The sequence below is a fragment of the Silene latifolia genome, chromosome 9, assembly GCF_048544455.1.
Source record: "Silene latifolia isolate original U9 population chromosome 9, ASM4854445v1, whole genome shotgun sequence".
Classification (NCBI taxonomy): domain Eukaryota; kingdom Viridiplantae; phylum Streptophyta; class Magnoliopsida; order Caryophyllales; family Caryophyllaceae; genus Silene; species Silene latifolia.
Genome location: NC_133534.1, coordinates 16,760,358 through 16,832,446, shown reverse-complemented (window position 1 = coordinate 16,832,446; position 72,089 = coordinate 16,760,358). Strand labels below are relative to the sequence as shown.

Below are 72,089 nucleotides of genomic sequence, written 5' to 3'. Positions count from 1 at the left end.
CAGTTTCTAAAACGTCATTTGCAAACCTAATCAAACCTACCACACTCTAATCACTCCCAAATCTCTCCTCTGTGTGTGTGGGCATCATAGCTATCGCTTTCAATCTTTCATTCTTTCGCCGGTAAGTCTTTATCCCTATGTTGTTGATGATTAATTCTAGGGTTTGTCTTTATTCATGAATTGGGGGAAATGGGGTTTTTCAGTTAGTGATTGGAATTATATGATTGTTGTTGTAGGTGACGATGTGATAATTGTTATGCATTTGTATGGTTGATTGCAGCGTAAGCGGATTGCGAAAAGGTAGGGTTTCCTTACTCAGTTTACTGTTAATTGATTTAAGATTGTGATTGTATTGTAATTGTTGTTATCTCCTGATCATCGGAGTATGGGTGTTGTGGTGACGGTGGTGATGTGGTTGTGTTGTGACGATTGTGGTGTTGTGACAGCTGTGATGCTGTGTGTGATTGTGGTGGAGTCACTTGCGGGAGTGGCTTCACACCCTAGTTCGCCCTCCGTGGGACCCGTCACGGGAGGGGATGTGCACATTAAGGGACCGGGATTGTTAGTCGCTCGTTGATGAGTTGGACTAGGCGGGGATGGGCTGCGGTCACCCACTGGCGGCGAGGATTACCTGTTACGATGGGTAATCTGGCAGAGCTACACACTTCGGTGTGTAGTCGGTTACTGTGTGAGATCGGGAGACCGGGGATGGAGGATGATCAGCCGATTACATTGTTTGTTGTCTTATCTTGATTATTCAGTAACTGACCCCGTTGTTGTTTTGTAAAACCTGCAGTGATCCATTCGGGGATGGTGAGCAGATTATGACAGGCAATTCAGATGTTTAGCTATGGGACAGTCGAGGGGAGTCATCACTCGAGTCTAGCTTCCACCGTCAAGAGACTTAGCTTACATTCTTTGTAGTTGTTAGACCTTTCACATTTATACTTTGGTTTGGTTTTAGAAACATGTAATCACTAACTCTTTATACTTTAATAAAGGTTGTTTGGAATTGGTAACTTTGATATACAAAACTCGGGAAACCGAGATGGTAACAGTCTTTCATGCTAGGGTAGTCCTTGGTAAGGTACCTTGATATGAGGTGTGTTACAGCGAGTTCCCCGGAAAAAAAAATTAATCCCCCTTATACTAAAAGAATAAGAGATCTCCAAATTTTCCCGCCTAAATGAAAATTACTCTATAATTGGGCTTCATTATGTAATATCTATAATTGGGCCATGTTGTTTAATTTCATTTACTCCCCTCATTCAAAATTACAAACAAAGCTTACATTCTCTTTTCGGAGTCCAACGTCACAAATTTTGACAATGAATATTATCTAAAGTATAAAATTTCAATAGCCGAAATTTAAATATATATGGATTTGTTATGAAAAAAAAAAGCGACAAATAATAAAAGTGTTGAATCTTCTCTTTTCTACCTCTTAATACTAAACATAATTAATAAATTTTATAATTAAATTTCAATTGAAGTTAATACTATTACTAATTATTAGCTTCTCTAATATATCTATCTAGAAAATCGCGCATTTGCGCGGGATCTATACTAGTTAAAAATGGAGTGAATACTAATTAGCACAATTGATGTCGAATTTCTTTTACCACATGAGCTTAACTGTTCTTATAAAATGGAGTAGTTACTATCCACATTTCTCCAATTGTCTCATTATCAAAACTTGCCCAAGAAAATCCCAACAAGTTTCACTCAAAAAACCCCAAATTTTCATACTTTGCTCTTATTAATTTACTCTCAACATCTAATTTTCGTAATATCTTTCCTTTTTAAACCCTAGATTTGCACCAAAACTCAAATCCCTCGATCCTTTATACTCCCAGGAGATCTTCACTTGTACTTGATTTATTTCAAGGTAATTTCTGAATTATTAGTGTTTTACTCTAATTTTCAAGTAATTTTAATTGTATCTTCAATTTTATGTGCATTCTAGTCTCTGAAGAGCATAAAGTTCTGATCTTTAGGGTGTAATTGTAAGTGGGTATTTGAGAAAAATGTCAGCAAATAACAACAATCAAATTTCATCCCAATTTGGCAATAGTGGCATGATGAACCCTAATTTACCCCCCAATTTTAGCACATCATCTCAAGGACAAAATCCCCAGCTAGGGTTTGCACTTCAGGGTCAATACCAGCTGGCCCAAGCTCAGGCATTTGCCCAAGCGCAGTCGAAAGCGCAGGCGGCTGCTGCTGCTGCACATGCCCAGCTCCTGCAGGCACAGGGGTCATTGGGTATTAGTGGTGGGTTGGGGGGTTCTTCTTCGCCCTCGATTTTGGGGGTTGGTAATTCCGGTGTCAAGAGGACCCCACAGAAGCCTCCTGTTCGACCTCCCGGTCCATTGGGGGGTAATATGATGTCTCCTATGAAAAATGTGATGGAGCTCACCCCGGGTGCGAAGAGGAAGAAGCAAAAGCCTCAGGAGAAGAATTTGAGTGAGAGAGTCGCGAGGATATTGCCTGAGTCGGATTTGTATACTCAGTTACTTGAGTTTGAGTCACGGGTTGATGCTGCATTGACTAGGAAGAAAGTTGATATTCAGGAGGCATTAAGGAACCCTCCTTGTGTTCAAAAGACACTACGTATTTATGTGTTTAATACTTTTGCGAGTCAAACCCAAAGTATTCCCAAGGGAAATGCCGATCCTCCTACTTGGACTTTGAAGATTATAGGAAGGATTTTGGAGGATGGGTTAGACCCTGAGCAGGCCGCTTTGATGAGAGCCAATCCATTGTATCCCAAGTTCTCGACTTTTTTCAAGAGAGTTACGATAGCTTTAGATCAGAGATTGTATCCTGAGAATCATATGATAGTGTGGGAGAATTCTCGATCAGCTGCACCTGTTGAAGGTTTTGAGGTGAAAAGGAAAGGGGATAAAGAACTTGGGGTCAATATTCAATTTGATATGAACTATATGCCCGAGAAATTCAAACTTTCACCAGCTTTGACTGATCTTCTTGGTATAGAAGCTGAAACCCGGCCAAGAATTATAGCTGCTATATGGCACTATGTCAAGGCCAGGAAGTTGCAGAACCCGAATGACCCAACTTTCTTCAATTGTGATGCTCAGCTTCAGAAGGTGTTTGGTGAGGATAAGATGAAATTTACTATGGTCTCACAGAAGATATCAAACCATCTCTCTCGCCCCCCGCCCATAGAGGTGCAGCATCAAATTAAACTTTCCGGGAATGCCCCTGTCGGAAATGCTTGTTATGATGTTCTGGTGGATATACCTTTGCCAATACAGAGAGAACTGTCTATGCTGTTGGCAAGTACTGAGAAAGCTAAGGAAATTGAGGCCTGTGATGAAGCAATATGTGGTGCTATAAGGAAGATCCATGAACACCGAAAAAGGAGAGCATTCTTCCTGGGATTTAGTCAGTCGCCTGTCGAATTTGTCAATGCATTGCTAGATTCTCAGGGTAGAGATTTGAAGCATGTGTCTGGGGAAGCTAATCGTAGTGCAGATAAAGAACGACGATCAGATTTCTTCAACCAGCCATGGTATGTAGTCGCATACCCCTCTCTTGAGCTTGGATACATTGAAATGCACTTCTCTTCCCTTCTCGTTATATTAGCCTTTTTTCTTTATTGTCCATTGTGTTAAAATCATGTGTCTCAATTACTGTAGCCTTAAAGAAGGATTATGTGTTCATAGAGTAGTTTGACTTTACATATGCAATGTATTTAGAGTACATGTACCTTACAACAGCAGCAACATTACCCCGAGTCTCGAGGACTACCGCAAACCCGGCAGGGGTGTTCGATGTGAGCGACCATATCGATTGTTAACTATGCACATTGGGTGACCCATGATAATACTTGCATCAAGGATTGCATCAATGACTGCTACTCCCTCTGTCCCGGTCATTTGTTGTCCTTTTCCATTTTTGGGTGTCTCGGTCAATTGTTGTCCTTTCTATTTTAATATTGCATTTGAAAAGCAATTTGATCCTTCACAATCAATTTGGTCCATTTTTCATCTTATAATTGGTCCCCTTCCCTTTTCTTGGTATTTGTGCCAAAACCAAAGGACAACAATTGACCGGGACAGAGGGAATACTTGATAATAACAAGAACAGGATATAGTTTAGTGATTCATTAGAAATTATTTTGCTGTATTTCACAAGAATCCATACTCAAAAAGTATTTTTTTGGTTCGGTTAGGAAAGAAAACATTAGAATTCATGTAGCTAATGACCCACAATGTGTTATTTTTATACTATGTATGCCATCATCACTGAATTTATTTTGATAATAACTACAGGGTTGAGGACGCTGTTATTCGTTATTTGACCCGGAAGCCTACCAACGGACATGATGGTCCTGGGAGCACATAACATGGCCTTATGGATGTGCGAGGCTGCTAATTAGTTAGTTCCAAGTTATCGTTTTCAGTGCGCATTTCAGGTTGCATGCTATTGTTGTATAAGTGTTCAATGTATGTTTAGTGTGAGTACTAATTATCCATCTTAGATCTTCTTAGCTATTTCAATGCATATTTAGAAATTGAGTTATTTGCTCCACCAATCTAACTTAGACTCGGTAAGGAGTATTGGACACGGTTATTTTCATGTTTATTGGTCTCTAGTGTCATGTTGATAAACGATACCAAGTCAAAATGAAGTGTCGAAATGACGGGCCAAAATGGTGGAAGTAACAGGTTTGTTACATGATGATGTACTTCATTTGTAAACTAGGACTCCTAATGTGACATGGAGCTTTATACAAGTAGGGAAAAGGTGACTGCAGTTTTAGATTTTGTGGGGTATGCATTTTATGCACACGCTCATGTATGACATTACTCTGACAAACTGTTAATGTCGCATTTGATACATGTGAACTGTGGTACTCCATGTTATGCGGGAAGTCGTTATTTCAGTTACACTCTCTTACTCTTTATTATGCGGTGGGCTCATTTTTGTCTTTTGTGAAAGATCTTTGCTTTCTTTTCCCATTTTTTTATCGTCTAGTACTATTTCGTACCTTAGAAGCTTTGAATTGGTTATCTAGGGTAATTGTTGGTCTTGCTTCAGACTGGTTAGTTAGGTCTGAAGCAATAAGACGGGATTTTGTAATTATTTTACATTCAAACGTGATCACTATTGAAAAATAAGTTACCATAAGCCGTAACACTTGCTTGTATCATTGTGGTTATTGATGGGCGATATTCTCGCATCATTGACCAAAAATCAACATATCGAGCGAGTCAAGGGTATCCATAAGAAAATCAACGACTTAGACAAACTTAGCCGACACAATCCATCGGCTGTCACACTGGTCTCGGCCGGACAAACTAGCTGGCCGGGACGCATATCCGCGTACTCATATCCAAGACCCTCGGCTAGCCTCCTCGGTCCATCTACCGAGGGTAAAACGGTCTTTCCACCTAATGAGCCACTTGGCCACTTGGCCACTACGTGACAAAAGGTGAATGCCTATAAATACTCCTCAACCTTCATTGAGGAAAGGATCCACAAATTGACCTAATAACCACTATTCATCTGGTAATATCTTCCTTATCTCTCTACGATACACTCTTAGCCAAGTAACAACGACTTACCTCTCTAAGTTTACGACTTGAGCGTCGGAGTGAGTACGCTCGGCCGGCCGAGCCCCCGCCTTCGTTCATCGTTTCAGAGACCGCAGAAGGATTCTAGCAAGGACATCATTCTACTAGCTACGAGTGGTATCAAACATCTGCTCCGGATTTACACCCGGAACAATTGGCGCCGTCTGTGGGGAAAGCTCACTAAAAGCTAGTCACATTCATTCCCAAAACAACAAAAACAAAAACACGAGAAAAACCCACCCCAAAAGCTAAGATGTCAAAGCAACAAGTAGTCGTGACCGACGAAACCGAGCTACACCAAGATGATACATTTCACCATTCTCGAGTAGTGCAACCCTCCACCTACGAGTAATCCAACCGGAATTCGAATGCCAACATTACGGACACACCGCCGCCCGTCACAACCAGGTCACCATCATGGGACGGTGGTTGACATAAGCGAAATCAAGACACTCCTGGACTGATTGGGAGTACACCACTCACACGGTGCACGCCAACACAAGCGCGAGGCGTCCCAGAGAACAGGCCCGAACGTGACTCCAAGAAACTTGAACGGAGCACCGGGAGAAGCAGACCATATCAAGACGCCGGAGGAGCCCAAAGTGGTCGTGGTAAACATAAGTCCATCTCGCACTCGGGAGAGGACAAACGTCGCCGCAACACCGACGAGGCACACCCCCGGGGAACAGTCCCGACTCGGGAGAGTCGGAGAAGAAGTCCAAATCAAAGAAGGAGTCCTTCTCGCTACGAGGAGAGGAGCCGGACCAGAAATGCAAGGAGTCGATCGCCGCGTGTCATCCGACACGTGGTCAAGCGCCCCTAAGCGACTATGTCCTGAGACACCGCCGTGCCACCCAAGCCGAAGTTGCGGCGCTCACATACAAAGGAGATAGCGACCCAACCGACCACTCCGAGGCCTTTGAGTCTCACATGTCGGTATGGGAGCACCCGATGAAGTCTCAGTGCCGGTCTTCCCAACGACTCTGCATGGGATGGCTCAGAGTTGGTACAAGGGGCTTCCTGACGGCTCGATATATTGTTTCGCCGACCTAAAGGACGCTTTCTTGGCCCAGTACTCTTGTAACAAAAGGAGGGCCGTGGAAACATCGGACCTCCTGACTATCAAACAGGAGGAGGGCGAGTCTCTACGTGCCTATGTGAAAAGGTTCGACGGCAAAGTCCAGGCAGATTCGGAGATCAACCCCGAACTGGCGGCGTTCGCACTAATGAAGGGCCTCCCAAAGGGAAGCTTAAAGGACGAGCTCATCAAGCACGGGGCCGGCCTGGACGCCAAGGAAGATGGCCGACCGGGCCATCAAGGTGGAAGATTACCACAAGACCTGGGTAGGCCCCAGCGAGGTCAAGCCCTCAGAGAAGAAAAGCCGCCGGGATGACAGTCCGGATGAGAGACGCCGCGACACTAACAGGTCGCGATCTGATGAGAAACGCCGTGACAAGAACAGGTCACGGTCCGATAGATCTACCAAGAAGCGGGATTCGACGGGCGGGGAGTTCGGGATGTTTTACCAAAGGCATTACCATGACAAAACCCCTCTCGTCGCATCGGCCGCCTGTTTTTCGCCCGAGCGAAGCGAGGGCCGGAAGTGGGAACGGCCTCCCAAGCCAAAAAAGGAGACGGTGACGCGAACCGATCTGCGAGTACCACGGTTGCGCCGCCACCACCTCATCGACAAATCGCCGGACCAAGAATGCCATTGAAGAGCTAATCCGAAAGGGGTGCCTCGACAAGTATGTGGCCAAAGGCCGAAGACCGACGCCAGCGGCCGGATAAGAAATCCGTTTTTCAACGGATAGGAGTTATCCACGTAGTCATCGGAGGTAACGAGAACGGCGGGTCGGCTCATGGGCACAAAAGGCACCCGAACGAGCCGTATCGGGCCATCAACTTTGTGCCCAACACAATGACCCCGCCTCCAAAGATTCCCGATATGACTATTGGAGGGAAGGACTACGAGGGAGTCATCGCCCCTCACAGCGACCCGCTCGTAGTCAACTTGGACATTTCCAACCACCTGGTAAAGAGGTGTCCGATTGACACAGCGCCTACACGAACATCATGTTTAGGGAGTGCTTTAACGACCTCGGCCTTAGACTCGAAGGATTTGAGCCCCCGCACCCATCCACCGACTTTCTCCCGGGTGGCCTGGTACCCCGGTTCAATCGGACTCCGGTGATGTTCGGCGAGGGGAATGCGGCCAAGAATGTCCTAGCCGAGTTCGTCGTCATCGACGGCTCATCCGCCTACAACGCCCGATAGGCCGTGTTACTCGAGCGATGCCGACGCAGTGATGTCCATCCGGCCCGACACTAATGTATGTCTCGGACCGGGGGGAAGCACATAAGCTCGTCTCCAAAGACGAGAAGGACGAGGTGGTCAACATCCGGATATCGCGAGGGATGCAACATGCAATCCCTCAAAGTGGCGAAGCGATCGGAGAAAGGGAAAGGCTCATCCTCACAACCAAAAGGCGACCTTATGGATGCAACCGACGGCTGACGTGGGAAGAGCATGCAATCCCTCTAAATAAGGCATTAGGAAACTAATAGACTTTGTTTAGCGCCGGAGGTGCCCAAAACAGCTGTGGGCACCCCGACGCATGTTAATATCGAATGCAAAAAGGGACCAAGTCTTTCATCAAAATGTTCAGTTTTTCAGGCTAGGCGCCATCAAGAAGCCGACGCCGTCTCATACTGTCGATTGGATAAGAGCGGCGTTCGTTGTGAAAACGACGACGCCGCTCACACACACTCGTCGATTGGACAAGAGCGGCGATCGTTATAAAGAATGAAGCCGACGCCGTCTCATACTGTCGATTGGATAAGAGCGGCGTTCGTTGTGAAAACGACGACGCCTGCTCACACTGTCGATTGGACAAGAGCGGCAGTCGTTATAAAGAATGAAGCCGACGCCGTCTCATACTGTCGATTGGATAAGAGCGGCGTTCGTTGTGAAAACGACGACGCCTGCTCACACTGTCGATTGGACAAGAGCGGCGTTCGTTATAAAGAATGAAGCCGACGCCGTCTCATACTGTCGATTGGATAAGAGCGGCGTTCGTTGTGAAAAACGACGACGCCGCCACATCTGCGATTGACAAGAGCGGCGGTCGTTATAAAGAATGAAGCCGACGCCGTCTCATACTGTCGATTGGATAAGAGCGGCGTTCGTTGTGAAAAACGACGACGCCGCTCACACTCGTCGATTGGACAAGAGCGGCAGTCGTTATAAAGAATGAAGCCGACGCCGTCTCATACTGTCGATTGGATAAGAGCGGCGTTCGTTGTGAAAACGACGGCGCTTTGCTCACACAAGTCGATTGGACAAGAGCGGCATCGTTATAAAGAATGAAGCCGACGCTGTCTCATACTGTCGATTGGATAAGAGCGGCGTTCGTTGTGAAAACGACGACGCCGCTCACACTCGTCGATTGGACAAGAGCGGCGATCGTTATAAAGAATGAAGCCGACGCCGTCTCATCTTTGTCGATTGGACAAGAGCGGTGGACACCATGAAGAAATGTAGTCTTTGGGGCGATCACCCCAAATAGTAGACACTCCGCGATCCGTAAAGTGGTTGACGCCGCGTAATACGCTATCCGGACGCCGACTCTTCTTTGCGTACCGACAAGAGCGGCGATCTCCATCGAAAGCGAACCGCGACAGACGCGCCAGCATTTGATAAACAAATCAAAATACCTTGAAACGTTAAGTTGAGATAAACACTCTAAACCGCCTCGGCCAATCTAAGTCGAAAACAAAAAGAGACGCTCAATTTAAGACGTCAGAAGGCAACTCAGGCAAAAACGAGAAAAGACCTCGGCATACCGAAGGCAAAGGAAGCAAACTCTTATTAATAATAACAGCTTACAGGTGGAAAGAATGCAGACAACGGCCGTCCCCATTGGGGTAAGCCGAAACATAACCTACCAAGGTTGTACAAAATACAAAGAAAAAACAAAAATTACAAGCATCATTTGAAGCACCAAAGGATAACAGGGAAGAAGGGTTTAGCAATTGACTCCCAAGCAGCTAAAACAGATCTGCTGTAAACTTGTTCTCATCAAGCAGCACTTGGTAGCATGTGAGGAGCTAAGGCGATCTGCGTAAACTTGTTCTCATCAAGCGACCCTATGCCTGTTGCTGCTTACCATCAGCAGCGGTAGCCACGTCTTCTTCATTGGGCAACCCAGCAGCTTTCTTAGCAGCCTCAGCTCTGGCCTCGGCGTCATCAGCCGCCCTCATTCTGTCAGCTTCCTCCTTGGCCGCCTTAGCCTTCTCAGCAAGAGCAGCTCTCTCCGCGGCCGCCTCTTCCTCAATTTTCGCCCTCACCGCCTCCTGGGCCTTCTCCGCCATGGCTTTCTCCTTAGCCGCCAGCTTATCATCGAGCAGCTCGTTATATCTGACCCACGGAAAGGCATCCTCAAGAGGAAAAAGCTCCTCGATCACTTCCCTGGCGGCTCCTTCAGCCAGATCTCGGAATTCGGCGCACAGATTGGGGAGCATGACGGTCTGGAGCATCTCAATGTCCTCCTCCTTCTGCTTGATGACGGCCTCTTTGCCCCGAATCACCCCCGCCCGGGCCTTAAACAGCCCTCGGATTCGTTCCTCTCGCTGGGAGATAGAGGTCGGCACGCCCCGTACAAAGTTACACTTCTCCAACAACTTCGCGGCTTCGGCCGCGCCGCCTCGGCCTTGGCTCTCTCGGCCCAGACGTCCTTTTCGGCGTCCTCCCCGAGTTTTCTCTCGACCAAGAGCGCCTTCTCGGATCTTCCCTAAGCTTCCGCTCATTGAGGAGATCAAGCTTCGCCGACGCAGCCACCCGCTTAGTGGCATTGCGCTCATGAACAGCTCGAGCCACGGCCTTCTCTTGCTCCATGAGACGAGCACCGTGATGACGTTCCACCTTGCCGCTCCCTAATCAACTTCGTGCCTTCCTCCATAAGCGGGAGACGGAAGCCCTGGGATGAAGGGACGGTGGTGACACCACCCACCACCGCGGGCCGGGAGGAGGAAGCCTTTTGGGATGAAGGGTTGACGGTGACGCCGATCACCGACCCGCGCAGAGGACCCCCTACCTGCCGCCCAACGAGACCAAGAGCCGATCGGTTGGTCTGCAAGAATTTAATAAAGACATCGATATCAACCCGTATCGACATATCGAAAGCCCTACTGAATTTGAGTCACGAGATAGTTAGTTACCATGCTTGGCCTTCTTGACGGAGGAGGCAACTCCTCGCCCGGCGAGAGGGGCGTCTTCTTCCTCTTACGGATGAGAGGAGATCCCTCCCCATCAGAGTCCCCCTCAGAAGGAATATCAACAATCTCCACTTTCTTGGGGGGAGGGATAGGAGATGGAGCCGGGGTCAATGGAGTTTTTCGCGTCCGACGCACTACACCGCTAACGATCCTCGCCTGAGCCTCCTCCACGCTCAAGCTCTTCAGCCTTTGTTCCATAAGGTCATTCACCGACTTCCTACGGTCGTGGGCTACAGCTTTCGGATGCAAGTTAGCAACGGTCCCATCTTTGTGCAGTCCCATTCTCCGAAGAAGATCCTCAGACAAGTCTTTTCCAAAGTGGTCTGCGAAAGGAACAAAGCAAGAGTTAGGAGGAAATAAACCAAAATCCAAGGAGCAAGAGCATTAAGAGCGGCGATGGGCCTCACACCGACCCCACTCACCCCGTGCTAGGGCCGGTATGAGGCCCACGTGGCAGAGCGGCTCATCCCGAAGGATGATCTCGCGTCGGGGAATCCATTTTTTCGGTACCCCACTCTTATCCGTCTCGAAGAGCCTCATTGCCAGCCTCTCATTCAATTGAAGGTAGACACTGCTAGCATCCATTTTGAGCTTCTTCCGGGAAACCCATCTATCATGCTCCGCCCGAGTCTCACACCGCAAGTTAACTCGGTCTTTGGAAGAAGCGAGGCGGCGGATAGTCATCCCAAGACCTTAACGTACACCCACCGCCCCGCCCCTTACAAGAAGGAAGTTTGTTGACGGAGACATAACCCGGCTCCATCTCCACACTGTACCATCCGACGCGGCGTAAAATGGTTTGAGATGGTGAAGCCGGCGGAATAAATTGACCGTTGGAGCCTCCCCTTTGAAGAGACAGAGCTAGACAAAGCCGATTATGGTCCTCATAGCCAACGGGTGCAGTTGTGCAACGGCAACGTTCATGGCTCTAATAATGGCCATAACATACCCATTCAAATGGAAACCGGAGCCCATACTCCAGATGGTGCATATATACGCCGGTGTGGCCCGGTGGAGGGCAACAGACGGCCTGACCCTCCTCGGGGATAACTATTTCGTATCCCCTACCGAAGAAAAAATGGCCCTCGAAAAATTTGTCGCCTGAACAATCGGCGAGCTTATGAGTCCAAGCACGGTCCAAGACGAGCCTTACAGGCGTCGCCGTGATCCATAACGCATCGCTCCCTTCATTACGACGAGGCCTTTCCACTTCATCACCAAAATCATCACCAAGGTCACCATAGGAATCAGAATCCTCCCATTCCTCAAGAATTTGAGGATCAACTTCAGAGAAAGGAGACCTAGGGCCCCCGACGCAGTATGCTAGGTCCAAAGATCGCAGAAGACATGTTCACAACGAATTACCAACGAAATAAAAGAAAAGTTGTTTGATTACCTCGAAGAAATACGCTCACGGATCGACAAATCGAAGATTTGAAGAATAGAAAGCCCTTGAGAGTTTAGAGAGATGAAGATTTTGGGAGAAAATTTTCGAAAATTTGAGGAAATGAAAATAATAGCCAAAATCACTTTAATAACCGCCTATTTATAGGAAAAAGCCCATGAAGAAGGACCAATCAGGGCACGACCATGAAGCGTCAACCAATCAGCAAGCAAACACGTGTCGAACATGCAACCATGGAATGTCAATCAATACTACGATTACAAGCGTATTCAACACGCCCATTCACATCTCTCCGCCTGTTCATCTCCCTCGAAAAATTCCTAAGTTCCCGCTCTCCGCCGCCACACGATCGACCAAGCCATGAAGCACGGCGGGGGGCAATCGAAATAACCGCACTCACAACTGGTCTCGGCGGCATCATCATTCTTTCCCACATCGGATACCCTTTACGCATCCATATGGAAGGGGGATATAGTAGGCCTACGAATGATCAAGCCGATGCATCAGAAGAAGCCGACGCAAAAATTTTTGCAAAATACTTGCGCAGAATATACGCTCAACATACATCGGAGCCCATGCCACGGCATAGACTACGGCGGGGGCAAATTGATGGGGCATATTCGCACCGCCGACCAAGTCAACATATCGAGCAAGGTCAAGGGTATCCATAGCAAAATCAACGACTTAGACAAATTTAGCCGACACAATCCATCGGCTACACACCGGGTCTCGGCCGGACAACTAGCTGCCCGGGGACGCATATCCGCGTACTCATATCCAAGACCCTCGGCTAGCCTCCTCAGGTCCATCGGCCGAGGGTAAAACAGTCTTTCCACCTAATGAGCCACTTGGCCACTTGGCCACTACGTGACAAAAGGTGAATGCCTATAAATACTCCTCAACCTTCATTGAGGAAAGGATCCACAAATTGACCTAATAACCACTATTCATCTGGTAATATCTTCCTTATCTCTCTACGATACACTCTTAGCCAAGTAACAACGACTTACCTCTCTAAGTTTACTGACTTGAGCGTCGGAGTGAGTACGCTCGGCCGAAGCCGAGCCCTCAGTTCGTTCATCGTTTCAGGAGACCGCAGGAAGGATTCTAGCAAGGACATCATTCTACTAGCTACGAGTGGTATCAAACATCTGCTCTGGATTTACACCCGGAACAGTTATATTTAACTATAAAATGGTCACATGTCAAGCTTCAAACGAAATTCCGTGGACATTGGGGAGAATCTCCACCGGATAGTGAAGTCAAGCAACTCTTTTAAATTTGTTTTTTAATCTACAGATGCCGTGAATAGAATCCTTGACAACTTATCTGAAAGCAAGAACTTGTCGTTGACATTCACGTGAACCAACTTTGATAGAGAGTTTACGCCATTGGTGAGAAGATTGTTTTGCCAGGAATCCCAAGTGCCTTATTAAATGACAGCATTCTTCATTCTCCGGTTATTCCCTTTTCTAAATCTTCATTCAGAGAGTGGGATCAAACCAAAATGAACTTCCAGGGAGTACTATTTTTTCCCTAATCAAACAGTCCATCTTTTTAAGCTGAACATATAATTACTATTTACTACCAATAAAGGATTAGAACGTTGCACGCCTTCTCGTCATATACATCAAACATCAATGTCAAATGCGAACAATAAAAAAACTCATGTTATGGGACTTGTTACACTACCTTCTGTTTGTTTGACTTTTTAAATTGAAGGAATAATTGTAGTACTGTATTGGATTCTAAACTAGATTAATCCCTAGAACACAGCACAAAGACTAAAGCCTGTTTTACTCATTGGCCTCGTACCACTTTTCCCACTGCATTTTGAAGAACCTTATACATGTAACATCTGAAATCTGAAGCAACTGACTGTTAATAACCTGCAAAATGCAAAATGCAGACGATAACTTTGAACATTACTGAAACAAAAGAGAAACTTGCGCTTAGCCATTTGCTGTAAATTATGGTCATTGACTAGAACATAATATCTTCACTACACGAATTACACAGCACAATAATACAAGATGCTGGAAGGCTGGAAGCATTATCAAACGTAAAGGTCTGATGTGCGCACGCCGCACAGGCTATGAGAGCCTGTGATGACAAAGTGCAAGACACAAAGGCAAACGCCTCATGTACCCAGGTGCAAAAAGGCAATGAGGTCCAGTGATAAAAAAAAACTCATAACGAAATGAGAAGGTGCGCTGCCTGTGCCTCATGCACAAAAGGCACACCACTTTTGCAATCAAATTTGTATTCTCATAATAAATTATTGTGAAAAAAAATACTCCGTACCTTTTTTGATATTTCCAAAAGCACTAACATATAAGTTAGGGATAATGAGGCAAGGAGAAGGATGTGGTAAAAGATTAGAAGAGAAAAAAAAATGATAAAAGAGTTTGAGAATTCATTGTTTTCATTAAGGTTTTATTCCTTGTAACATTAATGGTATCCCGCAATTAGCCAAGGAGGCTCTCTCTTTGTAAACAGCCACAATTTTCAAAAAGGTTCGTCAGCTAGTAGTAAACAGCCACAAGGATGTGATAGCAAGCTTCACAGCTAGAACATCCATGGATATACAATTTTGATACAAAACTCCATGACTTTACCTGGATTCAACATATATTACTAGAGTGACAAGCTCCCAAACTGTTTGTTCCAATTCTCATATACTCCAAGTTCATTGGGTGAAACTGAAGGTCGCACTTCCTGCAATGCATCTCTGAAATCCTACACGAATCCAAAGACCTACGATTTAGTTGGACCAGAAGAAGCCAGGACTCATGAGAGGCAATGAAATCAAAACCTAAAAGGTGCGGTACAATAAGACTAGCATACCTGAACAGTTACAGGCCTCATATCTTCCTTGTTCAGCCTTGTAATTTCTATGCCCTGCCTTAAGGCATCTCTAAGTGGTCCCATGGAGGCATCCTTTACTAGATTCTTCATATCTGACCCAGAGTAACCTGCAATGGAAAATGAGAGCCAATTAGTTTTCATAAGTTCATTGATATATGTTAATAATTAAATAATGGTTTATTCTACTAAGACGATCTTAAATATAAAAAGTGTTAACACTTGCATTTTGAAAAGGTAGTCAACTCATACTTAGATAATAAATGCATCATATGTGAAGTTGTCTCACAAAAATATTGTGGGACACCGTCTCATTTATAAATTTGTGTTATTTCATTATTCTGTATGTTCTTATTATGGATATTCATAAAGGTCATGTTCACTAGGATACAGGCTCTATACCTTGAGTTATGTCGCAAATTATTGCCATATCCTCTGTAGAGAGTCTAAACAGCCCATCTTTATTTAAGAGGTTCCGGACAATCCAATCCCTTGCATCTGTGTATCCAAAGAGTTAATTATTAGATTATCGATTGTGGTCATCAGCTCTAAATAAGACCCTTCAAGATTTCTACCTGCTGACGGTAGGGGTATATACAATCTTTTTGTGAGCCGTCTCCGTGCTGCTTCATCAAGTTCCTGTGGCCTATTTGTCGCTCCTGCATGGTGTACAAGGTTTCATTATATGAGAGAATGAGAGATGCTACATGTGCCTAACAAAACATAGATTACTTTTGATCATAGGTTTAAAACAAGCACCAAAGTATTTGATGAATGTGACTATGAGAGCAAGCTAGAAAATGTCTGGCAAATTTTGCGAGCTATAAGAACTAATACGTGTTTTCTTCAAGGGGGCAACACTGCCTACAAACAACAAATCCCAAGAGAACAAAATTGGAGCTACTATTATTGATTACTCGCAGTCGCAGCATATTAACTATGTAATAGAATCTATGATTTCTACCTATAAGCAGAATCTGCTCGCTCCCACAATCAAAGCCTTCCATCTCGATGAGGAACTGGGTTTTGAGCCTCCTGCTTGCTTCGTGCTCACCTTCTGATTTGCGCTGAAACAGGCATAACACTCTTTATTGAACTTCTTCACAACAACAAGTCACATTTAACGCAGTATTTTAAACTACGGTTGCTTAAGCTATGTTCCAAGCAACATTCTCTATTCAAGACGGTAACTCTTTTACCATCTGTAGAATGCCAACTGAATATTGAATAGGAAGCTCAAGGAAACACCCCTTGCTCATGAGTCATAGTTTAGAAATCAGTATTAGTGTATTACCTGGGACAGAAGGGAGTCTATTTCATCAACGAAAATGACAGCTGGTTGACGGCAACTTGCAACGCCGAAAAGAGCTCTCACTAGCTTTTCACCCTCTCCAATCTGAAATAACAAACTCAAATTAATGGAAATAAATATACAGCAGTTGAGTTCTCGCTTCCTAAAATCATATCAGGAGAACACACACACACACACACTAGTCATTCCAAAAAAAAAAAAAAAAACAATAAACTTTGTTACGTCAAGTTCAACAAAGGAATATGAGCAAGAAAAGATGATAACTTAAGCTTCATGAAGATGACAAGGCATCATCATAACAAGTAGGTTCACATGATATCAAGCTCTAACCTGACCCATGGTGGAAATCATATTCACAAACCCTGTAATAAGAATCTTGCTAGAGTTTTCTATAGTTGTGAGTCTTGTGACAGTTGAATCCGATTACTCGAATGGTTATCCATATTAATAGAGAAAATGAACATGCAAGACATTATAGCACGATAAAAATCAGGATCCTCGATAAATAATCAATATGGAATTCCCAAATTTGTAGGGAAAAACACCTTGAGCCCAGACTTTCAGCAACATATCATAAACATAGTTATCAGAGGCCTTCAACCTACCCACTTGCTAGTCAATGAACTTGCAGATATGTAGAAAAAAGTCGCTTTAGCTTCTCCGGCTATAGCCTTTCCAATCATTGTTTTACCAGTTCCCTGAAACAAAAAAGATGAGAGACAAATAATATAGTAGCATTAACTATGTTATTCTTGAATTTAGTTGAGCAAAGTACTCACAGGTGGACCAAATAGGAGAAGACCTTTCCCTGGAGCACGGCATCCTTTAAAAATATCAGGGCGTAGTAGAGGCCACACCACCATCTCCGTCACACATTTCTTAGCATGTTCCAAACCAGCTGTGAATTGATGACTCGATGAGAACTAACTTGACAAGAAGATCCAAGAACTAACTTGACAAAAAGCTAGTTTATATAAATTACCAATGTCATCCCAACGGACATTAGGATCTCGGTCCATGATCTCATTGCTAACATGCTCAATAAGACGAGGCTCCAAATTTCTCAGCTTCTCTGGTAGCTCCCCATCAGGACCACATAACATCTCCAAACTAGCAGAAAAACAAATAACTCATCATCACAGCTCTTGCCTTCATTACAACCCAACTGAAACAGTAACGAAGTTGACACTACCTAACACAATTTGTCTGGGAAGCATATGAAGGCACGGTAGCAAAGATAAAATTAATAGTATTATCTGCACTCTACAACAGCACTACTCTAGTGCCCTAAGGGCTTCTGCACATGGCGGAGTACGGGGGGTTGATGTACACGCCCTTAACCCTGTGCTAAGAAAGGAACTGTTTCCAATGATCCTTGACAAAAATCACATAAAGAATCGGAAACGGAGGACTACCACTCTACAACACAAGGGAGACAGCCACCTTAGTGAGAAAATCCACAAAATGACATTAGAAATGAACAATGAATGCGAAAAAAAATTAAGAAAAAAAGCCTTTATTGGCAACTGCCGTCTGCCACAGACTGACTTAAGCTTCAAGCAGATATCAGACAACTACGAGTAGGTTTTTTGGAGACCCTCATGAGTCATGAGCACCACGAGTATGGGGCCAGGGAACCAGACATCCTATGCTTCATTTGGCAACAGATTCATGTGTCACAAATTACGAGGATGATAAACAAATAGCTTGTCAATAATATTAACTTCAGAGACATTCAACAAAAAAAGCGGGAAACAACCCATGTTTTACTAGGAAAGAAAATATAATAACAGTACCATTTCTTAGTAGAGTCCTCCATGGTATCATCACACTTGCCTCCAACTCGTGTAGTCAAATTTCCAGTATTGCTACCATTGGATCTAATTGGAGGAACAAAATTACCACGGACTCCACGGCGTGATACTCCGTATGATTTCCCACCATAACCCCGACTGTTGGAATTGTAATCACTAAGAGGGGAAACAGAAGGGTTTGGCGAATTTCCGATGCCTCGCTTTTGCCTCGAGTCCATTTCCTATGCCGAAAACAAAATATAAGCTTTTTACATGCTTCTGGTATTCAGAGAAAGTTACTTTAATAACAAACGTGTACTTCAACATGACAGCCAAAAGAATATACTGAAATAGTAATGGTTTATTCAAACACAGAGGATATCAAAATAAAATGGCTTAGCAGCATAATGATGTAAATGTAAAGTTATCTAGTTACTGTTAAATTGTTAGAAGTTTAGTAAATCATGGCTCATAAAATACTTATTTAGTAATCCTCCATTCCATTCGGTAGAGCAAAAGTAAGTGAGTTTGGGTAATTTGTTGGCTGAGAAAGAAGACCTAAAGATTTGAACGAAACATCCCAAACAGAAAAATGTTATCTAGTGAATAGAGGGAGTAGTACATTGGATCACGGAGTTTTCAAAATACCAAATCCATTCAAAACCAAAGATGTGCTTTTGTTTAAATCTTGACTCCAATCTATCCGTCAGTTCAAAAAAATAATCAAAATTAGTAATTTGCGCCTGATTGGAATGAACTTTTGGGATCCAATCACAATTTCCACTCTTACCAGATTTTACAGAATAGGGCTTCAGCACACAATATGGCAGAGGATCGGCTTCATATTAATAAAAGCATTTGAAGTAAAGAAACATACCAGTTTAATTCTAGCAGTAACAAATCCATTTCCCGAAACTTCTCCATTTGTATCTTCATTACCAAAAGGTGACCGGGCACAATCATTTCTAGGGGTCATTGTTTCCATGTGTGGACGCTTAGCCCCCAAACTCGTTGCACCAGTTCTTTCTTCTTCCGCATGTGGAAACACAAAACGGCCTCTAAGATTATTGTTCGGTGGGCATCTCTTTTCCAAAGTAATGCAGTCATCAGAGTTATTGCGGTTGGACATGTGAAAACCTGTTTCAACCACATTATTTCTGGGAATAATGTTATTCCCTTGCCGAGATGACAAGTCTGCATCACCAGCAAGTTTGAAGTTCTTCCTGGCCATCCTGCCTTGCTTGTCCTCCTGGGCTCCCTGCACAAGAAGGATACAGATGAAACCTCAAATTACAAGCCGTGCTATCTGTCAGTGAATTTAACTAGATAAATCAATCGACCCAAAAAATAGTTAACACATAGAACTATGGTTTAGCAGACTGTGAGAAGATGACAGAAGAAGATGGAGTAATATACTCGTCAGCAACTATGAAACATAGTTGGAAATACCAGTTGCAACAATCACATCAAACAAACCTTAAAATGCAAGTATTTGGCAAAGATATTGACATACCAATCCATTTGAATCTCCTTTGTTAGACTGCTGAAGTGCACGGAAATTTTTCGACTGTTTAATCCTCTCAATGTCCACATTCATTGTGAAAATCTTTCCAGGAGCTCTACCTGCTCCTTCAAATGCCTTGCTGATGTTTCACAGAAAGGCACAATTAAAGATCAGTTGAAAATGAAATACTATCAAGAAGAACAAACAATTTCCCCATCATAAGGTGACGTAAGTTACCTATATAGAAAACATCAATGTAATTCGTAGACGCTTACTGTCATATTATCAAGGAGCCAAGGGCTTCATGTCACTGATGCTTGAATGCTCGAAAGGGTTGGGTCATATTTCTAGATGACTGCTATTTTATTTGCATCATATATAGTTTTCGCATAGGTTGTTCTGTTATGGTAGCATCTTGAGAATGAAAGCAACCCATCTTTAGTAGATGTGTGTTGTTTTTAGTAATATGAATATAAAATGTGTCCACATGAATCCCAGCCATCTTATTGCTGACAAGCAAGTGTCCTATGAAAACCAGCGACTTAACTAGAACAAGCCTTTCCTATCATGATATCTAACTCTTTTCATCCAAGAAAAGAAAGCTATACACCAACAAAACATATAGATTCCTAAAAAGAAACTGACCAGAGCCCTTATCAGGGCAACGATCAAATTGTTTTTACAACAAACAAGTACTGAGTAACTAATATTCACCACCATATCGGTTAAGCAAAATACTGTCGAACTATTGTGGTTAACTGTCTTACTAACTGTAATTAAGGAATCACCAACAGTAAAATGTATAAATATCCTAACATCTACTATGAATCATTACCTCTTTTCTTAAATCATTATCTAAGCTAGTCTAATCACATTTACTGATTTACATCTTACAAATACCAAAAGTCTAGTCACTGAAATTGTAACTTGAAATATTGGGAAACAGCTAACACGTCTAATACAATTAACTTAACATTCAGGTGGGCACTCACAAAACATCATTAACTTACTCCCTCAAAGTCTCCCATCTACGACACAATAATGGCATCAGATTCACGCAACTTTTTTTCCCAGCACTCGAAACACGTAGAAGCCATTTCTGAATGACCTGGAGGGCATTGCACCAGGGTTCTGTTAACCTATGCTGCTAGACGATATAACAAGATCAAACATCTTCGATGTCCTTTGGATGTATTCCATTACAAATGTCTCACTAATTGAAACAAATCATTTTTGTTTTTGTTTTCTTATTGTTATGGTCTTTCAGAATTAAAAACCTACCTACATTTCACTCAACTACTTCACCAGCAATCAAAGAGAGAAACCTCATGTCGCTAGAATCGACCATTGGACGATATCTTAACCTGAACTACTTCACCAGAAACCCTAAGATCACTTCACCAGCAATCAACAAGTAGAAACCTTCATGTTGTTTGAATCGGCCTTTGGACGACATCTTCACCGTAAGTTCACTCAAAGCCATACAAATTGTACAACTAATTCTTCAAATCAACGCCACAAAGATTAACAGAAAGTAAATGTAGTTGGAAGATCACTCTCAACGATCAAACACAAAATCAACTAAGAACTACGCTGCTAGTCAAAAACTAATTTAACAAATTAGCTAAACCTAAACGTCAATAACAATCAAATATGCAAATTAACAAGTTCCGATACTAAGATTACTTCAACCTTCAGCTAATTTCATCAATAAAACCACTAAATTACACTAAAATCATAATCAATAAACTAAAAAACTCCAAATTAATCGAATATTACCGATCAAACTCAGGAGCGAGAGCGGCACGAGCAGTAGCGAGCTTAGATAAAGCGTCGCGGCGAATAGGTTGAACAAAGGCCTCATCAACGTCGGTGGAGGAACGAGCATCGAGGAAGCCGACAAGACGAAGACTGAGGAGATGTGCAGAAGTGTAATCGCGATTATCGAGAGCAGATTCGGCGCCAAAGAGAAGTGATTGGAGGCGTTTGATGTTAGAGTCGACTTCACTCCTCCAATTTTGGTGTTGTTGTGGTTCTCTTTCTTCCTGTTTTGCCGCCATTGTTGGTGACCTTGTTGCTCCTCGGAGATACTTGGGACTGTTGGAGGTAGAGAACGAAGAGGTGGAAGGGGAAGTTAGTCAAGGAAATTAGAAAAGGAGTGACTTATCTCTTCTCCGTTTCCCGCCCATTTCAGCAGGGTTAGGATTAGGAGTTGGGGGACCTGGCCGGTAGATAATGTGCGTCATGTCGAGTTTGAATTGGGTCATTTTAAGAATATGTTTATATAGACTTGTCAAACGGGTTAAATGTATGGGTTCAGTCGTTTCGGGTTCGGATAAAATACGGTGAGGTCAATTTTGAATTTGCGAAATACGGGATTGTACGGATCGGGTTTCGGTACGGGCTCGGGTCATAAACGGGTCTGACTAATGCCTTTTTACAAGTATTTATTTTCTTTAATTTTAAATTATATAAGCATATAGTTATTCTTAAATTTTATAATTATCTAGTTTAGTATACTCCCCCCAATCCACACCAAACTCCCCACTTACTAAATTTGGCCCATCCACACCACTTTCTCTCTCTAAAAAAATTCCTCTCAAATTCTACTAAAAATCAACTAAATTAAAAAAAAAAAACAACAACAATTAACAAGATTAATTAACATGACGGATCCCGAATCACCGGTACTTAAACAACTTAATCGCTTCATTATTTGGTTAATTTTTATTTTTTTTGCGCACCGTTAAATCTATTCGATAATTGATTTACGTCACGTATTGACTTAGTAATAGCAAACATTGCAATTTTTCTGCGTAAATCCGAGATTTGTGCCCCCAAGGTTGAACCATAGACTAAACGTTGAGATCCAACGTTCAACCATGGACTAAACGTTGGAAACCAACGTTTGCCATGGTGCAAACGTGGGAAACCAACGTTGGCCATGGTCCAAACGTGGGAATCCAAAAAAAAAAAAAAATGTTCACCATGGCCAAACGTTGGATTCCCACGTTTGGACCATGGCCAACGTTGGGTTCCCACTAGAGCTGATCATGGGTCGGGCCTATGCGGGCTTGGGCCGGGCCGGGATGATAAAAATGGCCCACATGTGCGGGTTGGGCTGGACCGGGCCAAATAAGAGGGTCTATTTAGCGAGCCCAAGCCCGGCCCTTATGGGCTAAATCGGGCTTTTGGGCCTATATGGGCTTTTCGGGCCCTAAAATTTACGACTTACAAAACGAGATAAGTAGTATAATACCTTCAATTTGTACTTTAAATGTGCACTTAGTATAAAAAATCGTACAAAGTATGATGAAATACATATGAATTAATCTCCAAAAATAGAATAAAAGACAATCATCGACACATTATAATGCTTAATCATATCTAGTAGATATGATTTATGTTACGTGAACATCGCTTTTAAATCTCAATAAATATATACATGAGTTTATAAGGAATTATATATAAAATTTACGCTACTTAAACAAATTTTATAAGAAAAATATTCCTTAATTAATAAATATGGGTCGGGCCGGGCCAAAATTTGGGCCAAATGCTTGGCCCAAACCCGGCCCAAAAGTACATTGGGCTTTTTTGAGCCGACCCATGGGCTTTTTTGGGCCAAAATAAAAGGCACAAGCCCTTCAAAAAAGCGGGCTGGGCCGGGTCGGGCCAATGGGCTTGGGCCATTTGATCACCTCTAGTTCCCACGTTTGGTCCATGGTCGATTGTTGAATCTCAACATTTAGTTCATGAGTTAGTTCATTTTTTTAAAAAAAACCGTGTTTAATACGTTTATTTGCCGATTTTTTTAAAATTATTTAAGTTTTTTAGTCGATGTGCGTTAATTTCTAACATTTTTTAATTGGTTTAATGCATATGGGAGATCGAGATGTAGTTGGTTTTTAGTAGAATTTGAGAGAAAAGTGTCTAGAGAGATAAATGAGTGTAAATGTGCAAAGGGCATTATCGTCTTTTGGAATGAAAACGTCGACGATATTTACTAAAACGTCGACGATGTTTACAAACCGGGTTAATTTACATCTTTGTCATCACCTTTATCCTTACAGTTGGACCCACCCACCTAATATATTTATTAACCCTATTTACTACCTTAAGTGACCCATTTAATACCCACCACCCCACCTAATCTTTCCCTCCAAAAACCCTAATCCCCCAACTACCCCCCTACTTCTGGATCCTTCTCATTCAAACCACTCTCGTCTCTCATCTCCCTCATCTCCCCCATCTGTCTATCTTTCTCATCTCTTCATATCCCGTCTCTCTATCTCTTTAATCCCCCTCATTCATCATTTACATCTGTCTATCTTTATCTTCCTCCTTTGTCTTCAACTTATGGCACCATGTCTTCATCTCCTTCGGAAATGAAAGGTGAAAGATCCGACTGTTCTTTAACTTGTCTTTCTTGCTCACTGAATCATTTCAATCTGGGTAGTTATTGTTGTGATTATTGTGCGATGATTGATGGTTCTTGTGTTGTTTCGCCTCCTCTCGCAACCTCGTGATCCTCCTGTACGGTTTGTAAATGGGGCTTCTCGTTCTTCTGATCCATGGATGATTGATTTCGACTATCATTTTTTGAACTACGATCTTCCTGAGAACAATGAAATGTTCGAAATTTTGTGTTGCATGATGCCTGGTTTTCGGAGTCACTGGCCTGATTTCAAAGCGGATTGGTTGTGTTCTCATCCATAATCTCTTTTGTTTTATTTATTGTTTGTTTTTTAAATTGTGGTACTTGGATGTGCATGTCTTAATCTAGAATTGCTGATGTTCTGAACTGCTCGTGTGTGTAGTTAGATCTGTTTTTTTAGCATGTTCTAGTTTGGTCTACTGTTTTTCCTCTGCGTAATTGATGATGTAGTGAACTGATGATGTCTGTGGTTAGATCTGATTTTTAGCATGTTGATCATTTGTCTGTTATTCATCTTTTATTGAGTTACACATGGTCCTGAATGCTTAGTCTTCTCCAATTTTACCCTTGTTTTTTACCCATGTTTTTTCATTGTTTCTAAAAACCTGTGAAAAGTTGTATGGGAAGTTTGGTGTGGATTGGAAGGACTATGTTGTTGATGTGATGTTGCTCTTTGTGTGACCCAATGATTCTGTATTGAGGGTATGTCTAGTTGCCAATTTCTCTTAACCCATATTTAAATGAGAATTAGATGCCACCTCAATCTATGATTGGTTAAGGAGGCACTAATTCACCAATTTATGCCACCCTACTTCTGGATTGTTCAAGGAGGCATGAAATGGATTCATTTAAATGCTCTGTGATGTTAGGGTTCCTCCCTGAGAGCTCTTGTTATGCTACTTGTGTGACCCAATGATTCTGTTATGAGGGTCTGTCTTGTTCTAAGTTTCCCTTAACCCCATATAGAAATGAGAATTAAATGTCACCCCAATCTATGATTGGTTAAGGAGGCACTAATTCACCAATTCATGCCAACCCAATCAGTGATTGGTTAAGGAGGCATGAATTTGATTCATTTAAAAGCTCAGTGATGAGAGGGTTTGAGAGGGTTCCTCCCTGAGAGCTTTAGTGTTGCTGCCAACAATGATGACATGTTTTTATGTGACAGTTTTCAACCACCAGTAGTTAACATTTGAACATTCATTAAATTATCATCAAACATAAAATTCAAATTACATTACATTAAAAAAAGATGTTTAGGTAGTAAACAATGTCATTAGTTTCAACAATCTTTGACAATGTTTCCTACTTAAACACTTCATAATAAAGGCAAAAGGTGTTTGTTGCATTAAAAAATGCTGATTGTCTTCTGGTGTTTCAGTTATGTTTTTCAATCAACCAAAAACTTGTCTTCAGTCCTGTCATTCCTTCAACCAAAAACTTGTCTTCTATTTTGTCATTCCTTCAACCAAAAACTTGTCTTCTAATATGTCACTCTTCAGGTTTACATATGTAATACTCCGTATTTAATAATAATAATAATAATAATTGATGGGGCATATTCTGCACCGCTGACCAAGTCAACACATTGAACAAGGTCAAGGATATCCACAGCAAAGTCAACGACTTAGACAAATTTAGCCGATCAGACCTATCGGCTGTCACACTGGTCTCGGCATGACAACCAGCCAGCCGGGACACATATCCGCGTACCCATATCCAAGGACCCTCGGCCGGCCTGCCATAGGTCCATCGGCCGAGGATAGAACGGTCTTTCCACCTGCTAGCCACTTGGCCACTTGGCCACTACGTGACAAAAGGTGAAAGTCTATAAATACTCCTCAACCTTCATTGAGGAAAGGATCCAAAAATTAACCTAAGAATCACTATTCATCTGGTAATATCTTCCTTATCTCTCTACAATACATCCTTAGCCAGGTAACAACAACTTATCCCTCTAAGTTTACTGACTTGAGCGTCGGAGTGAGTACGCTTGGCACAAAGCCAAGCCCTCAGTTCGTTCATTGTTGCAGGAGAGGCCGAGTGGAACGATAAAGACAAGAGGGATTCAACTCAAGACATCATTCTACAAGCCACGGGTGGTAACAATACTTGCTCTGAAATTACACCCGGAACAATAATAATTGTGACACCCCCATCCTCCAAGTGCCTTAGCAGGACCACTTAAGGTATGAGAACGCCACCATTTCGGTTACCCGAGGCAATGATACTCAAATAGATAATAACGAAACGTATTTAAATGATAATAAAGTTTAAGTGATACAAGCCAAACTCCAAACACTGTTAAAAGGGAATACAAGGTTCTCAAGACTGTCAACTACTAAACAACTACAAAATGTTCGACACAGCGGAAGACTTCTAAAAGTGCAACGTGATGACTAATCCCAGCTATCCCATGCGCATCGTCTCATACCTGCTCAATAACTGCTCACCACCCCCGAATGGATCACCACAGTTTTTAAAACATTTAAATGAGGTCAATACTGATTACATAAAACAAACACCATAAAGGAACAATATCATAAACAGCTCAAACAAATCCCCAGTCTCCATCTCCAATCTCCACACAACTGACTACACACTAAAGTGTATAGCCTTGTCAGAGTACCCATCGCAACAAGTACTCCTCGCCGCCAGTGGGGGACCGCAGCCGTTCCCACCTAAGCCCCGCTCATCTCCATCGAGCGATAAACCCAAGTTCATTAATGTGCACATCCTCAGACTAGAATACAGGGATTTAAGTCAGATTTAAGGCGATAAATTATTAAGAATACGTGTTACAAATATTATAAGCGAACGAATAAGAAGAATAAGAAAAAGAAAGCAAAAGAAGACGAATTAACAGAGAGGCGAGGAAGAAGAAGAAAAGCAGGAACTGCGGCAACCTCTGGAAGAGGCGCAACAGATGCTGCGACTCTTCGAAGAGGCGCAGCAGTTGCTGCGTTTCTTCTCGACGTCTGCCTATAGTTAATCCGTAAATACAATTTGATAAAAGGGTTTTTAGAAATCGTTCTTAAGCATATTTTTGACGTAAACCTTACATTAATTGGTACAATAATAAAATACAATAATAAAAGATGAGATTTACACCCTCAGACTTACATGTTTGACGAAACGAGATTAACTAAGTTAACGTTTAGTGATTGCTCGACTCGAATGTATGATGAAAGTGCTCTCGTGAGAGGATTTAAATTAAATTGATTGATTAATTGAGTGTAGTTGGTCAAATTGGTCGGTCATGCAAACGTGACTGGTACTCAGAAGGATCCGAGCTTACGTGGTCGATTGATCAAGCACGTCGACGTCAATAAGCTTAGAGCACGGTCTTAGAATGCAAAGGGAGAAGAGAAGGTCGGACACTCGCGTGAGAAATATGAGGAACGAAGGTCCCTATTTATACTAATCACACGGAGGAATTATGGAATGACTGAAACTTTGGAAACAAATCTCGAAAAGATCTGAAAATATGCAGAAAAGGGCTGGGGAAGAGGCGCAACAGCCACAGCGACCTTTGGAAGAGGCGCAGCAGGTGCTGCGTCCTTTCCCCAGAGGTTTCCTCATGCAGAAGAAAGATTTCCGTGTTTCTTTTATGTAATTGCGGTAGATCTCGACTTCCTTATTCCCTAAAATAAGATTTTCGGGAAATATTATACCGAAAGAATATAAAATTGAATTCTGGAATAAATATCCGGAATATTCTAGAACTTTCCGACTCGACATTTTAAACGGTTTATTAGAAAATAAAGCGGTTTTTGACCCGGACTCCAAATGAACTCTAATTACTGTCAAAACGACCGTAATGACGCGTAGATGACGACCAAGGGGTAGACACAAGTATTTGAGCTATCACTTGACGATAAACTTACAAACTGTCATAAATCATTCCGTGTAACAAACATGCGGCCCAATCATCACCGGGTGGTTTGCGGGAGGTGCAGAAATGAGGTATCTACAGAGTCACACTTTAATTATTTATTGAAGCTGACGTTTGTGTGTCTTTATATTGTCACATATCTCTTCTGGGGTGGCCTGTGTCGATCCATATGATATCCTTTGGTCATATGGGGAGCAGGTTATGTTCAGGTTGTTTGGATAGTACGCGGGAGACGGGACGAGCTTGATGATATCACGAGACGAGTCTAGTTGGGTAGAAGAGTATAGATATCACGAGTTGTATTTTGTTTATTCATTTGTTTACGTTTATGTAATTCATTAAATATTACATTAATAAAATGTTCTTTGATTGAAGTTTTGAAACCCTACCTCAGGAAACCGAGATGGTAACATACCTATTCAATTCTGATAATATCATCATAATATGCATCATCAAAATTTAGTTCATCATCAACGATAAGATCAAGTAAACCACCCCAACTAAAATCTTCATCATCATCATTTGATTCATGAACATTTGCATTATCAACATTTGCATCGTCACCACGTGCGTCATCACCATTTGCATCATCATCGTTTGCTTCAGTTGGAAGTAAATGTAGAATTCCCTCTCTTAGGTACTATACTACAGCCCCCTCTCCCTTTTCATCTAAGTAATCTAAGCACTCCCTCACTAAAGACACATCCACAGAGAGGTCTTTTGATAAATTACCTTGTCTTACCAGTGCTCCTTTTTTCATATGAGGGATACTGAAATCATTGTGACCCTTGCATTTCATTATTTTTACCATGACTCCTTGTAATAAGAAGTTGAAGTTTAATTTCATAGGAGCATGATCAACATAAGCTTTTGCAACAGCATCCACTAGTTTAAGAACTGTAGTAGCTGCAATCTCATTCTATAGTGTTTGTATAGCCTTAAAAAAACCTAAATCATTGATATTCAAATCTGGACTATTTGGTGGTTGAAATACTATGTGAATATTGAACCCATTTAAGCTGGCAGCAGCTCTGAACTCTGCATCAAGGTCTGATATATGAGGCCTTGCATTATCCTGTTGAATGTATATATCCTTGCCCATACTTGCTGGCCACTTAGCCTTGATTGCTGGAGTTATGTTGTTGATAAGACAATTTTTGACAACTTGTTTGGTAATTGATTCAATAGGTTTTGTAACCAATGTTCCAGCTTCTTTGTTTTTGCCTCTCCTAGTGGAAGGTTGTTCCTCTATGAAAGGGGGCATCTTTATTTTGCCATCAAAGAGAAGTTCACCATCTTCTCTATGTATTGGCCTCCTTACGGCTGACATGAACATAAACTTGGTTATGTATCTCTTTGATTGACATGATCGATAAGGAGGTACTTCATCACTAAGAATGTAAAAAGAGTCGGTTGTTTTGGTTATGTAAAACCATTTTTCATCAATATGGATTTAGTTTGACATGTCTTTAAACATGATTTTATTTGCTAGTATATCGACAAAAGTTGAGGTAAGAGAAAATAACAACCTTTGTAACTTGTTGGAATCATTCAAAGTTGGATGAATTGCATTGGTATGCTTTCGTATTTCACCTTTCTTCACCGACCGTTGGACAGTACCATATCCAACCTCTAGTTTCTTTGCAAGTTTGTTGATTGACCCTCTATTCTTCACTGGCATACTCCTTATCATCTCCCTGTTTATAACAACTTTCGGTGCATTTGTGTTTCCCATCTTTAGACTTGTCAAGTGAATGACATCTCCATTGGATATTTTCTCCTTCGCTCTAGTCCACCATAGCCATATCGTTTTGCGATCGACTCCTCATTTCACCGAAGCTTCTTTGATCTTGCCTTTGAAAGGGATCCCCTTAGAAGAATTGGCCAACAAGAAGTGGGCAATGAAGTCTCTTTGATTATTTGTTAGGTTTGTTTTACCCATTTTTTCTTTGATTTGTAACAAATGTAAATAGAGAAAGGCTGTAATTTTTTTTGATGGATTTATACTGATTTAGTATTGTTGTAATGTTGATGTAATGATTCTTGTAATTTGTGTCTATTTTTCCACCTCTTTCTATGTATGACGCCACTTTTAAACTTTTCACCAAAAGTTAAATTGGTATAGCAGTGGGACCTCCTATTGATTTGTATTAGGGGAAACAAGTTGCATTAATAAAGATTCTGTTTAGCTTAATTGTACTTAGAATTTGTTTATGCAATTTTAGAATTTGTGGGGTTTTATTTTCACTACCCATTTTACCCTCACTACTACAGATACAGGCTATAACAACGGTCAAAAACCGTTGTTATATAAAAAAGCGGACGTTGTTAAAGCGTCCGTTGTAGAAGGTTTTAACAACGGTTGGTTTACTTAAGGAAACCGTTGTTAAAACTATTAACCACGGTTTTATGTATAAAAAACCGTTGTGGAAAGTGTGACTCAATTTTGGGGGGAAAGTTATAACAACGGGTTGTAATATACAAAACCGTTGTTATAACTAAAGACAACGGGTTGTTTTAAAATAACCGTTGTTGTTTGTTCTTAAAAAAAAAAAAAAAAAAAAAATTAAATATTACTAGATGCATGCATAATTACGGCCTGTTAGAATTCCAATGCATGCATTATTACTGACATTCACTGTACATATGAACGGATAATATGGAATGAGAAGGGTTAGTAATAGGATTTGAAGCAGCATTATTGAGAGAGATGATGATGATTATGGCACAACTTTCTAACATATATATTAATTAAAAAGCAATTAACTCAACCCACACATTGCTTAGTATAAATACATTGCATATCTCAACTAACATTTCCATTATCTCATATATTCATCTCCAAACTCTAATCAAAAAACAAACTCTACTTAATCTTTCAAATCAAACTCAAAAACTCTAAGAAAATGAATGATTTCATCCTAAAGACTCTTACCATGATCGAGAACAACAACAACTTCATCCGCCGGTTCCTCCATATTGAGGAAAGTTTCAGGAGCTACCTTGCGGAAGCTCGATCCGCACTGAAGCACGCCAAAGAAGATGGCTTGACGGAGCAAAGAAATAGCGATTGCGGCTATATGACGATATAGCAATTGCTGAACGGAACCTCCAAATAGCCAAGGAGGAGAGGATGGATACGATAGAGCACAATAAGATCCTCCATGAAAATATAAGAATTGCATTTTTACATATGTAATTTTTTTTTTTTTTAATTTATGTATTTATAAATATATATATATATATATATTAATTATGTTTATCTTACTTCTTCATCTTGCTTCTTCATTGTTTTAGTAACTAATTATGCGAACAATACTTAAACAAATAACATAATGGTCGATAAAAACACATATATGCAAAAGAAATAAATAGAAAAAGGAAATAATGACGATGACAAAGTGATTTACGAGATTTACCTGATAAATACAGAACGTAATAGACGATGAAATCACAATGACGGCGAGAAGATAAAGCGACGATGAGAAAGAGAGAAATAGAGAAAGAGAGAAAGAGAGTGTGTATGTGTTTTGTGTTTGTTTGTCTGTTGTGTTTGTGTATTAAGGGTTGTGTTTTGTGGTCATGCAGCAGACTTTTTGTGTGGTTTATAGTATGGAAGGTATTGACAACGGTTATTAAACAACAACCGTTGTGAAATATGTTTTAACAACGGTTGTAAAAAACACCCGTTGTTGAATAAGTTTTAACAACGGGTTTCAAAAATAACCGTTGTAATTACTTTTCACTAACTTTGCGCCAATTTTGCGCCAAATTATTAACAACGGTTGTGCATGTGTGACCCGTTGTTAAAACTAATAACAACGGTTTTTATAACCATACCCGTTGTAATTTATTTTAGTAAAATTCGCGCCATACATTCTACAACGTCTATTGTGATTTTCGTGAATAATCGTTGTTAAAGGGGCGTTGTAGTTGCCTAAATTTGTAGTAGTGCCTTGTTTTTTCAATGTTTCTTAAAACCTGTGAAAAGCTCTATGGGAAGTTTGGTAGAGCTGATCAAAAGCGGGCTTGGGCCGGACATGGGCCGGGCCTAGCTGCTAAAAAAGTGCCCGGCGGGCCGTATTTTATAGCCCGAGCCCGCTTAGCGGGCCATTTTTCATTGTCCATACCCGCCCACTTCAAGAGCGGGCCGGCCCGCGGGCCTGACTAAAATAAAATACAAAAATTAGTGTTTCTATTAAAACACGAGTTTGTTATCGCTACATCCCTCTAAATGTTAACAATTGTCTTTAAAAGCTTATCCTTAAGTAAATATACTAATTTTCAAAAGATAAGTTTACTAAATTTTGGAAAAAACACAAGTTTGGCAATGTTCTACTACAAACATCAAAAGTTCATTTTTGGCTCGGTATTTGTGCGACACTGTTAGCGCCTTAGCGGTTACATACACTCCCGTCTAAATACTTGAAAGATAGTATATTTATACAACAATCCCGTTAGCATGTCCATTCTCAGAGAATCTTAATACGACAAGTGTAAATACTGACAATCTCCCACTTATACAGTTATACGTAAGTACAAGTATTCATTTGCGCTACCTAATTGGATTAGAGTGTACAAATTGCCAATGAAATGAGCAGAGAACGTCCGATGATTGATGGTTTTTATCAGGTTACTATTAATAGCGGGTCTAGCGGGCCGCCCATGGGCAATTTTGCTTAGTCCAAGCCCGTCCATTTATTCTAGTGGGCCTAGTTTTCTTGTCCGTTACCCATTTAATTTTTTATTTTTCTTGTCTAAGCCCGCTATTTTAGCGGGTCGAACGGGCTGGGCCAAACGGGTCAACCCGCACTTGATCAGCTCTAGAGTTTGGTGTGAATTGGAGGGAGTATAATATGAGTAAGATTAAGCATTTGATAGGCTTATCGCGTACCTATGCAAAGATAAATTCCCTAAACAACAAGTTAATGTAGCAATAGGGGTCGAACACAAGGAAACGGGAATTACTTTGTGAATTGCTATGGGTAGATTCTTATCAAGGTCGATTTCGATTTGGGTTGGATTGGTTTGTTTGATGATTAATGAAAATGATGATGTAAATTATATATTAAAAAGGGAGTCTAAGGGGTTCGGGTCACGCATGCAAAGGTAAACATATAATCATGATAAACTTGGTATTAATAACATTGTCAATTGCTTAGGCTTAAAGATACCCATCTTACGATATTAGCATCAACCATAGACCGGGTCCTAGAGAAACTCTCGTCCATGACTAGGTCGTCCTACTATACATGCTTAGTCTAATTCAATTCTGTGCCTCTCGACTTATAGAACGAATAAACAAACTTAATCAATTGAATAGGGCCCTAAACAAAGATTAAACATTGAGGCACAAGCATGTGATAGAAGCAATATGAACAACATTATTATTAATCTATTTTATCATGTTATATATTTGGTTTTGCATGGCTCCCCTAGCCCTTAGACTAGGTAATTTAGCTACTCATATTTGTAAAGGAAATGCAAATGATATTTAGATTATAAAGCATATTGTAGTAGTTATAACTAAAGTGGAAATTGTATACTAATGATGAAATGTAAAGGACTAATATTAAACTCATAAATAAAATACAAAAATGTAAATAAGAGAAAGATTACCAAAGTAGGAGCTTGATAGAACTAACTTGGAAACCAAATGCTTGAATATATAAATAACCAAATGTTTAACAACTACAAGCTTAACTAAATTGTAAACTAATGAGAAAACTAATGAGAGAAATTATAGTGCTTAAGGCTATGAAAGAGTAAAATGAGACGTGAACAAGAGATGCCCCAAAACCCCGGAACACCTCTCCTATTTATAGGAGAGGAAAAGAAACGTAAATGGGCTAGATGTAACATTCCGTTTGATGTCTATGAGTGTCTTGATTTTAGATTTGATAGTTGATGATATTATGGAGCTAGCAGCATTAGAGGATGATAATTGATTATGTATGGAGTTGGTGTCGTGAGAGATATATATGTGGTAGATACGATATAGTGAGTCATGTTGTGGAAGTAAGCATAGTTGGTAGAGCGGGGGTTAAGAGTTCATGTTCTATGTTCGGTCGAGTTCTTGAGTCCTTAGCTAAGTTGTTGTGTCTTGGTCGAGTCAGTATGGTTGTTTTTATGTATGGGTTGAACTTCGGGGACGAAGTTCTTTTTAAGGAGGGAAGACTGTAATACTCCGTATTTATATGTCTTGGGGTACTCTATCGAGTAGCCCTTACTCTGTCGAGTAAGGGCAAGTTGCGAAATAAAATAGTTTCTGACCTGTTGGGTACTCGATCGAGTAGCTGGGGTACTCGATCGAGTAAGGGGGTACTCGATCGAGTACCTTGGATACTCGATCGAGTGTCCGGTTTACGGGGTGTTTTTCTCGGGTTTTGTTAATTATGCGATTAAGGTATTTAAACATAATCGTCTTTGTTTTAAAACACTTTTACCAAAACCTAAAACCTGTTTAAGAGAGAAAGCGATCGATTCTTCTTCCTAATCGCATCCTTAACAATTCCGGAGTTCGACGGTCGGTTCTTCTTTGTTTTTTTCGTGTCGTTGGATTCCTTGCGTCGAGGGTAAGCTTCTAGCATAACTTTTCTAATGTTTTGCTAGGTTTGGTCAAACCCTAATTTAGGGTTTGGGGGTTTTATGAGTAGTAAGTAATTGGTAGTCTTTATGTGTTATGTATGATAGGAGGAGAATTCGTAGAGGGGCCGTTTTGATACAAACAGATACCGTCTGCGTGTTGTGCTTTCCGGTAGGATTTCTACTCGTATTAGTCCCATAATGGGATATTGGTGATGTCTTTGTAGTTAGTTGTTTGATATGATGATTGTGATTGTGATTGTGATTGTGCTTGGTTGTCTATGGCTCTCGAGATGCGTTCTCGGCTGAGTGGGGTCACTTGCGGGAGTGACTTCACGCCCTAGTTTCGCCCTTCGTGGAACCCGCCACGAAAGGGGATGTGCACATTAATGGGACAGGGTTATCGCTCGTACGATGAGCGGGGCTTAGGTGGGAACGGCTGCGGTCCCCATCGCGCGGTCGGTCCAGGGGACGATCGATATTGAGATGATGGGAATTGGTGTGTGTGTGTGTGTGTGATTCAATTCGGTATGTCTGTGTATCTTGTTATTGTTATCTATATTGATTGTGTGATTAGTACGACCGGTGTTGTTTTGTAAACTGCGGTGATCCATTCGGGGATGGTGAGCGATATTGAGCGGTATAGCGATGAGTCTTTGGGATAGCCGGGATGGCCACGACATGACGATAGAGTCTTCCGCTGTAGTTTAGCATTTATTTACATTTCGATTGAGAAATGTATAGTTTGGAATAATGTATGGTACTTTCGATTTGGTTTCGAGGATTGTACTTATTCATTAAACTACTTATAATAAATGTTGTTTCTGTTTTGTCTATTTGATTATCATACCTCGGGCGACCGAGATGGTGATGTCTTCATACCCGAGTGGTCCTGGTAAGGCACTTGGAGTATGGGGTGTTACAAATGGTATCGGAGCGACGATCCCGAAACCTCGTAACCAATGAATCTAATGAATCTAGGGAGTCAATTAAAATGAACCCGGGGTAAAGGTTGTAGGTGCTAATGCAAAGACTTGGGAGACGTCCTAAAGTCGCGAACTCGCCCTACAATTTTGAACCGGTCACCATGGGATATGTGTCGGGATCGTTATGTGCTGATTGTGTGCTGTGTGCATCTATGTAGTAGTATGTTGTATGAATTGATGGATGCATGTATGTGGAGGATGGGGGATCTGAATTGAAAGATTGATGAGATATATAGAATTGTTGTTGGAATAGAAAAGCATGTTGGATGATTACTATGTGGCATTTGATAATATGACGTCACTGTTTCGTTGATTATATGAAAAGCTTGATAAAATTTCATGCTTAGCTATATCACATGTTGCGTTTATAATGTTGCTTAGTATGTTGGGAGATGTGAGATAACATGTGGGTAATATGTGATTGGTAAGTTGAATAATATATGTGCATGATGGATGATGTTGCTTGATTTTTGAAGATGGTAACATGAGATTAGCAATATTGGTTTTATGAGTCTTGGTCGTTTTGTCAACCTTGTTGTTGTTTAAGTCGTTTGGGAAGTAAAAATCAATAGTTGTGTTTTTCGATGATAAAGAGGTTGTCTTTAAACTGCTATAACTTGAGATGCATAAATGATTTTGATGTGATTCCAATTGGAGGTGATAGCTTGTCCTTTTACGATTCTAACGATAGGTCACACGCCCAAAATGACCAAGTAATGAGTGAGTTATGACTGTTTTACGAAAACTGGACAGTGCTGAGAATTGGGGTACTCGATCGAGTATGGGGGTACTCGATCGAGTAGCCTTGGGGTACTCGATCGAGTAGGGGGGTACTCGATCGAGTAGCCTTGGGTACTCGGTCGAGTAGCCCTGGTAATTTGTTTTACGTGCTTCTGATCTTCACCTACTCGACCGAGTAAGTCACTTACTCGATCGAGTGGCCTGTACTCGATCTAGTGACCCCTGTTTTGGGTCATATGCTTATCTTTTGACTTCGTTGTATATTATGTTTAATTCAAAGGCGTCATTTTGCTTCTTTGTGCATTGTTTTACATGTATGTTGGTCTTGACGCGTAAGTTACCCAATTTTGTGGTGTAAAGAGTGGCACCTATGATGAGTAGGAGTTCGGTGGGAGGACATGAGTTATATGTGGTTGTGATAGATAGTGGAAAAAGAAAAGAAAGATTGTTAAGGCTTATTGAGGCATGGAGCATGTTTGAGATGAGATGAGTGATATGATTTAGGGTTGAGTAAGGTAAAAAGTAAGTAAATATGGGTAAGGGATGATGTGAGTCTAAGGAAACGTGAGAATGAAAAGATCGAAAGGAAGGATGTGGATGGTGGCAACTTGAGATATGTAAGGAATTATGGAGGGAGATGGTTAGGAATCGTGTGAGTTAAGAATATATGTAGTGAAAGATCGTTTTAGAGGAATTGAGAAGAGTGGTATATAGTGAACTTAATGGAGATATGGCGCGTCTTGGATTTGCAGATAGTGAGTGAGTTTGGGAATTTGTGTTATCAAGAGGTGAAACTAATGTGTGACTTCCTTGGGCAATTAATGGTATAAAATGAATTTTGATTTCTTGAGACGTAAAAAGGGAGATGCAATTGTTTAAACATTGATTTTATGGACAGATTAGTAGCAAGGGTGAGTGATAGCATAATAAGAGGATATCTATGGTAAGAAAGAGGGAGATGATATCGATATAAAATAATGAGATGTGAGTTCTTGAACAATGAGAAGGTAACCGGAGCACTAGAGAGTTAGATAGAAATAATGAAGAGTTGAATTATTAAGGGATTTTGTCAAGGGCAAAAGAAAAGAATGAGGGGAGTAAAACTAAGGAAATGTTCACCGAGGTTATGTGATATAAAAGTAAGGAATCGTCGAGATGTATGATACTATCATGAGGATTTGAGTTTACAGTTATATAGAAGTTCCAGAACAACATGATTAGTTTTGAGTTTTGAGGAATTAAGGAAAGCAAGAAGTTGGTAGAATACCTGCATGATATGAGATTTTGGTGGAGAGTTAGATGATGATACAATTAAAGATAGTATTGGAAAGAATGTTGAGGTAATTTTGTTCATGGATTCGATGTTCGTTGTTTGGGATGTTAACCAAAGATAGGAAATAAATCGTGATGTTTAGAGATGAGTGAAGAGGTTTGATGTCCTGGGACAAAGTGGTAGTGTTATGGTTTATGACTAGTGGATAAGGGTGACGGTATGTTAGAGAGATGGTAATTCTAAAGAGGCTGATTTTGTAGAGACCAGATTGATAAGTATGGTTATGAAAGAGTATAAGATGTGGTTATATGAGGCGAGCGCTAGTGGTTGAATATTAATGGTATGGCATGAGGTGATGGTTATGCGAATGGGAAAATGTCATATGAAGGGCATATGAGTTAAGCTCGGGCGACAGATAACCTTTATCGAGTGGTAACTTACGTGATCAGGATTGACTAGTTGGATGTGATTATGGGTCTATGATGTGTATAAATGTTTGTGTGAGGTTCTGACCTCACGAGAAGCAGTATGGTGTGATAGTTATAAAGATGTTATATGAATGTTTGTGATATATGTAGGGTACGACAATCTGATGGAATGATGATCAAAAGTGATAATTTAATTGATATGGCATGGTTAGTTATAATTGTATGTGTATTTATAATACATATGTATTCCGTAAAATGGTGGAAATGATGCTCATGAGGTGCTTATCCATTTATTCATATAATATGTTGCGTTGTGATTGAGTAAAGTGGATTTGAGTAAGTTTTTCTTGTCTGAGAAGTTATGCTCAGTCAGTGTTTATGGGAATCGTATGCAGTTGTGATGTCTATCGGTGTGGTTGTGGTGCCTCGGGTGGTGATCCGGGCACGGTACATAGTGTTGTGATGCGGGTATTTTCGCACTACGATGTGGCTGTTGGTGGCGGTGTTGTGATGCCGTCACCGGTTGTGGTGGAGTAGGCGGGATGATTATGATACGAGTTTTCGAAAGTGCATACCAGTTATACATAGATTGTTGTTTTGTTTGCTGTCGTTCTTTGTGAGTTTTGGTTGAGCATGTAGACAGTTGTCTTGCTTATTGATGTTTTCTTTACCAGGTTAAGTTGAAAATGAGGTAGAGTATGATATGAAATAGAGTTGAATATGTTTTCGTTGTTGTCATGGTATAATGATGTTCTATTGATGGGACACGGTTGTGAGAGGTTGTTACAGTAATTTTGATCTTGTTCTAAATAAGGCTTTAGTGGATATGATAATGACAAGTGATTCGTAGAACATGTGTGGTAATGATCTGATATATGCAGGTGGTTCATAATCTTTTGTTGGGACAGTGAGTGTAGGGTGTTGAGGGAATTAGTGTCATATTAAGTTATGCATGAGTTTTGCGGTAATGAAAGAAAGGAACTTGAGGATCTAGTGTGAGTGTACGTAACAAGTGTGGATCGTGAGTTATGCTTTTGACGATAAGAGTTTTATGTAGTTTATATAGAGAGGTGTGTCATGTTGCGGTAATAGGGAACAAGTGAAGTTTTGGATTAAGTTAAGGATTTTGTAGTATAGGTTAGGTGGTGTGACGAGTGAAGTGAAGTATGAGAGTTGTTTAAGTAAGAGAGCCTTGGATATGTGCATGGCGAGTGTTTAGGTTCTAGGTGGTTATCTATGACATGTGATGATGATGAGAATAATGAGACGATATAACTAAGGATATAGTATTAGTAGGTTACGAGGACGTAACATTTATCTTAAGAGGAGTAGGATGCGATAAAACAGATTTTGATGGTTGTACATATGGTAATACATTCGGAAGTTGAGTCTTAATGTAGAATAAAGATCGATTCGTGTTGTGGGTGATTTTATTAAAGGTCATGACCGTGCTTGTAGTAGCGTGATGTTTAGGAGTGTGAGAATATTTCGCTAGTGTTGACAGTCGGATGACGAGGTTACGAGTGTGAGTAAACTTCGAGGACGAAGTTCCTTTTAAGGGTGGTAGAATGTAACATTCCGTTTGATGTCTATGAGTGTCTTGATTTTAGATTTGATAGTTGATGATATTATGGAGCTAGCAGCATTAGAGGATGGTAATTGATTATGTATGGAGTTGGTGTCGTGAGAGATATATATGTGGTAGATACGATATAGTGAGTCATGTTGTGGAAGTAAGCATAGTTGGTAGAGCGGGGGTTAAGAGTTCATGTTCTATGTTCGGTCGAGTTCTTGAGTCCTTAGCTAAGTTGTTGTGTCTTGGTCGAGTCAGTATGGTTGTTTTTATGTATGGGTTGAACTTCGGGGACGAAGTTCTTTTTAAGGAGGGAAGACTGTAATACTCCGTATTTATATGTCTTGGGGTACTCTATCGAGTAGCCCTTACTCTGTCAGTAAAGGGCAAGTTGCGAAATAAAATAGTTTCGACTGTTGGGTCTCGATCGAGTAGCTGGGGTACTCGATCGAGTAAGGGGGTACTCGATCGAGTACCTTGGATACTCGATCGAGTGTCCGGTTTACGGGGTGTTTTTCTCGGGTTTTGTTAATTATGCGATTAAGGTATTTAAACATAATCGTCTTTGTTTTAAAACACTTTTACCAAAACCTAAAACCTGTTTAAGAGAGAAAGCGATCGATTCTTCTTCCTAATCGCATCCTTAACAATTCCCGAGTTCGACGGTCGGTTCTTCTTTTTTTTTTAGTGTCGTTGGATTCCTTGCGTCGAGGGTAAGCTTCTAGCATAATTTTTCTAATGTTTTGCTAGGTTTGGTCAAACCCTAATTTAGGGTTTGGGGGTTTTATGAGTAGTAAGTAATTGGTAGTCTTTATGTGTTATGTATGATAGGAGGAGAATTCGTAGAGGGGCCGTTTTGATACAGCTGTAGATACCGTCTGCGTGTTGTGCTTTCCAGGTAGGATTTCCTACTCAGTATTAGTCCCATAATGGGATATTGGTGATGTCTTTGTAGTTAGTTGTTTGATATGATGATTGTGATTGTGATTGTGATTGTGCTTGGTTGTCTATGGCTCTCGAGATGCGTTCTCGGCTGAGTGGGGTCACTTGCGGGAGTGACTTCACGCCCTAGTTTCGCCCTTCGTGGAACCCGCCACGGAAGGGGATGTGCACATTAATGGGACAGGGTTATCGCTCGTACGATGAGCGGGGCTTAGGTGGGAACATTGCGGTCCCCCATCGGCTGGCGGCGGTCCAAAGTGGACGGTCGATATTGAGATGATGGGAATTGGTGTGTGTGTGTGTGTGTGATTCGGTTATTGTCTGTGTATCTTGTTATTGTTATCTATATTGATTGTGTGATTAGTCTTGACCCGGTGTTGTTTTGTAAACTGCGGTGATCCATTCGGGGATGGTGAGCGAGATATTGAGCGGTATAGCGATGAGTCTTTGGGATAGGCCGGGATGGCCACGACATGACGATAGAGTCTTCCATTTGTAGTTTAGCATTTATTTACATTTCAGTTGAGAACAGATAGTTTGGAATAATGTATGGTACTTTCAGTTTGGTTTCGAGGATTGTACTTATTCATTAAACTACTTATAATAAATGTTGTTTCTGTTTTGTCTATTTGATTATCATACCTCGGGCGACCGAGATGGTGATGTCTTCATACCTGAGTGGTCCTGGTAAGGCACTTGGAGTATGGGGGTGTTACACTAGATGCATGCGGCCCCGATCGGGGTTAGGTGGCCCCGATCGGGGTCGTGTGTCTCCGGGCATTTTCTCTTAATTCCTCACTTAATTTCTTGAGGAATCCAATGTTTGCGATAAATGCTCCTTAATGCACCCGGTTAATGCTTCATAAATCTTTCATTGAGCATCTAAATGAGCATCCTAAGCTTGTTAGAATCTTATGATTTCCACCTTGACTTGGACTTGAACATTTGGGCTTTGACTTTGATTGTTGGCAACATTTGCAATTCTCACTTCAATCCAACAAATCTTCATGCAAACACCCAATCCAATACTCCATGCTTAGTCCAACACTTGGTCTTGTTTAGCTTAATGAACTTAGTGTATAGAATGATAGGAAAAAGCCTCTAAATGCTTAGATTCCTACAAAAACATGTTAAGACAAGCAAATACACTAGAACAACAAATATTAGCTCATGACACTATGATAAGTGCTAAATAACAAATAAAATGAAGTTAATATAGGGGATGAAAGTATATAAAATATGCACTTATCAGCATTTTTTGCTTAATATATTCAATATTACAACATTATATGAGAACTAACCAAATGGGTTTGGTGTGGTTGTTGCTCACCTCATCCCTTAACCATGAGGTCAGGGGTTCGATCCATGCCCATGGGAATGGAGCAAACTCTTTGGCCTCGACTGTTGTCGACAGTTGACACCCCGGTTTACACAAAAAAAAATATGAGAACTATTGGATCGATCAGTTGTTACACCTATGTGACCAACGGTGACCATATTTATGTGATAATCATTTAAGTAATTAGCCATGTAATGAACTACTCCCTTCCATCCAAACCAAAGGTAACACTTGCTTTTTGGCATTATTCATGGTCGTAGTGAATCTTTGATATTATTTTTAATCTATAAGACAAAATATAGTCATGTGAGATCTTGTTTGATTTATCATCATGAATGGTATAAGAATATCATATTTTTATAATTTTTAATAATGTGTAACTAAAGATATACACGTTGCAAAACGTGCCTCGATAAGTGTGATTAAACAAGTGTTACCTATACTTTGGATGAGAAGGAGTATGTTTTATCAGCTAGTCTTGCTGAAGACGGGTCGGAGCAAGTGACGGGTAATGTCACTCACAAAATGGATATAGGGACAAGGTGGGGGCACCCCCATGTGCTTCCCTCTCTACTCTATTTGGGTCATTTGTTGTAATGTTTTATTCCCAAATATTCCTATTCAGAATTATTTCCGTGACAAGATTTTTTTTTTTTTTTTTTTTTTTTTTTTTTTAGACAACAGGACAAGAATTTTTTTGATACAAAGGAAGTGTTAAAATGAGGACATAAAATGGTACACGGTACATGAATGCATCATAATTGACGGTTGACCCAAACAACCAAGCAAACCCATTTGCATATCACAGTCACACACAACTATACAAGAGAAGAAAACAAAACAAAAACCTGGATATTAATTGCAAGAGATTCTTTCTCATCAAGCTGTCCAAAATCGTCCACATTTATCAACCCTTTTATTCCATTTGATTCCCTTCCTTCCAAATTCCCACTCCGTAAATAAAAAACGAAATTTTAAGACCATTTTAAAATTAAATACTCCTACAACAATTTTATAAACAATAGTGTGTCTTGTTTCAGACGACTGTTTCTCGTCTGAAATAAGATGGGCAACATCTTGTCAGTTTATAATAAAATGTTGTTATTTTCGGGTAACATGTTAACATTATTTTTCACAATCATTTTCAGGTTAAAAAGTGACGCCTCTAGTGATAATATTTTGTGGATTAAATAGTTATATTCTCGTCTTTTATAAAAAGGAATAGTCTGTCAGAAACAATAATTTGTGCCAAATTCCCACCTCCACACCTCCGCCTTTCTCCCTTATCTTTTCTTTTTCTTTTTTTATTCTACTGATCTTTTACCAATCCACCGTCCCAACTATACTACTTGTAATCCCCCCACATTTCCACATCCCTTAGTTTATTTATATATATATAATCTCGTCCATTCCTGCAACAGTTGTCGCTACTTTGCGTTAGATCTCAACTATCTTTAAATTCCCCTGCTAAATTCACCAACACCCCCCCAAAAAAAAAGTCATAAGTAAGAGAAAACAAATTAACATAATTATTCATCAAATCATAATTTGGTAATTGATAATGGCGTCGTCTTCATCTTCAGCTCAACTTCGTCTCATGTCAGATCTCAAATCCATCATCAATGAACCTCCTGAGGTATTTTCATTTCCTTTGACAGTTATGAGTACCACCGCTTTATGACTTTAGCGACTTTAGTCTTAATTTTCATGTAATTTTTTTTTTTTTATTATTGATTTTGTTGGGATTGGTGTATATTTATTTCAGGGTTGTAGTGCAAGTCCATTATCTGATGATAATCTATTTGTGTGGAGCGCTACCATTTTCGGCCCTGACGAGAGCCCTTGGGAAGGTTTGTATTCCACACACGTTTATTTGTTTAACTTTACTTTTGACATGTTTAATAACGAGATAAGTTATTAAGTGTTTTGGGTGTATTTGGATTGAAAATTTAGCTGAAAATGAATACAGGTACTTAATGTGTTGTTGGTCAGGGAAATAGAGGATTTTTAGGTAATTCTAAAACGGAAATGTAATTTATTACTCGTAAATATTACCCCTCTGATTCTCAGTAAATGCCCCGTATTCTATTTTGATAAAAAAACCCAAAAGGGAAAGTAATAAATGTATATAAAAGTAATTGATATTGTAATTTTTCATAAAAATATCATTTATTTCTTTCCCTTTTGGGATTCTTATCTGGTTAGAAAAACCGTTCTATTTTTGGCCTATTGGGTATAATTGCCCCATTTAGATTTTGAGTACTTTTTGTTAGTAAAATCACCCTACTTTTTTTTGGTGAGACTCATCTAGAGGTGGCAATCGGGTGGGTCGAGTCGGATTCGAGTCGAGTTATTTCAGGTTCGGGTTATTGTGATGTCGGATTAATTCGAGTCATGAACATTTTTGGGTCGGATTGGGTCTGGTCGGATTATTTGGGTTATGATTGACCTCGGGTATCGGGTCGAAATGTAGAACACTTGTTGGGTGACGGTTCGTTATGGATCAAGTCAGTTCGGTTAGAAATCATGTAGCGGTTCATTTCGGGTCAAAAAATAAATACTAACTCTTATCGGGTTGAAACGGGTAGACTAGACAAAATCGACCCGACCCAAACCCGACCTGAATGACCTGGATCTAGAACTCGAGTTCCGACTCGAGATCTTGGTTGACCTATTTGCCAAGTCTAAATTAACGGGTCTCAATTTATCAATTTTTAGGCCGTTCTTTAATATTATACGATAGTGTACATAGATAGTTATTAAAAAAAATATATAAGATATTATTTTCAAATTTTTAATTTAAGACTATTTACCATTGGTCGATTGATAATGAATTTATGAACTAAGCATCTTATTTATATAATATTGAATGAGAGTGTATGGGAAATATATTTTGACTTGATTGTGAATTCAAGTTCAAAATCAACCGAACTTGAATTCACGTAAATTTGAATGGAACTAACTATAGTCAACCGAACTCGATTTGACCTGAACCTGAAAATGTAGCTTATAAGTAAATTAAGTTTATTTAAGTTAAATTTTAAGAATTAAGTTACGCTGAATTATCTTAGGTTAATTAAGTTTATTATCTTAATTTAATTTAAGTAAAGTTTTAAGTTTAAGTTAAGTCCAAGTTAAATTACGTTTAGCTAAGTTAAATGCAAATTTAGATTGACTTAAGTTAAGTTCAATTTAGCTCAATTAAACTCAGTTTAATTTAGCTCAATCAAGTTCAATACTATTCAGTCCAACTACATTTAGCTTAGTTTAGCTCAATTAAGTTCAGTACAACTATAATCAATTCAATTTAGCTCAATGTATCTCAATTAAGTTCATTTTAGTTACAATCAGCTCAATTTGTTTCGATTTAGCTCAATTAAGTTCAACCCCGTTTAACTTAGCTCAATCAAGTTCAATTCAATTCAGTCCACCTACATTTAGTTCAATTTAGCTCAATTATGTTCTGTTCGGTTACAATATATTAGTTCAATTTAGCTCGATTTAGCTTAATTAAGTTTAGTTCAGCTACAATCAGTTCAATACACCTTGATTTAGCTCAATTAAGTTTAGCTCGGTTTAATTTAACTCAATCAAGTTCAGTTCTATTTAGTCCACCAACATTTAGTTCAGTTTAACTCAATTAAGTTTATTTTAGCTACAATGAGTTCAATTTAGCTCAATTAAGTGAAGTTCAGTTCAATTTAGCTCAATTATGTTCGATTCAATTTCGTCCAACTTCTTTTGGTTCAGTTTTGTTCTATTAAGTTCAGTAAAGTTTAGCTCAGCTCGTATTCGTTTCGGTCTAAAAGAGTAAGACCGTAGTCAAATAAACTTTAATGTATACCAATATTAAATAAATTTGTATAAAACCGTCTTACTCAAATATCTGTGATTGCCGATCACCCAATGTTCTAACTAAAAACGTGGAAAATATAAGAAATAGTATTAATTAAGTCACTAATCACCCACTTACGCCACATTCTCCATTTTCTATTTACGCAAAATGGTTCTAAGAGTTGTGGTTAAGTGGCTTTTGCCCACAATTCCACAAACACACGTTAGACTACAAATTAGGAAATTGCAAATTAAATAGTCATGTCTTTTGGTATAACATTAATCTCTCACATACAACAAAAATAAAGTATATAAATATGCACAATTAAAATTTAAAAATAAATTTAGTCAAACTCATAGATCTAAGTGTTAAAATAAACTAAATATTAACATTAGTAAAGTTCGAGTCGATTCGTATATTTTAGACATTCACATTCACATGACAAACGATAAAAACAAATTACCACAAAACTCTTAATTTATAAATTTAACGTTCGTTGTAGTCTTATACATAGACTTATTCGGGTTTGTAACGGTTAGTCGAGTCTTACTCGGGTCGGGCTTTTTCCGTGTCGGATTTAGTCGGTTTCGGTGTTATGAGGTCCGGGTTATATCGGTTATCGGATGTTATTAAGAATCGGGTTATGTCAGATCGGATTGGGTCGGTTTCAGGTGTTGTGATTTTTTTGTATTTTCGGGTGCCAGACGGGTTCGATCTCGGGCGAGTCGGATCGGTTTTGTTGAGTCGGATCGGGTTTTGCCAGGTCTACTCATCACCTTAATCACAACCATAATCGTTGTGCAAAAAAGCAAATGAAGCATTTCCAAAGAATCCGAGGGAGTAAACGACCCCTACCAAAGAATACCTAAGGTAAACAATTAATTGGGATAGAACAATTATAGATGGATAGTGTCCTTCTCACAAATGAAAGTGGGTAGTGCAAGTGGGTGGAAAATGGATACCCCACTTGCCCTCTCACTTTAATTTTGTGAGTGGGCCACTATCCGTCTATAGTGGCCGTCTATAATGAGACGGACTGATTTTTTTGGCCTATCGAGTGTAATTTCCCCATTTCGATTTTGAGTACGTTTTTGTAACTTTATTGGTGAGACTCGTCACGTTAATCACAACCTTTTAATCCTTGTGCGAAAATCAAATGAAGCATTTCCAAAGAATCAGAAGGAGTAAACGACTCCTACAAAAGAATACCGAACGTAAACAATTAACTGGGATAGAACACAAGGCATATGCTTAAGGTACCGGACAAGGCGACATCAAGGATATTCACTTCTATCATATTTTGTTGGGTCTTGCAGGTGGGATTTTTAGTTTGAGGATGACATTTACCGACAGTTACCCAGCAAAGCCTCCTCGGGTTCGTTTCACGTCAGAGATTTTTCATCCTAATGGTAATTTGTTTTCACTGAATTCTGTTCTCTTTATCCAATTCGATGCAGGTTATAAATATCAATATAAGTTATAAACTATTATAATCGTTCTTATAATACGTGTAGTCATTGTAGTGGAGCTGAATTGAAAATGTGACGAGCTCACAAAGTATATGTGATATGGCAACACACAGTATTGACCTCCAATTCTCGTAAATTAAGTAGGTTTGTTGCAAGTTTTTGTAATATTGTCCAAGTTAAAACGGTTCATTAAACCGATAACTTGATTAACGAATTGGCTTAATTGTCCTATTTTTGGTTTTACATCACATATTAGATCTTCCAATCTGTAGGACATGAGTCACATGACCATCTTTATCTTCTGAAAAAGGACATGACCGCCTTATGCGTAGCGAAATAAGCCGTAAATCTAGTAATATTCCTGCTATGATATAGTGGCTAATTTCTAAAGCTATGTGAAATAGTTAAATTTATTGTCGGAAGGTAGAGACATAGGGAGTATGAAATTGGAAACATGGTACTGCCTTGTTCAACTTGTTTGCTTGGTTGCTGCTCTATCTAAAATCAATTGGTTTGTGGACTACTGGACTAGAAGCTCATGGGAGTCGGAATTTGAACATTTGTTTGTACTTCACTTATCACTTATGTTGCTTAGCCAGTTAGCCTCAATGCAAGACTCAGGCACAGAAGTATGCCAGAATGCCACACACGCCTAGTTCTTAAAACAATTCAATTTTTTGCTTAAACTGAGGTTTCCAAGTTGTGTGTTGAAATGAGCTTGTGTCCTCATGCAACACGCAACCTAAGTGAAGTGTCAATATTGGTGTTGCATGGTACGGACAACCAATCGGCTAGTTCGACTGTCCGAGTATGGCCAACTGAACGTCAAACCATGATACCGTTGTCATAGTAATATAGCTAACCATGTGACAATTTTGATGAATATAGTAGATAAGGTGAAGTTGAAACGTTTGCCATTTGCTGTCATGAATTTGCAGTTTATCACGATGGTACATTATGCATGGACATCATTCAGGATGCTTGGTCACCCTGCCACAACGTAGCTACGATATTGACATCTATCCAGGTACTACATTTCGACATTTGAAATGTTAATTCCAAAGTCAATGGCACCAAAATTGCTATAATTGCTTTACAGTCAGATGTGTTTTGATACCTACTGGTCTATGCAGTCCCTTCTGACTGACCCCAATCCTTCAAGCCCAGCAAATCCCGAAGCTGCTCATCTCTACCAGCATGACAATCAAGCTTATCACAAGTTCGTAACTTTGCTCATCACAATACCTCCCCTCTCCTTGTTTATCACATGTTCAAAAAAGAAAATCTGCTCTCTCAGCTGATGAATAAACTTGCTGATTGTTTTTGCACATAATTAAAAAATGTGTAGGCAGTGATTTTTTTTCATTTATTTAGCTGACATTAGATGATGGGTTTTTAACAGGAGGGTTCGTAGATGTGCTCGTAAGTCCATTGATTGTTTCTGAGGCAAGAAATTTGTTGTTTGAACTTCAATCATTGCCGTTCGAAGAAATCTTACCTTTCAGCACTGAGAGCAATAGCATCACATTCACATGTATAGTGTATCTCAGAAGGAGATGACCTGACTTGTTTCTTATTTTCCGAGTTTCAAAGTAGGTGAATATAATTCCAATTATATAGCATAAACTATTCTTCATGGTTGTATCATCTGTTGAATTAGTTCCAAGTTGCTAATTGTAACAAGAAATGTATTGCTGAAAGTTGGCTTTTGCATGAAATGTAACCGTGCGGCATACTGAAAATGTTCATTTCTCTTCTACATTATTTCTCTTATCTTCTGTGGGGGCATTACACCATTTGGAGGATGTATTTTAAGTGTTGTACCGATCCCTATTGTAAGGATATGCAGTTGTCTTCCTGGTTCTGGTTCTCTCTTATACCTAGACCCGACAAATGAATATTATTTTTGGCCTTGGGATCAACGAGTTGAATCAGCTTAATGAAGTTTTCAGGTCAATTTATGTCGAACCTGTTTTACCCACGAATTGTATTGGTAATGTATTGTTTGTCAGGGAAATAGAGGATATTTAGGTAATTTCACATCACAAAAACCTTACTCAACACAAGAAGGGACCTCGAGTGACACATCGGCCAAACTTTACAATACCCTCGAAATGACCCGTCTCAAACTAAGTCGAGTGACACATCGGCCACATCTATATCTATATCTATCTATCTATATTAATAAAGAAAGCTTTTTTCGAGCGATAGAGTCCAATTTTCCGAAAATACAAAATCCCAATAAAAGTTGGTATTCTTTTTTTTTTAGGTAACGAGGGAACCCGCAGCCGCTACCTTCGGTGCGCACTGGGTAAACCCGCGGGTGTACGTGATAGCCTGCAAACCACGTATACCAGGTAAACCACCCGAGGGTGAATCTTAATGCAAATTACGTATCATACTAGACAACTAGTTGAAAAGCCCGTGCGATGCACGGGGTTCCCATTAGGGTCATCTTTATAAATATATTTTATAGTTGATAAAAGAAGCTCAATTATGTTTAAATCATTTATAAACAAAAGTTCGTGGTTGGTATTGGGTGGGAGAGAAAGATGGAGCCTTATGTTTACCAACTTGGATTGAACTCTTCCCGTATGCTCAATTATGTTTAAATCATTTATAAACAAAAGCCAATCGACAATGTATGCTAGATCGAGCCTTATGTTTACCAACTTGGATTGAACTCTTCCCGTATGCTCGGTTATTCTATTTGACGCGAGAATGGTCGGATCATGCTCCCTTAAAGCTTGTTCTTAACTGTCGGGTGGAGGAGAAGAAAAGAAGCCGATGCTTTAAATTTGAACAAATTTGGGTGGGGGAGGAGGAGTGTAGTGAAGCTATTGAGCGTGGGGTTGCTAGGGGCAGCGGGAGCTTGGTTCGTGTCTTGGACGAGTGTGCTAGGGAATTGCGAAAGTGGAAAGGTACGAGCATTCATTAGATCAGCCGGAGCATCAGAATGAAGGATAAACAGCTTGGTGCGTTGAGTGAGAAGGAGCGATCTGAGGTCAATGTTCAGCGGCGACGTAAACTGGTTGCGGAAATAGCGGGGTTGAGAAAACAAGAGGAGCAATATTGGAGGCAGAGATCGAGGGCATTGTGGTTGAAGGATGGCGATAAGAACACTAAATTTTTCCACACTAGAGCAGGGGAAAGAAAAAGGAAAAACCATATTGCTCAGCTTGTTGACGATGAGGGAGTGCTTCGAAGTGGAGATGATGCCGTGGCTGCTGTCGCTATGAATTATTTTCGAGATTTGTTCCATTCTTCGAACCCGTTTATTCCCGAGGAGATCCTACACGGGGTAGGGCAGCGTATCACTGCTGACATGAATGACCGTTTGAGACGAGAATACAACGAGGATGAGGTGACTGATGCGCTAAATCAAATGCACCCGTTGAAGGCGCCAGGCCCGGATGGGATGAATGGGTTGTTCTATCAAACATATTGGGGGTCGGTTGGGCATGAGGTGGTTTCATCGGTGCTAGCTATTTTGCGGGGAGAGGCTTCTCCAAGAGAGTTGAATAAAACCAACATTGTGCTTATTCCGAAAAAGAAAACTCCAGAGAACATACGAGACTTCCGGCCGATTAGTTTGTGTAATGTAGCTTATAAACTCGTCTCCAAAGTTTTGGCTAACCGGCTTAAAGAGCTTCTTGGGGAAATCGTCTCAGAGAATCAAAGTGCCTTTACCCCGGGTAGGTCTATTTCGGATAATGTGTTAATTGCCTTTGAGATGTTCCATTTCATGAAGATGTCGAAAAGTAAGGAGGGGTTTATGGCCATTAAGCTTGACATGGCAAAAGCGTACGATAGGGTCGAATGGAGCTTTCTTGAACGGGTTTTGTCTGTTATGGGTTTTGATAGGGGTTGGGTTTCTCGGGTCATGGCTTGTGTCACGACGGTGTCATTCTCGGTTTTGATTAATGGGCAACCCACGGACGGGTTTAGACCTTCGAGAGGGCTACGACAAGGAGACCCGTTGTCGCCATATCTCTTTATTTTGTGCGCGGAAGTCTTGTCTAGCCTGCTGCGTAGAGCCGTAGAAGTGGGTAGCTTGCACGGTATTAGAATCGCTACTACAGCCCCGCCTATTTCGCATTTATTGTTCGCAGACGACAGCATCTTTTTCACGCGAGCAAGAATGGAGGAAACTGATGTTATTAATACCATTCTGCGGCAATATGAGGGCGCTTCTGGACAGCTGGTCAGTCTTGCGAAGACTACTGTTTCGTTTAGTAAAGGAATCCCGCTGCAGAAACGTAGTAATCTGGCTACAAGGTTGGGGATTGTTGAGGTCCAGGAGCAGGAGCGGTATCTGGGGCTACCGACGGTGGTGGGAAAGTAAAAAAAAATCCTCACGGATATTCTAAGAGATAAGCTGAGCAAGAGGCTGAGTGGGTGGCGCGGGAAAATCTTGTCTAGGGCGGGTAAGGAGGTTCTTATAAAGGTTGTGGCCAATTCACTCCCTACCTATGTTATGAGTATTTTTAAAATTCCCGTAAATTTTTGCGACGAGCTTAAATCTCTAATATCGCGGTTCTGGTGGGGATTGGAGGAAGGGAAGAAAGGAATCAGCTGGGTGTCGTGGAATCGTCTATGTCGATCTAAAAGCTGCGGGGGAATGGGCTTTCGCGACTTCTATCTCTTCAATATGGCTCTGCTGGGTAAGCAAGTATGGAAGCTGTTAACGGCTCCGAAAGGTTTGTGGGCGCGTGTTATGAGAGCAAAATATTATCCGGCGGGAAATGTGATGATGGCTGAGCTGGGTAATGCTCCAAGTTACACTTGGAGAGGCATCGTGGAGGCTAGGCGGGTTCTGGATGGAGGATAGCGAAGAAGAATAGGGAACGGCCTGACGACGCGAGTTTGGTTGGATGCGTGGATTCCCGAGTCACAAATGGGGCGTGTGCTGAGTCCTCAGGTCCCGGGGAGGGAGAATATGGTGGTGGCCGAACTTATGGAGCATGGTGGGGGGTGGGATGAGGTTCGGCTAGCCGAGCTGTTCTTACCCTTTGAGTGTGAGAGGATTTTGCGTATACGCTTGAGCGCATCACGGCCGCAGGATGATTGGTATTGGGTGGGAGAGAAAGATGGTGTATTCACAGTCAAGTCAGCTTACCGTAGGTTGGCGGGGGATAGGGAGGCTTTGGAGTTAGGGGGTGTGTCGGATTGGGGTAAGGATAAGTGGCTCTGGAAAATCCCGGTGTGGCCCCGAGTGAAGCTTTTCTTCTGGCAGCTGTGTAACGAGGCCTTAGCAACAAGAGCGAACATTGCTTCTCGAGTTCGAGGTGAGCCAGCTTTTTGTTCTTTATGTAATTCTTTTGTTGAGTCAAGTCTTCATTTATTCCGTGATTGTGCTATTGCTAAACGGGTTTGGGCAGAAGTGGGTCTTGGGGAGGAGGAAAGTGAGGGAGCTTGCATAAGAGACTGGGTGGAGTCGAGATGGAGGAGCTTTGGGGGTAGAGAGCAGGCCTTGTTTATGGTGTGTTGTTGGGCTATGTGGGAACACCGGAACAAGGTGATTTTTGAGGGATGGGAAGTAGATCATGGGCGGGTGGTGAGGCGTTCGTTGGACGTTATAGAGGAGTCTGATGGAGGAGGTTTTGTGGTGGCTAGCCGGGAGGGTAGAAGAGGAGGACGTGTGGGAATGAGTGAGGAGGGAGGCTGGGAACCACCGAAGGCAGGAGTGGTAAAGATTAATGTGGACGCAGGTGCTAAGGAGGGTGAGGGAACGAGCTGGGGTGCGATTTGTCGTGATGAGAGAGGGCGAGTGCCGTGGGGAGTGGCGCAGGTGCTTGACCAATACTGGGAACCACAGGTTGCGGAAGCCGTTGTTGTCTTAGAAGGGATTAGTGAAGCTGCAAGGAGGGGTCATGAGAAGATCGTCATGGAGAGCGATTGCTTACCGATCGTGGAGGCGCTCAAAAAGAAGGCGGTTGGAAGGAATATGCTTGATTTGGTTTTGTCTGACATTTTAGATGTTTGTAACTCTTTTAATTCGGTTGTTTGGTCGTTTACTAGGCGTAGTAACAATAGTGTTGCGCATGTTTTAGCTCATTTAGTTCCTAGAGTAGTTGGTAGGTTTTCGTGGTCGGAGGTTCTGCCGCCGGCTGTAAGCAACGCTATTATTCGTGATTCTATTTTAATGCAGTAGACCTCTGGGTCTTCCCATCAAAAAAAAAAAAATTCGTGGTTGGTATAGTTGATCAACGAACTATTAGTGCTTTTAGCATAGGAGTTTTGTCATTTAGTAGTTATCATTTCAGTTATAAAACATCAAGTAACATAGTAAGAGTCTGTAATTAAATGCAAAACATTATCTCCATAAATATAGTGCAGCTCACCAAATGAACCGCCCTTTAATAACTGAGACAGACCTTTATGAGTTTTGCAAATTATTTTAACCTATAACAACTACGTAAAACTAAATGGTGTTACGTAAAGCATACGACAGTGTAAATGTTGAATAGTGGTATGCAAAACAACATGTATCTCTATTATATATGTAGCCTGTTTGGAGGATTTTTGTTAGATCTCTAAACAATACTCCCTCCTATTTACTATATTCTTCCCCTTTCCTTTTTACACAAGAAATAAGAAAGTTAATTTGGACCACACAAAATACACTACCCCACATGCAATTGAATTTGGACCACACAAATCAACCCAAAAAAAGAAATAGGAAAGAAAATCCGAATAATCCGAAAAGGGAAATAGAGAAGAATATAGTGAATAGGAGGGAGTACAAATTTGTTTTTGATTATCTATCATTAAGACTGATTGTTAATTCCCTATGAAATTCATGTGAAATATATAATACGAAATCTAATTTTTAGATGTGAGATATATTTTTGAATAAATTAACGGTCAAACTTTACAAAATTTGACCTCCAAAAAACAAATTAGGAGTTTTGTGTGGATTGAAGGGAGTAGGATATTAGGATACTACTCTTAAACTCGATTAGTTTTAGATTATATCTATTAAAATTATAAATCATTTTTGTTTATTTGAAATGTTATCTATTAACAAAACCAAGTCTCATTATCTTATTATCCTACTCTTTATTTATAATAACAAAATGAACAAATTTTCAGAAAGAGTTTCAATTTTAAGAAAATTGCTTCAAATGACTAAATATATATGTACAATCGTTTTACTTCTTAACGAATATATATGCAATTAGGTTTTTTTAATCTTAAGGTCAAACTCTTAAGTTTGACCTAATTTATTACACTAAGGAGTACTTTAAATTCAACTAAACTCTTATGGGATACCCACCCCATAGTTAACCATTAACAAAAAAAAATGATTATTTCCACTTTGGTGCCCTAAGGTTTAGCCTAATTTCACTTTAGTGCCCTGAGGTTTGCATAATTACACTTTGATGCCTTGAGGTCTACTTCCCACTTAAGTGACATATACATAACATTCTTAATATTTTATACTCCCTCCATCATCTTTTATCTCCTTGGCCACTTCTCTAATATATGTGAGAGAATTTTATTGAAATGAGAAGATAAAAGATAATAGAGGGGGTACTAAAAAAATATTTTGAACATAACAAATCAAACATTTTTTGCAATATTACTATGTTGTATGCAGTTTAATATCCAATTTTGCACTTCATTTTACTGAAAATATAATTACTTAAGATAAAAGTTGACTATTAAATGTTTTAGGCCACCAAAATGAAATTTTATTCAAAACTCAGGTTAACAAAGTGGAAGTAGTTGAAACCTTAGCACACTAAAGTGGAATTATGCAAACCCCATGGCACTAAAGTGGAATTAACCCAAATCTCAGGGACTAAATGGAAATTTTCCAAAAAAAAAACACCTTTGAAAAGCTACCGTAAAAACTATTGCACTTTTAAATATACAATCAGTACATGACAAAATAATAACCAGCCATTCGCAAACTGCGGTAAATAATTAAGTGAATAAAAACACATATAAGAATTGGAATTTAAAAAGTAAAAATTGATCTAACCGAATAATTTTGTATATTTGGTAGTTCAATATATTTTTAACTTCTATTATGGATTTGAGATAAATTTGAAACCAGCTTGAAAAAAAATTTCGGTGGTATAATAGTAGATTATATATAGTTCTAGCAATTTGTATATATATTTATATTGACTTATTCATAGTTAGCTGGTTCTTGAATTATTACTCCGCATAAAATCGAAATTCTTGACTTTGTTCATTTGTATTTAATTTTTTGGCTCATTTGACAAAATCTATATGAGACTTATTTAATATTTTTAAATGGTAGCTCAATTTTTTTAATCTTATGTGAATATTATTGGTAATCTAATCATACACATTTGACACGTTATAGAAAGTCAGAGTTAAAACTATTTCATGCCATCGTTGAAGTTGTTTATTTCTAATATTGTCATTGTAGAAATTTTTCTCTGTCAAATGCTAAGTAAATATCATTATTCTTTACCTCCTTTTCCTATTTTGACATGTTACTTTTTCATGAAGTATTTTTTTTAAAATAAAGTTTAGCCTTTTCCTAAGATTTTTGTGTAAGACAATTACAGGTTTGGTTATAATTACCAACTCGAATCTTTTGTAAATCTTTTAAATATTCAAAAAAGTTTCTAAATAAAATTATCTTTATTACTACATGAATTATTTCACCAAATAGTTAAAATCGAAAAACTTAGATTTTTGACAATATTTATGTTCCGGGTGTAATTCCAGAGCAGATATCTATTACCACTCGTGGCTTGTAGAATGATGTCCTTGCTTGAATCCTCCTCTGACCTCTCCTGAAACGATGAACAAACTGAGGGCTCGACTCTGGCCGAGCGTACTCACTCCGACGCTCAAGTCAGTAAACTTAAAGGATTAAGTAAGTGTTGCTTGGCTAAGTATATTGTAGAGAGATAAAGGAAGATATTACCAGATGAATAGTGATTCTTAGGTTCAATCGTGGATCCTTTCCTCAATGAGGGTTGAGGAGTATTTATAGACTTTCGCCTTTTGTCATGTAGTGGCCAAGTGGCCAAGTGGCTAGCAGGCGGAAAGACTGTTCTACCCTCGGCCGATGGACCCATGGCAGGCCGGCCGAGGGGTCTTGGATATGTGCCCCGGCTGGCTAGTTGCCTGGCCGAGACCCAAGAGACAGGCCGATGGGCTGCATCGGCTAGGCTGTCTAAGTCGTTGACTTGCTGTCTTTTGGCTTTGACCTTGCTCAATATGTTGACTTGGTCAGCGGTGCAGAATATGCCCCATCAATTTGCCCCCAGCGTAGTCTATGCCGTGGTATGGGCTCCGATGTACGTTGAGCGTATATTCTGCGGAAGTAATTTGCAAAAACTTTTCTGCATCGGCTTCTTCTTCTGTATCGGCTTCTTCTACCTCGGCCTGGTTCTGCTTGGGCCGTACCATATCCCCCCTCCACATGGATGTGTAAAGGGCATCCGATGTGGAAAAGAAAGTGACACTGGCCGGGACCAGGGTTGAGAGTGCCGGTTGTTTTTGATTGCCCCCGGCCGGTGCTATCTGGCTTGATTGATCATGTGGCCGGCGGAGAGCAGATACTTAGGAATTCGTTGAGGAAGATGAATAGGCAAAAAGATATGAATGGGCGTGTTGAAGACGCTTGGTCACTGTTGCATTGATTGACGTTCAACTGTTACAACGATTGACATTCCGTGGTTGCATGTCCGACACGTGTCTCTTTGCTGATTGGCTGACGCTTCATGGGCTGTGCCCTGATTGGTCCTTCTCCATGGGCTTTTCCCTATAAATAGGGCAGTTATTCCGTGAAATTGGCCACCAATTTCATTCTCCAAAATTTTCTTCTCTCTAAACTTTCAAAGGTTTCTCTCTTCAAATCTTCAGAGTCGTTGCGTCGGCTAGTGCTTTTCTTCAAGGTAACAAACAAACTTTCCAACTTTTTAACTTTGTAAGTTTTTGTTGTAAACATGTCTTCTGCTGATGCCGGGACTAGTAAACCGACGCCCGGGGGTTCCCCGTCGCGTCTTGATGGGGAGGGGATGCTAGACGCCATCCCGATAAGGTCTGGGGGCCCTAGGTCTCCTTCTCCCGAAGTCGATCCACAAATTTTGGAGGACTGGGAGGATGATGATGATGTTGACGATGACTTCGATGATGCTGAAAGGGCTCATCCTAAGGAGAGGAGGCAGTACGTCATGGATCATGGTGACGCCTGTAAGGTCCGCCTTGACCGTGCTTGGACCAATAAATTCGCCAGTTGTTCCGGCGAAACGTTTTTCGAGGGCCATTTCCATTTTGGCAGGGGATACAGAATTGTTATCCCTGAGGAGGGTCAGGCCGTCTGTTGCCCTCCACCGGGTTGCACCGGCGTGTATATGCGGCACTTGGAGTACGGGCTCCGGTTTCCGCTGAATGAACATGTTATGGCCATCATTAGATCCATGAACGTCGCCGTGGCCCAACTGCATCCGTTGGCTATTAGGACCATAGTCGGCTTTGTTTGGCTATGTCTTTTCAAGGGGGAGCTCCCAACGGTTAATTTATTTCGCCGGCTTCACCATCTCCGGCCATCGATCTCTGGCCGCGTCGGATGGTACAGTGTGCAAATGGAGCAGGGTTACGTCTCTGTTGACAAGCTTTCTTCCTGCAAAGACTGGAAAGATCGGTGGGTATACGTTGAGGTGCCGGATGACTATCCGCTGCCCCGCTCCTTCCAGCATCAAGTTAATTTGCGGTGCGAGACTAAGGCGGAGCATGACAAATGGGTCTCCCGGAAGAAGCTTAAGATTGACGTTAGCAAGGTCCCTCTTACTGCGGATGAGAAGCTGGCGATGATTCTTTTTTAGGCGGACAAGGGTGGGGTGCCGAAAAGATGGATTCCCCCAACGCAGATCATTCTTCAGGATGAGCTGCTCTGCCATGTCGGCCTCATACCGGCCCTAGCGCAGGGTGAGTGGGGTCGGTGTGAGGCCCATCTCAGCTCTCGAAGTTTTATATTCTGAACTTTGATTTATTCCTAGCTTAACTCTTGTTTTGTTTCCTTTGCAGCTCATTTTGGTTCGGACCTATCTGAGGATACCCTCCGGAGAATGGGGCTGCACAAGGATAAGACCGTTGCTGTTTTGCATCCCAAGGCTCTTGCCCATGACCGCAGAACGCCGCCGAATGATCTCATGGATCAGCAGCTGAAAGGCTTGAATATGGAGGCGGCCCAGGCGAAGGTTGTTAGTAACATAGCGCGCCGGACGCGGAAAACAAAGTCTTCGGCGGCGACGGCGTCGACGCCAGTTCCACCTCTCGTCCCCTCCGTCCAGAAGGAGACGGTGGAGATTGTTGATATTACCGATGGGGGGGACTCCGATGCGGAGGGATCTCCCCTAGTCCGTAAGAGGAAAGAGCCTGCTCCCGCAGCTGACGTTTCTGCTGCTACTGCCGACACTGCTGCCGGCGGGGAAATGCGTCCTCCAACCAAGAAGGCTAAGCATGGTACAAATCTATCATGTGACTCAGACTTAGCCGGTTCATTAGGCGCTCCTGATGACAGGCTCTCCGGTGCGTCCATGTATGTTGACACTGATGCTTTAACTGAATTTTTGTAGATCAACCGCTGTCGGCCGCCGCTCTCATTGAGCAGCAAGGGGAGGAGAACCCTGTGCAAGCTGGTGATCTAAACGTCATCATTGACTCTTCATCCCAGAAGGCTTTCCAGCTGCAGGCTGGTGATCAAAACGTCACCATTGACTCTTCATCCCAGAAGGCTTTCCAGCTGCAGGCTGGTGATCAAAATGTCACCCTTGACTCTTCATCCCAGAAGGCTTCTCCCTCCCAGCTTGTAGTGGAAGGCACGAAGTTGATCAGGAGGCTGGCGAAGTGGAACGAGCTGACCGGTGCTTATGTCATAGAGTAGGAGAAAGCCGCGGCCCAATCCGTTCTTGAGCTTAATGCCACTAAGAAGGTGGCCGTGAAGGCGAATCTGGATCTCCTCAATGAGCAGAGGCTTAGGGGAGATGCTGAGAAGGCGCTCTTGGCTGAGAGAAAACTCAGGGAGGACGCTGAAAAGGAGATCCTTGCTGAGAGAGCCAAGGCCGAGGCTGCGGCGGCCGAATCTGCAAAGCTGCTGGAGAAGTGTGACCTTGTTCAGAGGCACGCCGACCTTTATTTCCAGCAGAGGAACGAATTCAGGGACCAGTTTCAGATCCAAGGGAAGGTGATTCGGAGCAAGGAGGCCATCATCAGACAAAAGGAGGAGGACATTGAGACGCTCCAAACCGTTATGCTCCCCAACATGTGCGCCCAATACCGGGACCTGGCCGAGGAAGCTGCCAGGGAAGTGATTGGGGAGCTCTTCCCCCTTGATGGTTCCTCTCCGTGGAACAAATTTGACGAGCTATTTGACGACAAGCTCGAAGCTAAGGAGAAAGCCATGGAGGAGAAGGCCAAGGAGGAGGTGAGGGTGAAGATAGAGAAAGAGGCGGCCGCGGAGAAGGCTGCCCTTGCTGAGAAGGCTAAGGCGGCCAAGGAGGAAGCCGAGAGAATGAGGGCAGCTGAGGTTGCTGAGGCTAAGGCTGAGGCTGCTGAAGCTGAGGCTGCTAAGAAAGCTGCTGGGTTGCCCATCAAATAAGATGCTGCTACCGCTGCCGATGGCAAGCAGCAACAGGCATAGGGAGACGGACAGTCGTCACCAGGCTCACCCGGTGTCTCGGATAGCTTCAGCTGTTCGGGAGCCAATTATTAAGCCCTTCCTCCCTGCCATCTTTTGGCGCTTCAAACGACATATTTGTAACTTTTGCTTTTCTTTTCCCAGTATTTTGTACAACTTTGGTAGGTTGTGTTTTGGCTTATCCCTATGGGGACGGCCGTCGTCTGTATTCTCCTCACTTGTAACCTGTTATCATTTTTAATAAGAGTTCGTTTCTTTTGCCTCCGGCTTGGCCGAGGTTTTTACCTCATTTCTTTTTCTGGGTTGTCTTCTTGCGCTACTAGTTGAGCATCTCAACTGTATTTAACGTTTTCACTTTGCCTCTGGCTTGGCCGAGGTCTTTTCTCGTCTTCGCCTGAGTTGTCTTTTTGCGTTATTAATTGAGCGTCTCTTTTTGTTTCTGCCTCGGCCTGGCCGAGGCAGTCTAGAGTGCGTATCTCAACTGTGTTTAACGCTTCTAAGGCATGTTGACTGCTTTTGCGACTATCAACTGCGCTCTTGTCGGTGTGACAGTGTGAGCCAGCGTCTGCCTCTTAATGGTGACTGCCGCTCTTGTCGGTGTGACAGTGTGAGCCGGCGTCTACCTCTTGATAGCGGCTACCGTGTCGTCTACCACTTGGAGTGACTGCGATGGCGTCAAACCTCTTGGGGTGACTGCCGTAGCGTCTACCACTTGGAGTGACTGCGACGGCGTCAAACCTCTTGGGGTAACTGCCGTAGCGTCTACTACTTGGGGTGACTGCGACGGCGCCTGCTTCTTGATAGTGACTGCCGTGACGTCTACCACTTGGAGTGACTGCGACGGCGTCAAACCTCTTGGGGTGACTGCCGTTACGTCTACTACTTGGGGTGACTGCGACGGCGCCTACTTCTTGATAGTGACTGCCGTGGCGTCTACCGCTTGGAGTGACTGCGACGGCGTCAAACCTCTTGGGGTGACTGCCGTTACGTCTACTACTTGGGGTGACTGCGACGGCGCCTGCTTCTTGATAGTGACTGCCGTGGCGTCTACCACTTGGAGTGACTGCGACGGCGTCAAACCTCTTGGGGTGACTGTCGTTACGTCTACTACTTGGGGTGAATGCGACGGCGCCTGCTTCTTGATGGAGACTGCCGCTCTTGTCGGTGTGACAGTGTGAGCAGACGTCTGTTCAATGTCGGTGACTATGGGGAAATGAACACTTTGATGGAAGACTTGGGCGATTTTTCATTAGATATAAACATGCGTCGGGGTGCCCACAGCTGTCTTGGACACCTCCGCCGCCATACAAAGTTTTCCCCGAGGCTACCAGTGTTCTAATGGCTCATCAAAGGCACACCTTCCCAGTTAGCCGTCGGTTGCATCCATGAGGTCGCCCTCCTGTTGTAAGGATGAGCTTTTCCCCTTCTCTGACTTCTTTGCCACTTTGAGGGATTGCATGTTGCATCCTCTGGCAGATATCTGGACGTTGACCACCTCGTCCTTCTCGTCCTTGGAGATGAGCTTATGCGCTTCCCCCGATGCCGAGACATACATCGTTGTTAGGGCCCGGATGGACATCACTGCGTCGGCCTCGCTCAGAGTGACTCGGCCTATGAGAACGTTGTAGGCGGACGAGCCGTCAATGACCACGAACTCGGCTAGGACATTCTTAGCCGCATTCCCTTCGCCGAACATCATCGGCAGTCTGATTGACCCCAGGGGTACCAGGCTGGCCCCGGAGAAGCTGTACAGCGGATTGGCGCAGTGGCTCAGGTCCTTGACTTTCAGACCGAGGTTGAGGAAGCACTCCCTGAACATGATGTTCGTGTAGGCGCCTGTGTCAATCAGGCACCTCTTGACCAGGTGGTTGGATATGTCCAAGTTGACTACAAGTGGGTCGCTGTGAGGGGCGATGACTCCCTCGTAGTCCTTCCTTCCAATAGTCATATCGGGGATATTGGAAGCGGGGGTTGCTGTGTTGGGCACAAAGTTGATGGCCTGATATAATTCATTCAGGTGCCGTTTGTGCCCATGAGCGGACCCTCCGTTCTCGTTGCCCCCGATGACAACATGGATCACTCCTATCCGTTCAAAGACGGATTTCTTATCTGACCCGCTGGCATCTGTTTTCTGGCCTCTGGCAACATATTTGCTGAGGCTCCCCTTCCGGATCAGCTCCTCAATGGCATTTTTCAGATGCCGGCAGTTGTCAGTGAGGTGACCGGTGTGGCCGTGGTACTCACAGTACTGGCTCGTGTCACCGTCCCCCTTCGGCTTGGGGGGCCTTTCCCATTTCTGGCCCTCGTTTTTGCTCAGGGCGAAGACCTCGGCGGCCGATACGACCAAGGGGGTGCGATCTTTATACCGCTGCTGGTAGTACGTTCCCGAACTCCCCCCTGCACCAGCCGTGCTCTGTTTCCTAGCAGACTTGTCAGACCGTGACCTATTATTGCCACGGTGTTCTTCGTCGGACCGTGACCTGTTGCTGTCACGGCGTCCTTCATCCGGGTTGTCATCCCGGCGGCTCTTCTTTTCTGAGTGTTCGGCCTCGCTAGGGCCTACCCAGGTCTTATGATAGTCCTCCACCTTGATGGCCTGGTCGGCCATCTTTCTGGCGGCATCCAAGCCCAGGCCTCCGTACTTGATGAGCTCGTTCTTTAAGTCTCCCCTTGGGAGACCTTTCATCAGCGCGAAGGCTGCCAACTCGGGATTAATCTCCCGAATCTGCTGAACCTTGCCGTCGAACCTCTTCACATAGCTTCGTAGAGACTCGTGTTGGAATATGTGTCCTCCGACAATAATGCGATCACGACTATTGATCATGATGATCACATGTTTAAATCTCATTATAAAGAATACAATTGGGAAGTAATATTGTTACTGTCAACTGGTCAACATATATCGGTAATGATTGGCTGACTAGAGTTTGACATTACTGTCGTGTGACGGTGGTGATCAGTTGACCCCCTAGGTCATACCTATAGGGCAACACTCTTAATTGATTATTTAATTAATCGTATAATGTTACGAGTTAATTAAATTACTTGAAAATTGACGGACGATTTTGGAAGTATAATTTACGTATCATTTTGAAATGTGATTAAATGAGATACGGTCTGAGTAATTGAATTGTATCATTACTCGGATGAAATTAATGTTTAAAGAAACAATCAAAAATTGAATGAATTATTATAAATACAATCTGTTGTGATTTATAAATGGTAAAAATTTTGGCACAAGTAATTATGAAATTACTAAGTCGATTTTTGTATGTGACGTATTTTTGATGATACGTTGATTTTTAATATGTTAAAAATACATAACAAATTTATGTGACATGTGACATGTGACATATTGACAATTGACAAAAATAATATGGAATCCATATTAACTCAAGTGGGCCGAAAATTAGAGGAGTTTTAAGCTAATTATATGTTGATTATAATTAGTGGAGGGCATGATGATTACCCTAGTAACTAGCCATGCAACCCTATGGTTTATTGTAAAGAACAATTTTTCCATGCATTGGCTCTCCTCCCACTACCCTTGTCCGGTTTTTAAGAAGAGAAAAACATTGGGTTTTTCTCTTAATTTTTACCTCATATACAATAATGTAATTGTATTGTTCATTCACTTTTTACTCATCCAAAATAAGATTTCTAGAGAGATAAAAAGCTCTCTTATTCTTCCTCATAAAAACCGAAATATTCAAGTAAATATTTTGGTTCAATTTTCTACTTGATTAATATTATACTAGTATTTGTAATATTAATTAAATTAAGAGGAGCCTTGGGTATAAAGCTTAGGGAGAGATCTTACACTTAGATCTTATTCATCCATAAGGAAAAGCTCAAGATCAAAAGAGAAAGGTGATCTCTTTTGTGCCCTTAAATCCGAAATCAACAATGTAAGAACATGATTTCTCTTCTATTATATTATTTGTTTGCATGCATAAAATCCGTTTTAATTTTATGACAAATTAATTTAGACATATATGAGTATGTTATTATGTATATGAATCTACATTTCCTTCAATCGGTATCATGAGCCACGGTTTTTGCATGCAAATCGGTTAAAAGTTTTTCCGAGTTATAAAGAATAACATATAAAACTTGTATATTTTGTGTTATTATGATATATCACGAAATTCATCCATGCATGTTAATATTTCTGGTCCTAAAATGTTTTAGGATATTTTGGTTAATTTTACGGATTTTTATTGTTCATATTTTACAATAATGGCATTTAAATGTGATTTTATGAGTAAAAATGTCATTTTTGGTCTAAAATTAGCTATACTTCGAATTTTCACTTGGTTTTTGGATATGTTGTCACATATATTATTTTGAGATAACCTGTAAATTTTCATAATTTTTGGACTTGTTATGCTCGAAAAATGATTTTTTCATTATTAAATTCGGATTTAAGTGAAAAATAGGTTAATATGAGTTAAATTTCGAATCTGGTCATAGAAATTTAATATGTTGTCACATGAAATTTTACAAGATGTGTGTAAAATAATTGGCTATAAAGAAGTCTTTTTGCATGATTTATGGATTTTTGAAGAAAAATAGCATAAATAGTGACATTATTAGTGGAAAATTAATAAAACATAATCTATGACTTAGGAAAAATGTCTAATGTTGCATTTTATTATATTTTTCAGATCTAAAATTGAAAAGTTAATGAATATAATTTTTCCTCATGTTTTATGATTATTTTAGTAAAAATCGATAAACCGCAACATTGTTTTTCCGGGAAAATTTCGAAATTTTTTAACCTAAGATTTTGAACATTATGAGTGTCATGGAAATTTTCCAGAATGTTCATGAGTTCAAATTTCAAATTTTGAATTTATTTGAAATTGTGTGATTTATTTGAAGTTTAATAGCTTATTTTTGTAATTTTTAGTCCATTTATGAACAATTTTATAAAATATGGGTTAATTATGGTCAAATTATTAGTGAAGACTATATTTTGAGTCCTAAGAGGGTAGGGTAATTAACTTATGCATAAATATGAGTTTATGTATTTTTGTGATTATAAAATGTTGAAATCACGCAAATCCGTAAAAACCGAGTAATATACGATATTGGCTAATTAAAAGGCGATTTAGTATAAAATTGAGCATGTTCATACATATTATAATGCTGCATTTTCTTTATGATTATCATAATTTTAATTTATGTAATTTTTGAATTATGTAATTTTACTTAGTATGGCCTTAGATTTTAATTGGTATTTCCCGAAATGTATGGGAATACCGATTCGGTTGTAATTTTTATTGTGATCTCGTATCACCGTTTTGTAATTTAATAGATTTATTTTATTCTAGTTACAAGTGTATAATAGGAAATTATGTAATTTTATTCATTTCGGAGTTCCCAAAGACGGATTTCTTCAAGAATGGCGATACATAAAGACGGTGTTACCTCGAGATGCGTGCCACAACCGAAGTTCAAGGGACCAATGGAGTTGGTTTCCGAATATGTAATAGTTAAATAGTTTTTCTATTTTAGGAAAGGCCATACTAGGATTTATTTATCTTTATGCTTGCATTTTTATTTTATGTCACATGCATTGCTAAATCGCCATAACTAAACATGCATTGTCATTTTTATCGAGTTTATCGACCGTGTCAATTAAAATTATCGTAGTTCACCGCTTTAGTTCACTTAAAACGTGATAGATAATAAATTGACATGACCTCTCGCTAAAACAATTAATTGAGACATAGCCTTACCAAATAGTAGAAACCATGAAAACCTATTTCGCGAGGGAGTGCGCTCGGCCCCACCGGGGTACAAACCTTGTTACGTAGGGGAAGTGGGTGATGAATGTTAATTCACCGAATTCATGTTGATAAGGGATGTATCGGCCACACCGTGCCCAAGTTAATGTGGGTTTGGATCATGGACACATTTATTCGAAATTTTGATTGAACTCAATAAAAGTATTTGATAAGGGATGTATCGGCCCCACCGTGCCCTTGTCGATGTGTTTTGGGCTAAAGATAAATGTTAATGTAATTTTATCGACCAAGAGTTCTAAAAGTAGAATCGATTAAAGAGTTAATCCACCGAGTTATATTGATAAGGGATGTATCGGCCCCACCGTGCCCAAGTTAATATGAATTTGGATCTTGGAATCATTTATCATAGTTGGGTAGAGGTCACTATGTAAATGCTTTACTTGTTGTTTACAAGTATTAATAAAACGATAAATGTTAAGTTTTTTCCACTATTCCGTTGTTCTATTGTTCTATTTCTTTACCACAATTCATATACGATATCTTTTCGTTTTTGATTCAAATCTCCATTAAAGCATCGTAACTAAAGACAAATATGAATTTGCTTCTAAAACCTCACATGAACCATTGCTAAGGATCTCTTGCAAAGAGTATAGATTAAAGTTATTCATTATCAAACAGGTTTTTGATTCTTGACTAACACATCTATTTACAATGGATTATTTTTCATGTACTTAAATGAATTAAGTACCTTGAAGCGATAAATTGTTTTGGTAATTAGTTTTGTCAAGAATTCGTAATTGACCAAAATAACGCAACCACTTCAATGAAAGTTTTAAGACTAAAACGAACAAATGAAGAGTGAATCTTCATGAATTCAATTTTGCTTCTCAAAGCAAAGACTCATTGAATTAAGTGGGAGCATTCTCTTAAACCGTTAAGATAAGGACGAGGTTCAAGAAGTAAGGATTATAATGGAATTGATACAAGGTAATGTTAAAGGTAAAGTTGTTGAGAATGACGATACTAAACCTATCAATCCCGACCGATAAAGTTTCCATTGTCCTAAATGTTGGACACAAGAAAGGAAACTACCCCAAATTATTGAAGAATCAACAAGTTAGTTGTGGGACATCTAATGGGACCTTCTTCGTTAAATGTTTATTTGATTAAACATAATTTTGCTAGTATTACTTCGTCAATATTAGAAACCGGTGGTGGTTTTCATCATTATGTTTGACACATAGGATGATTAGAATATGACGACTAGCAACAATGAAGTCAAGAGATAGAGTAATTGTGTACTCAATCTAGTTTTTGGATTTAAAGTGGTACTTAATTGTGACTATTAAGTGCATAAACTCTAAATAAGAATATAAACTTGTTAAGAGACAAAAGAGGTTTTCACTTTTGTGACCCTATACACCACGATTTGATGTATGGCTAGCCCATTATCAAGGTGATTATATTCTAAACCAAACTAGTATAATATATATCATGTAGATGATGTAAGACTCAAATTGGTAACCCAAGATTAAACCTTAAATTTTGGAAAGATGAACGTAAAGAGTTATCGAGTACTCTTGAAACCATTAGATTGTTAATGGTATATGCGTATCTTGTATTCAAAGCAAGATGTCTCGTGCCTTTTGGTTGAAAAGGAGATCGAGGTTGTAAATCATTGATCCAAAATAGGTTGATCATTTTCTTTTACCAACGATTTAAGTTGACACTAGTATGTTCACTTAATAAGGTAAATAGAGAAATCTTTGAAGAAGTTCAAAAGTTCAAGGAATCACGATTTAGTCGTGATGGGATTATCAAAGTGAAGACTTTGATATAAGCCAAAGGAAATGTGATATAGTATCACAAGTTAATCTCTCTTAGCACACATCATGGAATAATGTGTGATTGGATAAGAATTCAAACGCTATTCTATATGGTTTGAACTTCGATCAAGTTACTTTGAGTCACTTGATCCTTTTGGGGATTTTATCATTTTTGTCTAAATTATTTTTCCACTAAATCGAATCATATGAGATATGAAATGGTAAGGGTACCATGTTTGTAAGTTTTCACAAGAAACAAACGCTCATTTTTCCCTTTCAATTATCACGAGTACGACGGGTTTGCGGCTCATGAAGCTGTCTTTCTATAAATACAAGTTTATTTCTAGAAGACAGAGTGGGAGAAATTATTCAAGAGCCACAAAGAATGCCACAGAGAATGTTATGTCGCAAGAAACTGGTCTTTCTTGGCTACATGAGACGTTTTGTGTAAGACATTGTTTCTTCAAAACCTAGGAGGTTAAATTCGTCACTTGTTAAAAATGATGAATTCGTGCTACTTTTAAGAAAGTAAAGAGCTTATAACTTACAAAAGAAATTGTTTGATTCAAGTTGATTACTTCTAGAAAGTAATGAACAAATGACTTACATAAGAGTGTTTAAGTCACAACTCAATACAAGGCTTAGAGCCATGAGAATCCGAAATAAAAGGCTTGATTAGTGACAAAGGATTTTGCACTAATAAAGAGATATTTCAAGCAAGATTGGTTGCAAAGGGTTTTGCGCTAGTTGAAATGCTTAAGTCTATTTGGATCTTCTTAGGGATTGTGTTTCATTATGAGGTTATGAAATACATAGTGAGTGAATCTAAAACCCACTTCTTCAATAGAAGGAATGTATTCAATACATGTCTTGAGTTTAGTAGATTCTTGCAAGCTTAAGATAATGTGAAACTTAAGAGAGGGTCTTAAGTAGGACATCAATGAGTAAGAATCAATATTTTGATCATGTGATAAAACGTTTATCGATAAGTCGATAAGTTGTGTTTATACATGAAGTTTAGTGGGAGTTACGGAAATTTTAATTAGTCTTATATGTGGATGACATATTGATCATTGAGAATGATTTAAGACTTTTGGAGTATTATAATACATCTTGAATATCCGGATTTATGAAGATAAATCCACATGATATCAGCGTCAGTAAGAAGTCTTATGTTGATAAGATTCATGACTAGTTCAATTAAATTGAACATATTTGATTGATTCCATTTGCTTCCGCTGCCGGATCAATTAAATGAGTAATGATGTATAACACTTCATATACTTTGAGTATGATGAACTGTTTTCAAAATCGAATTTGAGTAATCTTTACCTAGTATATAAAGATTATCCTTAAGTGCTTGCAGGAGCATTAAGGAAGTAAAGCAAAGTGTTTATGATGCAATTTTGTGTAAGGGTGTTACACAAGTGACAATTGACAATTGAGGTTGCGCATGGTTTCCGACAAAACCATAATCAAAACACATAAGGATGGTTAAGATACCATTGTGGCTATGTTAATTAAGAAGTAGATTTTCTAGAATCGTTCTAGGCAATAAAGAACAATGAGAGATATTTATAACGGAAATTGAGTACACTTGCAATCATGAGATGTGCAAGAGGATGAGTCCCGCACACTGTGAAAACAGTGGGAGCTATTCTTAGGCTAGAGGGCCTATGTCTTGATTGGATTTCGACACGTACTCAGAAAGTTTTGTAATGCAAATGTATACATTACAAAGGAAAACGAGTATGTAGTGAGGTTGAGTAAGGTACAAGAAATTGATAAAACCTACTAACCAAAGCCTTCTCAAAGGCTAAACATGATGAGTCATGTCATTTCAATTGAATTGAAATGAACAACTACGTACAAGATCAAATTAGATTATAGAACATGAAATAGTAATCAGGCATTGACTATTCATATGTGATAATCACATTTGTCGTTCGAGTTTTACTTTAAAAACTCTTTTATTATACTTTGTTACATCCAAACGGGTTGTAGAGACAATTGAACCCCGTTAAAGTGAACACGGATTAACATAGTATTCGCCCATAGTCACTTGTATGAGGTGACGTCTCGAAGTGACTAGAGTGTGATGCGATTGATGGCAAGTTCAAGTGCCATAGAGTCATGTGAGATGACTAGTCGATCACATAGGCGGTATCTGTTAGGAACTTTTTGTCGGGCCTAATGACCGCTTATAGAGTTCTGGCAAATTTATATAGCCTGGTCGTGGCGAGAGCTGCTATAGTATTCAAATGAGTCGATTCTTTTGACTAAAGACTATTCACCTAAGATGGCTCAGTTCAGATTAACTTTGATTTGTGTTACTACGACCTTCGTAAATGGGGTCAAATGGGCATATTTTGGGTTATGATGGCTGTGGCTAGTCGAAGGGAATGAGTGCGATAGGAATTGTCCATCCCCTTGTCGTGGTTAAAACAATATCTCAAGGCCACTCGAGGAGTAATGAACTGAAATGCGTGGCCACGCTCGGAAGGTATCCAGAGTGGATAAATCCGGTCAAACAGTTATTCTCCAGATCGAGGAAACCACTCTCGATATGATCACTTGCAAGTACGACCTGAAAGACACCTTGCATTGAGTGGGAGATAGTAATAGGACAAGAGAATTGGTGACGCACACTTGTCGAGGACAAGTGGGAGATTGTTGGAATATGTGTCCTCCGACAATAATGCGATCACGACTATTGATCATGATGATCACATGTTTAAATCTCATTATAAAGAATACAATTGGGAAGTAATATTGTTCTTTAACTGGTCAACATATATCGGTAATGATTGGTGACTAGAGTTTGACATTATTGTCGTGTGTGACGGTGGTGATCAGTTGACCCCCTAGGTCATACCTATAGGGCAACACTCTTAATTGATTATTTAATTAATCGTATAATGTTACGAGTTAATTAAATTACTTGAAAATTGACGGACGATTTTGGAAGTATAATTTACGTATCATTTTGAAATGTGATTAAATGAGATACGGTCTGAGTAATTGAATTGTATCATTACTCGGATGAAATTAATGTTTAAAGAAACAATCAAAAATTGAATGAATTATTATAAATACAATCTGTTGTGATTTATAAATGGTAAAAATTTTGGCACAAGTAATTATGAAATTACTAAGTCGATTTTTGTATGTGACGTATTTTTGATGATACGTTGATTTTTAATATGTTAAAAATACATAACAAATTTATGTGACATGTGACATGTGACATATTGACAATTGACAAAAATAATATGGAATCCATATTAACTCAAGTGGGCCGAAAATTAGAGGAGTTTTAAGCTAATTATATGTTGATTATAATTAGTGGAGGGCATGATGATTACCCTAGTAACTAGCCATGCAACCCTATGGTTTATTGTAAAGAACAATTTTTCCATGCATTGGCTCTCCTCCCACTACCCTTGTCCGGTTTTTAAGAAGAGAAAAACATTGGGTTTTTCTCTTAATTTTTACCTCATATACAATAATGTAATTGTATTGTTCATTCACTTTTTACTCATCCAAAATAAGATTTCTAGAGAGATAAAAAGCTCTCTTATTCTTCCTCATAAAAACCGAAATATTCAAGTAAATATTTTGGTTCAATTTTCTACTTGATTAATATTATACTAGTATTTGTAATATTAATTAAATTAAGAGGAGCCTTGGGTATAAAGCTTAGGGAGAGATCTTACACTTAGATCTTATTCATCCATAAGGAAAAGCTCAAGATCAAAAGAGAAAGGTGATCTCTTTTGTGCCCTTAAATCTGAAATCAACAATGTAAGGACATGATTTCTCTTCTATTATATTATTTGTTTGCATGCATAAAATCCGTTTTAATTTTATGACAAATTAATTTAGACATATATGAGTATGTTATTATGTATATGAATCTACATTTCCTTCAACTCGCCCCCCTCCTGTTTGATAGTTAGGAGGTCCGACGTCTCCACGGCCCTCCTCTTGTTGCAAGAGTACTGGGCTAAAAAGGCGTCCCTTAGGTCGGCGTAACAGTATACCGAGCCGTCGGGCAGCCCCTTGTACCAATTTTGAGCCATCCTATGTAAAGTTGTTGGGAATACTCGGCACCAAACTTCATCGGGTTGCTCCCACACCGACATGTACGACTCAAAGGCCTCGGCATGGTCGGTGGGGTCGCTATCCCCTTTGTATGTGAACGCCGGCAACTTCAGCTTAGTTGGCACGGCGGTTTCAAGGACATAGGCACTGAGGGGCTGTCTGACCACGTGTCGAATGACACGCGGCGATCGGCTCCTCGCATTCCTAGTCCGGCTCCTCTCCTCGTAGCGGGAAGGACTCCTTCTCTGACTCGGGCTTCTTCTCCGACTCGGGCTTTTTCTCCGACTCTGCTGAGTCGGACTCCTCTGGCTTCTTTGAGGTAGGCCTCGTTCGTGCCGCGGCGACGCTGCCCTCCCATGAGTGCGGGAAGGACTTAGGTCTACCACGACCACTTTGGGCTCCTCCGGCGTCTTGGCAGGGTCTGCTTCTCCTAGTGCTCCGTTCAAGTTTCTTGGAGTCACTTTTTGGGCCCTGGTCTCCTGGACGGTTTCCGCCACTCTTGTCGGCGT

General features: G+C 40.6%; 4 protein-coding genes across 6 annotated transcripts; 3 read left to right on the top strand and 1 right to left on the bottom strand.

Annotated features, from left to right (window-relative positions):
* Positions 1-1,620: 1,620 nt before the first annotated feature.
* LOC141599235 (SWI/SNF complex component SNF12 homolog) lies at positions 1,621-4,605 on the top strand. The gene is made up of 3 exons (XM_074419196.1): positions 1,621-1,888; positions 1,998-3,535; positions 4,299-4,605. The coding sequence occupies exons 2-3, from the start codon at positions 2,028-2,030 to the stop codon at positions 4,369-4,371; spliced, it is 1,581 nt and encodes a 526-aa protein (XP_074275297.1). The 5' UTR covers positions 1,621-1,888; positions 1,998-2,027; the 3' UTR covers positions 4,372-4,605.
* A 9,109-nt stretch (positions 4,606-13,714) lies between these two features.
* On the bottom strand, positions 13,715-22,014 carry LOC141599233 (ATPase family AAA domain-containing protein FIGL1). Of its 3 annotated transcripts, XR_012523773.1 has the most exons (15): positions 21,539-21,965; positions 19,769-19,898; positions 19,133-19,513; positions 18,259-18,497; positions 17,445-17,572; positions 17,242-17,360; positions 17,068-17,160; positions 16,445-16,546; positions 16,115-16,217; positions 15,726-15,809; positions 15,553-15,648; positions 15,133-15,260; positions 14,904-15,024; positions 14,040-14,174; positions 13,715-13,902 (listed from the first exon to the last, which is right to left on the bottom strand). XR_012523773.1 is itself a non-coding variant. In XM_074419194.1 (14 exons), the coding sequence occupies exons 1-13, from the start codon at positions 21,817-21,819 to the stop codon at positions 14,923-14,925; spliced, it is 1,986 nt and encodes a 661-aa protein (XP_074275295.1). In that variant the 5' UTR covers positions 21,820-22,014; the 3' UTR covers positions 13,840-14,174; positions 14,904-14,922. The 3 variants fall into 3 exon arrangements, 2 of the variants coding, with proteins under 2 accessions (XP_074275295.1, XP_074275296.1); XM_074419194.1 differs by having other exon boundaries at positions 13,840-14,174; positions 21,539-22,014; XM_074419195.1 differs by having other exon boundaries at positions 13,840-14,150.
* A 21,184-nt stretch (positions 22,015-43,198) lies between these two features.
* On the top strand, positions 43,199-49,005 carry LOC141599232 (ubiquitin-conjugating enzyme E2 2-like). Its single transcript, XM_074419193.1, has 6 exons — positions 43,199-43,595; positions 43,725-43,809; positions 47,111-47,203; positions 48,202-48,290; positions 48,397-48,482; positions 48,666-49,005. The coding sequence occupies exons 1-6, from the start codon at positions 43,521-43,523 to the stop codon at positions 48,706-48,708; spliced, it is 471 nt and encodes a 156-aa protein (XP_074275294.1). The 5' UTR covers positions 43,199-43,520; the 3' UTR covers positions 48,709-49,005.
* Positions 49,006-51,740: 2,735 nt separating this feature from the next.
* Positions 51,741-52,094, top strand: LOC141600639 (putative mitochondrial protein AtMg00310). The gene has a single exon (XM_074420884.1). It carries the CDS (start codon positions 51,741-51,743, stop codon positions 52,092-52,094), a length of 354 nt encoding a protein of 117 aa, XP_074276985.1.
* Positions 52,095-72,089: the final 19,995 nt, after the last annotated feature.

Coding starts and splice junctions, on each gene's coding strand:
- LOC141599235 (XM_074419196.1), top strand. CDS start 2,028: ATGTCAGCAAATAACAACAATCAAATTTCATCCCAATTTGGCAATAGT. Junction 3,536..4,298: donor GATTTCTTCAACCAGCCATG/GTATGTAGTCGC, acceptor TAATAACTACAG/GGTTGAGGACGCTGTTATTC.
- LOC141599233 (XM_074419194.1), bottom strand. CDS start 21,819: ATGGCGGCAAAACAGGAAGAAAGAGAACCACAACAACACCAAAATTGG. Junction 17,361..17,444: donor TGTCCGTTGGGATGACATTG/GTAATTTATATA, acceptor ATCAATTCACAG/CTGGTTTGGAACATGCTAAG. Junction 15,810..16,114: donor CGAGCAGATTCTGCTTATAG/GTAGAAATCATA, acceptor TACACCATGCAG/GAGCGACAAATAGGCCACAG.
- LOC141599232 (XM_074419193.1), top strand. CDS start 43,521: ATGGCGTCGTCTTCATCTTCAGCTCAACTTCGTCTCATGTCAGATCTC. Junction 43,810..47,110: donor TGACGAGAGCCCTTGGGAAG/GTTTGTATTCCA, acceptor TGGGTCTTGCAG/GTGGGATTTTTAGTTTGAGG. Junction 48,291..48,396: donor CGATATTGACATCTATCCAG/GTACTACATTTC, acceptor TGGTCTATGCAG/TCCCTTCTGACTGACCCCAA.
- LOC141600639 (XM_074420884.1), top strand. CDS start 51,741: ATGAGTATTTTTAAAATTCCCGTAAATTTTTGCGACGAGCTTAAATCT.